This window comes from Lissotriton vulgaris, chromosome 5, assembly GCF_964263255.1.
Source record: "Lissotriton vulgaris chromosome 5, aLisVul1.2, whole genome shotgun sequence".
NCBI lineage: Eukaryota > Metazoa > Chordata > Amphibia > Caudata > Salamandridae > Lissotriton > Lissotriton vulgaris.
The window spans coordinates 1,040,912,670-1,040,984,758 of record NC_141693.1 but is presented as its reverse complement, the minus strand read 5'-3'; positions in this window follow the sequence as shown (position 1 = coordinate 1,040,984,758).

The window sequence follows — 72,089 nt, the reverse complement described above, 5'->3', positions numbered from 1 at the left end:
GAACAAAATCCATGAATACGCAGTGTTCTCATTGATCGATTATGACGAAAACACTCGAACATGCCGCACTCGTCATTTGCGGTCTGCTGATACCAAAATCGTCTATATCCAACGACCTTTATTGAACGGGTTCAGAATCACGGAACCACAGACCCTCGAACCACAGACCCTCGAACCACGGAACCACAGACCCTCCTTTTGCCCTTACATAGGCAACAAACCCAAACCCATGTCAGTCTGAATCCAGGTCTACATTCATCAGATCATCAAGATGTTGCTGTAGCATCATCCTAGTACTTAGTAACTCTCTCTGAACAGTTCTCCTTGAACACGAAGTAGCACAAAGGCCACATATAGCAGGAGCACACTGTACACAAAGACAGAACAGGAAAAGGATAGCTAAAATCATCCCAATGACCATCAGAATCTTCCATCCCCACGTGGATAACAATCCCCAAAACCATCCCATCAACAACCAATCTCCCTTGTCTGTATGTACAGACTCGGAGATCTTATGTAGCTTGGAAATGGCCTGGAAGACTGTTGGAGCATTGTCTGGAATGAAAACACAGCAGCTCGATTGAATCAATTTACATACCCCTCCTCTATCTGCAAGTATGGCATCTAACGCAACTCTGTTCTGAAGAGTCATAAGGCGATCCGACTGGAGCTCAGCAGTCAAGTTACTAAGGGCACCAGCAGTTTCGACTATGGTGGACTCAACCACTCTCGTCAATTGCTGTATGTTCCTGCTGTTAACCATAGGTCCCCAAAACGGCGGAAAACCCTTCAAGAAATCTCCCAATTCTTGTCCTGTGGTATCTTCCTCACTGAAGACACCTCTAACAACTCTCGTCTTGTGGTAATCTGCCGCAGCTGTAAAAGTGGGAGGCAACAGGAACGAGACAAAACACGTGCCCGAAAAATCAGGGGGCAACCATGTGTACGCTCGATTGTAACAGATAAAATAGGTACCCTTAGCTGCCAGGAACGCTGGGGAAGTCTGAGACGCAAATACATAAGTCTCAGTGCAGACGCTCTTCCCTAACTGAGCTCTCGGATTCTTGCCATTACCTTGCAGACAGTAATGACCCTGATGGGGCACTATCCAAATCGGAGAGGATCTTTTCGCTCGCTGGTTCCCACTCAGACTAACTCCATATCCAGTAACGTTCCATCCAGTATACGCTAGCGTCTCATCTTTCGGGATAGTCTCATAGGAATCTATTCCTCTAATCATATTGACTATTCCTTTAACTAGAGCACTATTCATTTGGATTATCTTTCACAGAACGTAGGGGGTAGACTTCACGAGCATAGATGAACATCGTTCTGTATGCCCACACAGAACCATTGTAGCTGAATGGCAAGACCAAGTAAGGAATACCTTTATCAATAGTATGGGGCATAAGACCACACACCCAACAATTAGTCGTGTTCATTACTAGCTGGTGTTGGTGCAAAAGCTAAACAAAGGAGTTGTTAGCGAATTCCAATCTCCTAATGGACTCATGTTCAGACAGAGGGTGAAAAGAATGCGAAGAAACAGTGGAAGAAGGTATGGGTTGTATAGTGGGTGCAAACGTCATTTGAAAAGAGAATGTCACATATCCAATTAAAAACACCATCAAACTAAACAAATAAACAAACACAATATTAAAAAATGTTTTCTGGTCATTACAATACATATTTTGCTCTTAAAGCTCATTCTTTCAACAGGTCTCTCCCTCTCGAAAAACTCCATCCTCTCTAATTGCTGCTTGCGGTGGTAGGGTGTTCTATGCTAAGGAATGCTTCTGTCAGTCCAGGGCAACTCCCTTAGACCAACCAGAACCGTCGAACTAACGTCTTCGGCTTGCACTCCAAAGACTTCAGCAACCGCGACCCTACAGCTGAACCCGGATGGCGGTTCGAAAAACAAAAATCAAAATAGTTCCTCGGAGGAGAGCTAACCTGTAAAAATCAAAAAATCTCAGTGCTTTATTAGTCCTGCGACTCTCGGTCGCAAATTATAATGCTCTTTGCCAGGCAATGTCTGTTCATGGAACAGTAAATAAGGGTCAACAGTGTTCAAACGGTTCAACAGAGGCACAGCTTCTTGAAGAAGATCATCACTTTCTTACTCAGTGTTCGTTCCAATCAAACAGGCATCTCTAAAAGGCAGAAAACGAGGCACGGTCTCAGTCTCGGAATCAGGAAGTCCTTTCTGGACCCACCGGTCGTACGGCAGAGGCAAAGGGGCCCTCTTACAATGTACGCCGTGGATCCAGTTCTTTTTACCATGCACTCGTACTGCAGCACGGGTAGATAGCAACACCAGATATGGTCCCGTCCAGCGGGGCTGCTCGTTCTTGTTCCGCTGAAAGTTTTTAACTAGGACCCAGGATCCAGGTTCAATGGCGTGTCCTGGATCTTCAGAAGCTTGTGGCAATGTATCGTGAACCTGTTGATGCAAAACACGCAATTTAGCTGTCAATTCATACAGGTAGTCAAGCAACACAGGATGTTCTATCTCACTGAATTTTGTCGGCCGCGGCACTCCCCAAATATTTGCCGGGCGACCAAACACTACCTCATACGGACTCAACCCCATTCGTGAATGCACAGTCATTCTAGTGGACAAAAGGGCTAGTGGCTAGGCATCTGGCCATTGTAAACCAGAGCTCACCTGAATTTTGGCCAATTTTAGCTTAAGGGTGCCATTATAGCATTCTACCAGACCAGCTGATTGGGGATGATTTGCAGCGTGGAACTTCTGCCGAATTCCTAATCCATCACATACTCTCTTCATCACTTGACCCACAAACTCACTCCCATTGTCACTCCAGATCATTCTCGGCAAACCGAACCTAGGGAAAAATTCCTTAAAAAGGGCTTTGGCTGTGGACAAGGCAGTGTTGTCCTTCAAAGGGTAAGCTTCCACCCATCTAGAAAAAGAGCAAACAACCACTAACACATATTTCAGGTTGTTGCACCTTTCCATGTGGATGAAATCTAGCTGCAAAGCCTCGAACGGATACGTTGGAGGAGCAAAATGACCAGCTGGAGTTGGAGTTCCCTTACCGGGGTTGTACATCAAACACACCATGCAGTTCTTAACTAGATTCTCTGCACACTTAGGAATACCAGCATTCTGCCATACTGGAGCCAACAACTTACAAATCCCTTTCACACTGATATGAGCCAATCCATGAGCCATCGTAACCACTGGAAGTACATACTCATCGGGTAACAACCATCTCTGATGCTCTGACAAATCAATCCAACAACCATTCGAATCCAATTTACCCTTGCTTTCTCTCCATTCATTCAACTCTTTCTCTGTAGCCTCAGCTGGGATGGATTTCACACTCTTAATCATAACTTCACACATACTTCCGTCTGGAACCCATCTAGCGGGACCCGCAACATACATGATTCGACTCATCACATCTCTCACAGTTTCTTTCGCGACTTCATCTGCAAACGCATTACCACGACCAACATCATCAGTAACTTTCTTAAGCGCACTGCATTTCACAATCGCAACTTGCAAGGGCAAAGTAAGTGATTCAAGAAGTTCATTCACCAACTGACCATGCTGGATCTTCGTCCCATGCGAAGTCAGGAACCCACGCTCTTTCCGCAAACGTCCAAAACTATGAGCCACACCAAACACATACTGGCTATCGGTATACACAGTCACTCGTTTTCCTTTCGCCAACACACACGCTCTCGTTAATGCAATCAACTCCGCTGCTTGTGCTGAATTATGTGGGATACGTGCAGCTTCAACAATCGTATGCAAAGTCGTAACAGTATATGCCGCAGTTGTATCACCATTCGGAAGCTTGAAGCACGAACCATCAACCCATAAGGTACCATCACACTCTGGAAGAGGAGTATCCCTAAGGTCTATCCTCCCTTTCGTTTCTTCCTCTGTCCTAAGGAAGCAATCATGCTGTTCAATGATATCTGTCTCAACTGAAATCGGCAACAACGTGGCTGGATTCAACGTGTTGCATCTCTTTATATGCACATGACTCGCTAAGAGTGGTAATTCGTAACCCGACAACCGAGCACTAGTTAAGTGCTGTGTCTTGGTGCGATTCAACAAGGTATCCACTGCATGTGGAACCATCACAATCAGTGTATTGTCCATGACTAATCCAGCAGACTATCGAATCGAAACAGCCGCTGCTGCTGTAGCTCTCAGACAACTCGGCAATGCTCTAGCTACCGGATCTAAAGTCGACGAAAAATACGCACATGGGCGTTGCTTATCGCCAAACTGTTGAGTCAAGACTGACAGTGCACATCCCTCTCTCTCGTGGACATACAATGTAAAAGGCTTACTGTAGTCGGGAGTACCCAACACAGGAGCTGAACACAACGCATCACGCAATTCTGAAAAACTCTTCTGACATTCGTCAGTCCAAGGAATAGGATTAGGAGTATCCTTAACCGTAAGAGCTATCAAAGGCTTTGCAAGCAAAGAGAAATTAGGGATCCACTGTCTACAGTACGATGTAATACCCAAGAAAGCACGTACTTCTCTCTGTGTCGTAGGCACACTCATTTTCGCAATTGCTTGAATTCTTTCTGGGGTCAGTTTCCTTCCCTCTTTCGATAAGAGGTGACCTAAATAGGTAACTTCTTGTCGACAATATTGCAACTTCGAAAGAGACACCTTATGATGGAAATCAGACAAGTGACGTAACAACGACAAAGTAGCCTCTCTACAAATCTCTTCATTGTCAGCAGCAACTAACAGATTGTCAACGTACTGGATAAGAGCAGCACCATATGGTAAAACAAGCAAATCAAGCTGTGTCTTCAAAGCCTGACTATAGATCGATGGACTCTCACAATAGCCTTGAGGAGCGCGCTTAAACCGGAAACTTCGGCCTCCTAAAGAGAAGCCAAAAATATCTCTACTCTCCACGGCAATCGGGATGCTGAAGAAAGCATTCTTCAAGTCAATCACCGAAAACCATGTGCTGTAGCCGGAATCAGAGTCAGTAAAGCGGTGATATCAGGTACAACCGGAAATTGCGGAACTACAATCTTATTCACCTCGCGAAGATCGATGACAAACCTATATACAGGAGGTTGTGAAGAATCAGTTCATGTCAGAACAGGCAGAACAGGACTATTGCACATGTTACCTCTCGTTTCCTCAATCACACCTTTCTCAATCAGGTCATAGATGATCGCCAAAAGTTCTCTTTCACTGTCACTGGAAATGCGATATTGCGGAATACGAGGTAATCTAGCATTCGCTTTCAATGTCACAACATATGGTGGAATCTCTAAGAGACCCCCATCATTAGGACCGGTAGCCCAAAGAGAATCAGGGAGAGAAGACAATTCAGGTGGGAGTCGATCTTTAGATAAATACATCGGAGAGATCACTCTCTTACCTAATGTAAGCTGTACTCCTGAAGGAGAACAATACAGTGTCGCATACAATCTTTTCAATAAGTCCAATCCCAACAAGTTCTCACCACAACCTGTTGTCAGAATGAGGGGTGCTTCAAAATCACAAGGTCCAACAGAAAGAGACAAAGGACTACAAATCGGATTAGTAACCGGGGTGCCAGAAAAACCTACTGAAACATTCGTTAAGCCAGACAAAGGTGCACCAGGGAGTTTAGAGTGCATAATAGAACTCTTTGCAGCACCAGTATCCAACAGAAAAGGCTCTGACACACCTGATGCAATCACTTCAACATAAGGTCCACTCTGATCTACTGGAACTGAAACAACTCCCTCTCTTTGTTTATGGCTGGCCTAGCAATCATTACCATCCATAATCTCACCTTCGACGTAATAATCGCCCGCATAGTACTGTGCCGTCCTACCAGACGCACCATTCTGCTGATCAAAGCTATTCATAGAGTTCTGTGGAGGCAAAGAACGCGTATTCTGAGGAAACACACCACGTCCTCTACCTCTAGGAGCTTGCTGAACACCTCGACCTCTCACACCAGAAACACCATTTGTGCGCTGTAACAGAACCGGACAACTATTCTTGAAATGGCCTTCTTCTTTGCAATACGCACACTGATTAGGGCCTACGGGAAAACGCTGTTGAGAAGACTCGAACCTTTGTGAGTTTCTCTGATATTGCTGAGGTTGCTGATAATCGCGCTGATTACTACGAGGCGGATAAGCTTGCTGTAGAAGAACTTTAGTCTTCAATTTCTTAGTCTTCCTATCCGCTTTCTCTATCTCATCCTTATTTCTATTCTCATAGTACTGGGCAGTAGCCAAGATCTGCGCTGACGTAGAAACAGCCCAAGCACTTTCAGAATCCTTCAACTTACTGCACAATTCGGGCAGCAAATTATGGACAAACTTGTCAATGAACAACCGTTGACCACCTTCTGTACTCATGTCCTGACCACTATGGTCAATAAACGTCTCTTCAAACCTAGTGAAGAAGTCAGACACATTTTCGTCTTTCTTCTGCTTGCACGCAGACAATTTATCCCAATTAACGCGCACAGCAGGCATCAAAGTCTTCATATAATCAATAATCCTACCAGGGAGTTCAGCAATCACATTTTCAGGTTTAGCACCACCTACTTGTCTATCATCTGCGGCTCTAAGATTATTCCATGTATCACCTAATTCTTTTGCATGATCCATATGACGAATCAATCCCCATATAGGCTGTGGAACAACATTCCCAAACAACATGTCTATATCGGCTAGGTTCATAATACGTGAACCTGCAGTCTGAGATAATTCCTTATAATACCCTGCAGGATTTTTACGTGGATCAGGCAAAGTCTGCTTAAGGGTTAAAACTTCAGCACGCTTCCATGGAACATGTACCCAGACACGCTGAAAGTGTGGCCGAATAACTGGAACAGCATTTGCATCACCTGGCCTCCAAACTGGGGGAACCTCTTGCATCGGATATTGTTGCGCCTTTCTCCTAGCTGAAGAATCAGGCTCAAACAATCGCTGAGAAGGAGATTCACTCCTAAATGACAACAACGTCGCATCTGCTTTCTCAACCTCAGGACCCACAACACTCCCTTTCGCAAACTCAGAACGTATACGGTACAACTCAGACGGAGTTTGCCCTAAATCACCATTTTCCCATTCTTCACGAAGGAAAGAACACATCATATCAAAAACATATCTTTGTTTCGGTGCTTCCCATTGATGGAAAACATCCATAACACACTCAAGATCGTAAAGCGAAGGATACGTAATCCATTTACCCGCTAAGTGATCTAACACAGTCCGTTCATCAGGACCAGGCAATTGGCTACGCAATTGCTTACGCTTGACAACAGGAGACATACCCAATGAACCCAACAAAGGAGAAAAGAGACTAGCAACCGCATGAGTCATTCTCTGACGAGCAGGAGAAGTTGACAGAAGGACAGGAGACGGAGCAGAATGAGAAGAAACATAAGTCGGAACAGTAACAGAAGGAGTGAACAAGACAGGCGTAGGAGTAGCAGACAAAGGAAGTAGCAAAGTTGGCGGCCCTTGAGAAGGCTGCGCCAAAGGAGTAGAAGCCAACTGAAGAGGAGCTGGGTGTTGAGGAATCACTGGTGGCAAAGCAACCGGAGGTTGCGCAGCTATAGCTTGTGGAGGTGCTGTAGCACTCTGCACATAAGGGGGTGGCGAACTCAATAAGTGCGACATTAAAGGATCTTTTTCAAGATCTTTCTTTTCTTCTGGCTGTTGAGCGGGCAGAGCTGGATAGCACTTGTCTACCGCAAGTTTACGCTGCCTAAGCATCTGTTCACTTTCTTGTTCTTCTTCGTTATCCCTAAACTGTATAGCAGCTTGCACCATTGACATACCTCGTTCTCGTTTATGTCGCTTCGCTAACTTAATTTCTTTCTGATTGGCTTCCTTTCGCCATAAGCGGAAAGAGTCAAACATCGCCGGCCGGGCTTTCTACTTGAACAGTTTAACTTCGAGATTATCTAAAACCTAAGTTTCAAAGCTACCATAACGGGGCCACTGTAGGACACCGTCTTTCCTGGTATATTTGATCCATACTTCATTATACGTGATGGGGCCCACTCCATGTTTTACGTAGAGCTCATAGGTCGGAGTTCCAATCGGTGGAACCGGACACGAATCCTCCAATTGGGAATCCCTAATACAACCACAACCAAATATCTTTCCAAGTCTGCTAAGACCAGGCATCTGCGCTCACTAGTCTAGCTTCAATCTTCAAGGGAATATCAAAAACGATAGTCTCGTGAATACACGAGTCCCTCGGCTTTGGGGCCTGCAGGTACCATCTCAAAGTGATCCCGAAGGATACCAAAACAAACTAAGGACTGGGAGACGCTCCACTCATATTTAACTGAAATGTCGATGGCATCACCAGAAGACCCGTCTATTGTCTCGCTCTACAAATCATCTAATGGCTCCAAGACAGGGCGACAGTCAGGGCAGCAGTCCTTCGTAGCCGTCGGAAAGCGGGGAACCTCGCAGCAAAGACTTTCGGACCACGACGACATACAGGGGTCGATGAAGTGGCAGGCCTTCCTCCAGAATTTTCACACGAAGCTCCTCACGATTGTCAGGCTTGGACCGGTACCGCTGAAGTTCCCCCATGTTGGGCGCCAACTGAAGAACTGGGTTTTAGAACCCAGCGGCGCCAGGGATAACGCCCGATGTCTTCGGATTCCCCTGCCTCGGCAAACAGAGACACGGGACACTTCATGGTGAGGTCAAAGACCAAATTTATTGGCTGCAACCAGGAACAGAGGTCTACGAAGCACAACACGGGTGGTTCGCTAGAGACTGCACAAATTCATTGAGTGGAGCATTGTCTTTTATGCTAAAAATCACATTCCTGGCTAGTATCAATTACATACAAACTGACCAATAGAACGGTGACATTTCAAACATATCGCATGACGACAATCCCACTTTCCGTTGTCCAGCCCACCAGAAATGACTAGGCAAAATCCAACATTCCTGCTAGAATAGGCCGGACGGACCCATCATAAAAGACCTCAACCCACATCAATGATTAGGCCATAAAGGAAAGAACAGAAGCAGATGACAAGCAAGATAGAAGGGTGTGTGCATGTGCCATAAACTCAGCAATGTCCTGCTCTTTGATCTCTATCTGGCCAGCTGCCTAACAAGGAGCAGGCTGAACGAGGTCAGCCTCGGGCAAGGGAGTCAATTCGTTCAGGTCACTCAAACGTCAGCTAAAGGTGTACGTGTCCCAAGGACTCGCTCGGCCATAGTCATCGGCCTATGTGAGGGCAACCACACAAAATGGCTGCCGTACACAAAATGGAACCCAAAGGTTCAAACGAAATCCATGAATACGGAGTGTTCTCATTGATCGATTATGACGAAAACACTTGAACATGCCGCACTCGTCATTTGCGGTCTGCTGATACTAAAATCGTCTATATCCGACGACCTTTATTGAACGGGTTCAGAATCACGGAACCACAGACCCTCGAACCACGGAACCACAGCAATGGTAGCCCTATCCCGGCCCTTTCAGCAGGGTGTGGGCAAAGAATAAAATAAACACCAACAAGTTATTGCATTCCTTCCAGTGCAGTAGGCCAACGGTCCTTTGATGCTGGAAGAACCTGCTTTACCACACTCTCCAGTAACTGATGCTCAAAATGGAGTCGCTCGATGCTGAAAATTATTGGAGCCTTGCCTCTCCATTATGCACACTCTTCAGTGTCCTGTCCCCTTCTTTGCTCTGCAAGAGCAGGAACCCTTTATGGATTAATTAGTTGCAGGGGTCGAGGAATATGTATTGCTACAGTGAGAAAATTATTCTATACCCTTGCACTTACAAAATATATCGCTTATATACGTGCATGTGGCTTTGACGTGCACATGGGTATGCCTAGGGCGCTCATAGGTATGTGGAGCTTAAAGTAAGCATATGTTTTTTTCCACATTAATATGGTGCTGCATTGGGCATATGGGGCGAGATCTGATGAGTTGCAGCTAAACTGGTCCTGTGGAGAGAATATGGGCTTATATTTGCACACATGGAGTTCACTGGGCATGTTAAACTATACCTATGAATACAAGGCTTCATCGAGTATATGAGGCTGTACCCTAATGTAAAGGGACTGCACTGTATACCTTAGCGTATACCTATCAAATGTATTGAGCCATTCTAAGCATCGGGACTATAACTCCAAATGTGTGTTATGCCAGTGCATTATGAATACTGATTGTTGTACCTGAGCACATGAAACTATGACTGGGCTTCTCAGGTTCTAGTTGTACATTAGAGATAGCCTGAATGTTGAAGGCACTTGAGACTGTGACTGAACATTTAAGCATGTGCCGGGCATTTAACACTGTGTAAGACTGTGAATGAGCATATAACTGTTCCTCCATATGATGATGGTGGCTAGGAACATAATAGCGGCATGTCAGCACTGATTTGGTTTTGTAGCGGTGCTTGAACAATGGTGTCTTTTTCTTTGCATTTAAAATTGTGACTGGAAATTTTGACATTTGTCAGCCTCTATTGATCTGTGTTTGGGCATTTGGGACTGTTCCTGTGCATTTGAGGCTGCGCCTGCACATTTGGGGCTGTGCGAAGGCATCTGAAGGCTGTGTGTAAGCATATCTTACTTGTGAATATCCATTCTATGGTTGTGTCTGCAAACATAAGTTAATGCCTGGGTATTTGAGGTGGCACAGTGTTTTGGGGTGGTACCTGCCATATTATCTGCCATTTCAGACTGTGTCTGGGGATGTACAACATAACTTAAATCTGTTTTTGAGCATATAAATCGTGTTTCCAGACATCTGGGGTTGAACCAATGCATTTGGAAATATGATGCCTGAGTATGGCAGGCTTTAGTTATACATGTAGCTGTTATGGCTGTCCCATTGTAATATCCTTGCTCCACAACTGACAGTATGGGTCACCAATGTTATATGATTACAGCACTCTAGTGAATAGATAGAGGTTAAGTAAAATAAATGAATCTGTGTTATTTTTTTTCTTTCTTCATTACTTTTCTATATGTTTTTTCCACTTACGTGATGGCACTTTCCTGTGATGTCAACAAGGTCAAAAGGTACATGACATTACTTACTTTAACGTTGTTGTGCTCAAAATTCATGTGATGTCACACACTATTGTCCCATCAGAGATGGCAGTCAAAGGTTGTGTGATGACACTTTTGCAACCCTTGCAACTTTATTAACCTACATTCAAAAATACATTTTGCCAAGAAAGAGTGTTTAGTAGGATTAGGGGGAGTTTACAGAACTCTGCGCAGTGACCAAAAAACTCTGAGTGTGTTAGGCAGAGTGAAGTAGGTCATGCCGTTTGTGTTGATTTTTAGCGCTAGGTATTTGTCCCGCAAACTACACCATACATAGCACAAGAGGGAGCTGCTTTTTTCTGCCGCTCAAGTAGATTTTCTACGCGAGCGGCAGCTTCCTCAACGCTAATGGATGGTTTCTCAACGTGAACAGTCACAACCATCCACCACTGTGTGTGTTGAGAAATCTCACGGGGAGGTGGTCTCGCTTTGGATTTCAGTCTACCACTCTCCAGGCCCAAAAAAAGAGTTCAGCCATAAATTAGTAGAACAACTAGCACCCTATGTACTATCTATACATAGTATTCTCTTGACTGTGGATTTCAACCATCACGTCAACATAGCCACCAACCCTGTCGTACCTTTTCTGTTGTCTAATCTTGAAATGCTAAACATCCACCTGACCAAGATTGGTCCTACTCATTTGACAGGACACCCATAAGCCCTCATTTTTCTGCCTCTAGGTTTCTTCAAGTTCACATCTCACAACCTCTTACCTGGACAGATCATTCTTTGATCAGTTTCCAGATGCCCCTTATGACCATTCCTGCCAAACCTATAGTTCAGAAGTTCTTTAGACTGAGACCATGGCAACAGATTACTCTGGAATTGTTTTCAATTTGCTTTCATTGCTCCTACTGTAACTCACTTGCAGGACATGAACTCAGTTCTAGCTCTGTTCCAGAACACTCTCTCCCACGCACTTGATATTGTGGCTCCTCATAAGCAATGTCCCGTTAAACTATATCGACCTAATACTCCGTGGTATACCGCTGAATTAAAAACGATAAATCAAGTTGTAAAAGATTAGAATGTAGGGGGGGTGGCTACGGCGCCGCGCAGGATGGCGGCTTGAGGGTACTGCTCTGCCGCGCTGGACCTTCTCTGGAAGTCTAGCAACGTCTCTGTAGGCTTTCTCTGACTGCAAGCGGCATTCCTGTGCATCGGAACATGTCCACTACCGGGTGAGCAGCATACTTTCACCCGCCGCACAGCATTTTAATGTTTATCGGAGCCACCGCCTCTACGTCCCTGTGACGCCTGCCATTTTGAATAGGCGCACGTCTCCTCACAGAGCCGATTTCAACCCCAAGATGTCTCATTTTTTAAACGCGCCTCTTCTCCTGCCATGGTCATTTTGTTCTTTTGTTCTCAAACCATTTGCCCCTTGATTGGAGCGTTTCAGACTATGTGCAGTTTTTCTTCTTTCTTTTTTCCCACAAATTGGAGTTCTATTTGGTCTGTGTCCTCTCAGTGTGTCACAGATATATGACTTATTTGTCGACCTCTCTGCTTATTACCCTACGCCAATGGTATTGTCCAGGTGGTGGCCTGTCTGCTCCGGAGCTGGTGTACCTTCTAGTGTGCCTTTTTCATCATTAAATAGCGTTTCACCAATTCTGCAATCGGCGCTCTTGTGGCCCTCCTGAGTCTGCCATTTTGTCCAAGCACATTCCTTCTTATTGAATTGCTGGTTCCTTACAATGCTTCGCCTTGGATTTATATGGTACGTCTGACTGTTGTTTTGCTTGCACCACTTATTGAGGCCTTATTATTACTTATTAATCCCGCCCTTCAAAAGGATCTTTCTGAACTCAAAACTTGCAACTATTTTCTTCTTATGGGCAAATTATGTAAACCAAAATTCGTTTTCGTCTCCTCCAAGTCTCCTCAAGAGGTGATCACCTCAAACTCCTCCAACGTTTCTACAGCTGTGGATCCAATGGCCGGACTTGCTCCACACCATTCTTCCTCGACACATTCAACAACAGTTAAATAATCTTCTCCTAATGCTTCTTCCAAATGTTTGAAGCAAGACCCTCCATCACCAGACAAGCCACCCTCTCCAATTTCTATGGAGTTACTTTTGGAGGAGATACGCGCCTTGCGCCCTTTTGTTGAAGAAACTAATAAAGATATGCAACTTTTAAAGGAAAAATGGGAGTCTATGGATGCTAGGATTACGTCTGTAGAACAAGTTTCGGAGGTACAATCCAACTCTCAGCGCTTCTCTTCTCTGGAGAAGTCGGTCCTCACCCTCCAACAACATACAGAGGATTTAAAAAATAGGAATAGAAGGAATAATCTTCGCATTTATGGTCTACCTGAATCTTTGGAAAGAGATGACCCTGTGACATTTTTTACCTCCTTCATTCAAAAGTTGCTGGACATGCCTCCTACCACTTCTCTTAGCATCCAGCGAGCCCATAGACTTGGTCTACGTTCATCTGATTCGCCGAAACCACGAGGAGTTATTATTCTTTTCTTGAAATTTACAGATCTCCTTTCAGTTCTTTCTGCAGCTAGATCCAAATGTCAAGTCTCCTGGATGGGCCAAAGAGTGTTTCTTTCACAAGATGTTTCTAATGCTACAGCATCCAGGAGAAAGGAGTGTCTGAATCTTCGAGCGCCTCTACGATCTCTTGGAGCTAGATGCGGCTTGTTTCATCCTTGTATTTTCAAGGTTACTCACCAAAATAGAACATGGACTTTTCAAGACCCTAGAAAACTTAAGAACTTTATTCATCTTTAGTCTAGTGGTTCCATGGATACCTCCACTTTCTCTTGTGGCTGATCGTCTTCTCCTTTCTATTTATCTGTGGTTGTTTTTCTTTTCTTAGTCTTTATGATGTTGTTCTGTATTCTGGTTTACCTTTAGGTATTTACCATACATTTTTCCCTCTTCTCTTATTGTGTATTCACTTTGATTAATTGTTTAGCTTGTTTTGTTGAATATATTGCCTTGTGCACTCCTACTGGTATTTCCCTATTGTTATTTACCTTTTTCTATCCTTCACACATTTATGAGGTTTTTCCCTGTGTCCCTGTGGGTCGTCTGCTTTGACCTTTTCTTGTCCTGGTGCGGTTTGGAGTCCCACCCCTTGCTTGGTTCGTCTTGTTGAGCGTCGCCATTTCCCCATTTTCCTTTAGTTTGCCTCCCTCAGGTATGTTATTCTCAGTCGTCCTTTTGGATATGTACTGTCTCCTCTTCTGCTTTCTTCTTTCCGTCCTTTCTTTTCCCCTTTTTTCCCTTCTTCCCCTTCATTGGATCTCAATCTCTATTCCTTGTCCTTTTTTAACATTCTCTGCTATTTTTTCTTTCCTTTTCTCACTTTTCTCTTTTTTCGGCTGTGTGATTATACATAATTTGTTGCATATTTAGTTCTTCACCAAAATTATTTTATTTAAAATTTAGAGTTAATTCCTGGAATGTATAAGGTTTTACTAATCCCATTAAACGGCAGAAAGTACTTTCTCATTTAGCTTCTTATGACCCTGATATAGTCCTTCTACAAGAAACTCATCTTACTGACATTGAATCCCTTAAATTAAAAGGAATTGGGTTGGTACAGTCTTATTTTCCCCTTCCAACAACAAAAAGAATGGGGTTGCCATTTTATGTCACAAAAAATTGAAGTGTAAGGTTTTTTTTAGAAGAAAAAGATGATGAGGGTAGATGGATCTTGACTAAATTATTAATTAACTCGATACCTTTAACTATTTTTAATATCTATGGTCCTACTCAGCCTGACTGCTCTTTTTGGCCCTTAATTACGAACAAATGTATTCAATATTCTTAGGTGGAGATTGTAATCAGATTGTTGATCCATTCCTTGACCGCAAATCCACAGTTCGTTTTATTCCTCACAAACCACACAAACAATTTTTGGACACCATTTTACAAACACGTCTAGCTGACTCTTGGGGACTTTTATATCAAGATACTTTGGACTATTCCTTTTTCTCTCCTCCTCACACATCTTTCTCTCGACTAGACTATATTTTTCTTTCTCAATCTTTATCTCAGAACTTGCTGTCTTCTTCTATAGAACCCATAGTTATTTCAGACCATTCTCCCATTGTAACAGACCTTGACTTATTACCACCTCATCCCAAACCATCTTGTTGGCGTTTTAATTGCACACTTCTCACCGATCCCAGTTTTTCTTCTTCTTTTCGCTCTTTTGCTAATGACTTCTTTCTATTTAATTCTGACCCTAATACTCCTCCTTATATCCTCTGGCACTCCTTCAAAGCTACTGCAAGGGGATTCATTATTGATTTTGTCTCTAAGAAAAAAAAGCAATATATTCAGAAACGTAATATTTCCTTAGCACATATTAAAACGCTGGAACATCAATGTTACACTTCTTCAGATAAATGTATGTCACCAGATCTTCTCCGAGCAAAAATTGAGTTTAATAAACTTACCACTGATAATGCATCTTCAATTCTCTTACAAAGTAGTGCTCGTTATTATGGTGGGCATAACAAATCTGGAAAGCTTTTAGCTAACTATCTTAAATCTCGTAAGGAACGCACTCTTATTGAATCTATTTATTCTTTCGATAATACTCTATTACATAAAGATAGAGAGATACTTGACCAATTTCAACTGTTTTATCAACAAGTATATACTCCAGAATCTCCTCCTATCACCTCTCTTATTCAGACTTATTTTGAAAGATTACCTAAACCCTCTAATTCCCATCTCCATTTTCCAGACCTTGAAATTGACCTTTCCTTACATGAACTCTCTACGGCTTTGTCATCCCTCACTAAAGGTAAACCGCCTGGCCCTGATGGTTTTCCTGTTGAATTTTACTTACATTTCTCTGACCTTTTATTGCCCAAACTCCTAACGCTCTTTCAATCATTCTATTCCTCTGGTAAAGCAAATGGCACCTTTCAGGATGCCACTATTTGTCTTATCCCGAAAGAGGGCCGTGATCCCAAATTTTGTAAAAACTATCGTCCAATTTCTTTAGTTAATGTAGATTACAATTATTTGCTGAATTAATTGCATTACGTTGGATTCATTTATGCCTCATCTTATTGGTAAATGTGGTTTTGTTAAAGGTAGAATCACTTCCGATAATTCTCGGCTCTTTCTTAATGTCTTGAATAAAGCATCTTCTCTCTCAATTCCCCTAGCAGCTATCTCTGTTGATGCGGAAAAAACTTTTGACAGAGTAGGTTGGTCCTTCTTGTTTGCTTCATTACGTTGGCATGGCTTTGGTCCCAAATTCATTTCTCTCATATCCTTATTATATTCTGTGCCTAAGGCCTCAGTTCTCGTAAATGGTCAGCTTTCCTCATCCTTCCCCCTTCAGCGGGGAGTGCGTCAAGGTTGCCCTCTTTCCCCACTTCTCTTTGTCCTAGCCCTTGAACCATTTTTGTCCTCCATTCGTGATAACCCATCCATTCCTGGTTTTCCCTATGGTGACAATCAAGTGAAACTTTATGCATATGCAGATGGTATTCTCTTGTTCATTTCTAAACCAGAACTTTCTGTCCCCCCTTTATTACCTGAGTTTAATGCCTTTTCTCTAGTCTCTCGATATAAGATTAACTCAGATAAGACAGAAATTCTTCCCTTGACCAAATCCTGTCTTTCTCATCTATTTTCCTCTACTGACTTTGCTTGGAATAGCTCAAAGATCAAATATCTAGGTATTTGGGTTTCTAATTCTATTTCTTCTTCCATCAAATTAAACATGTCTGCAGTTTTGTCTCGTATTGATCGAATGTTCTCTTCCTGGGACCCTCTTTGTCTCTCCTGGTGGGCTCGACTAGATTCAATTAAAATGATGATCGCTCCTATTCTAATTTATATATTTTCCATGTTACCTGGTCATGTTCTAGCCCTTTATTTCAAACGTATTGATTCTTCTCTCTCAAAATTCCTTTGGAGAAAAAAAGCTAGAATCTCTCTTGTAGCTCTTCGCAAAAACCCAAGCCGAATGGTGGAGTCAATTTTCCAGATTTTCGTTTATTCCATAAATCCTTCTCTCTACATCAAGCATCGTGATGGCTTTCGTCAGATCCTTTCCCTTTTTCTCCTCTTTGGCTCTTCATAGAGCAAACTTTATTACTACCCTTTTCCTTTGATGAAGTATTACGCTTTTCCACCAAATCTCCTTATACCTCACTCCCTTTATTTAAATATACTTCTTCTCTTTTAAAATCCTTGATTTTTCCGACTGACATTTCACTGGAATCATTTTTTAATTCCCCCATTTGGTATAATTGGCTTATTCTTTTCAATAACAGACCCATTTGTTGGACATCTTCGAGACTAAAAGGTGTCATGTGGGTCAACCATCTCTTCGTTGGTGTAATACCTTCCTCTTTTCCTCAATTTCAACTTCGGTTTCGCTGCCTTCGTTCTTTCTTGCAGAAATGTACTATTCTTATGGAAAAAAGTCTGGATCGTTATTATTCACTCCCTTCCTTAGTTTCACTAATCCCTCAATCTCCTCTTCTTGTAGTGCTCTCTACTCTCCCTAAAGCATCTATCATTTATAAATGATTTTCCTCTCCTAACCCCGATCATACCAAAACTAAACTGTTGCTTTCTTAGGAAGCAGATTTGAATTGTACTTGGTCTGTTGCTCTCTGGGATAAAGTCTGGTCCCGTTCTCTGAAAATTTCTCATTCTGCTTCTCTCACTCAATCTCTATTTTATCTATATCATAGACTTTACCTCTCCACTCTTTCTTTATCTCGCTTCATATCCTCTTCTGATTTTAAATGCTGGACTTGTGGTACTTTAAATGCTGTTCTTCTACATCTGTTCTTTTTCTGTCCTGCTGTATCTGCTTTTGGGGAAAAGAGTTTGGATTTACCTTTCTCGTATTTTTCCACTCTCAATTTCATATTCACCCTCTCTTCTTTTTCTGGGTAGCTTTTCAGATTCTTTCAATCTTCCTGCACATTCCCATGGTCTTTACGATCTCATGCTTGCACTCACATTTCAACACATCTCTTCAAATTGGAAATCCCTTACAAACACTTCCATACAAGGCTGGTGGAACACTGTATGTCATTTTCACAGGCTTGATGTCGCCTTTGCCTCTTCCTGTAAACCAGCACGTAATGTAGATCTTTACTGGCTACCTCTTACCACATACCTAGACCAATTAGTTCAAAGGTTACCTACTCATGTCAACTCAGAACATTTTAAACCCCCTTGAAGAATTTTTACTCTCTCCTTCTAGTTTACTGGTTATGTTTTATGGCTTCATATATTGCACCACTTCTTTATACTGTATATTTTGTATTGCTTTCAGTATCTTTGACTTATTTGCCGTTATTCTCTATTATGTTATGATGTTGTCGCATATTTCTCTTATCCCCTCCCCTTCATTCCCCCTCTCCCTACAGTTCTAAAATACCCATAAAATGCTTTTATTTCACAGTTATTGACATTGGCAATGTTAATTATTCAGAATATGTTTCAGCACTTTTATGTCTTTTGCTGATGTTCTCCTTTTAATTATCAATATTGTTCTTGAATAAAGGTTTCAAACATAAAAAAGATTAGAATGTAAATGGAGGGTTTAACCGCATCGCTGCTGCGGTTATTTTTCCGCTACGCGGCTTTTTTCTAAAAGCTGCGTTAGATGACGAGCTCAGCTCGTCATCCGCACACGACCACGGTGGCTGATGACGAGCTCAGCTCGTCATCAGCATCGAAGGGGTTAAAAAAATTAGCACCGACAAACAAATATACAAATCAGCCCTATGTGCCTACCACTGCAAAATAAGGTCAGCCTTATATTGTTGACAAGATAAAGCAGGCAGGTAATTATTCAAAGGAATTGTTTAGAATCCTAAATTACTTTGTCAAACCGTAAGCCTGCTCCTCTGTCATCCCTGCCTCACAAACACTCTGTAACACCTTAGCTAGCCATTTTCAAACAAAAATTGCCTATAAATACCATAGTTTCACTCAGTGACTAACCCTTCAACTCACCATCATACCATTGAATCGCCTCAACATACTGTCCAAGTACTATTGAAATGCTTGAACCTATCTTTCAATCTCAGACACTCGATTTAGTGGCTAAAGCAAAATCTCGATCCCCTTCTGATCTTTGTCCCCTGCATATCATTGCTACTCTCTTCTCTCTTCTTGCACCAACTATCACATCTTTGTATAACCAGTCTCTAATCATGGCTTCCATCCCTCAGTTATTGAAAGCTGCATGTTATATTAATGTTGAAATAACCTAATGCAGATCCTAATGAACCAGCTAACTATCGCCCCATATCACTACTCCCTCTGGTGGGTAAAGTGCTGGTGATATACATCAACAAACAGCTCTCTTCTTATTTGGAGAACTATACCTTGTTGGACGCTTCCCTATCATGCTTCAGATCTTCCCAAAGTACTGAAACTGCCCTGCGTGCTGTAGTAGATACTATCAGTCTATCCCTTGATGTCAGAACCCCATCCATCCTGGTTTTGCTTGACCAATCGGTGATGTTTGATACCATCTCTCATTCCATCTTAATAGAATGGGTCTACTAGATAGGTCCAGGGTGTGGCCCACGACTGGTTCAAAGATTTTCTCAAGACAGGACCAAACTGTCTCCATCTGCACTTTTCACTCTAAAACCATTCCCTTGGACAAGGGGGTCCCTCAGGGGTCCTTTGTTGGCCCCCATGCTTTTCTACATCCATGTAGCCCCTCTAGCCCAGTTGGTCCAGTCCTTCAGGTTTGAAATACTTTCTTATGCAGACAACACCCAATTAGTTATCTTGTTTAGGCAGGACACCGAGAACATCCACAGCGATTCTTCACCTGCATGAGGAAAATAGCCTTCTAGATGGTCCTCAATTGTCTTCAATTGAATAGGGGCAAAACAGAGATTCTTCTGTTTGGCAAAGTCCAGCATTATTTTTGTCACATGTCTGGTTGCCAGCAGAACTTGGCCCTGTCCCTGTGCCCAGCAGAACAACCAGGAATCTAGGTATACTTTTAGATGACACTCTATCTATGAAAGACAAGATTACGTCCATCTGTGGCACCAGCTTGGTACCTTCCTACGAAAATCTTCCAGCAGCTTTCGTTGTATTCCCGTAAATCTCTCACCCAGGCATTAATGAGCAGTCACCTGGACAATGCCAATGCCCTGTTCCTCACTTCTAAAGAACCTCTTGTATCTAAAATGCAGGTGGCTCAAAACACCGCCCCCCTCATGGTGAACAGCTTGCCTCAATGGACACCATCAGTTCCCACGCATAGAGCCCTCCACTGGCTTCCCATTAGAAAGAGAGCATTGTTCAAACTTCTGTGCCTGACCTACTAGTCTATGTCAGGCTCAGGCTCAAAATATCTACAGGACATACTCATTTCATGCTTACCTGATAGGATCCTCAGATCTAAAAAATCAACATCTTCTACAGCCTCTGCACATCCGTACATCAAAATACAGTGGTTGGGCATTTTCTTATCTCGCTCCTAACCACTGGAATAAGCTCCCTCTGTTTATTTTTCCATTTCGCAGTTTTTCTGTTTTTGAAAATAAATCTGAAAATGTGGCTGTTTCAATCAGATGCCTTTTACACCAACTGCCTGTCAGAGCGCTGAGCTGTCCCTTCTCTGTAGAGTTGTTGATCTCTATCAAGAACCAACCACTGTAACATAACATAACCACTAAAAATGGTGGCTGGTGTGTTTTAAAACAAAAACTGTATAATGTAGTGCATTATTGTGGTTAAATACGATAGTTGTGCAGTTTTGTTTATACTTCCGTTGACATATGTTTTGATGGCAAATCTTTAAAAAAATAAAAAAATAAGTTTAATATGCATTATGTACACATTCAAAAATAAATATTATTAACATGTAAGAAATGTAATTTAACGAAAATGAAAACATAATAATGTTCTGTATAATTAGATAAGAAAAATGTATGTATTTTAAAAACTACTTTAAAATATGTTTGCAAACATTTACATTTTATTGTGTTTAAATGCAGACATATGAGCCCAGGGAGAGTGAGGAGATGACAGCCTCAAGTGTTCACACCTTTTCCAAACCTTGCCACCATGGAAGAACAGGATATTATTTAAAAAATTAGATTGAATAGGGAAACTAAACTTGATTTATGTCATCAGCTGGAGCCAGATCTTCAATCTCAAAGTAGGAATCCCACAGCAATAACACCAATAGTAAAAATCATACAGTACTGCATTTTGTGGCCACAGGATCATTCCAATATACTGTGGCATTATCTGGTAGAATGTCACGACCAACTTTCTGTGATGTGCTACAAGAAGTTTGTTCTTCAATGATGGGACTCATCAACATCTTGAAGAACTGGGGTTTAACCCAGCGGCGACAGGGGCACGCCTAAATCTTCGAGTTCACCTGTCTTGGTATACAGAGACACGGAATACTTCTGGATGGCATCAGAGACCAAGTTTATTAGCTGCAGCTAGTAACAGTGATCCTAGAAATACATCACGGTGTAAATTCTCAGGAGACTGCTCATTTTACTAAGGCGAGACGTCTCCTTTTATACCCAATATTCACATTATAAATGTACACCCACTGCAAAAAAATTCTAGCCAATAAGGTACATTTTCAAACAAGGTATCACATAACAAAAACTCAATTTACAGTATCCCAACCCAAAAGTTAATTATTAGGAATGTCCCAAACTCAATCTCCACAAGCCGGACAAACCTATAATTGAAAGCATAACCCATGTAATGAAGAAACATAAAAAAGAAACAGTAACAGATGCTGAACAAGATAAGGCATGTGCAAGGAAACTAAAAGTTAACGATGTCCTGAACATTGATTGGCAATCTCAGACAAAGATCGATCAGGGAAATTGGCTTTGCGAGGTCAGTTTCAGGTGAAGAGGTCAGTTTCTTACAGTTCATTTTAGAGTCAAAAAGAAACCTAGTTAATGTATACATGAACTAAGAAGGCCAGGCCACTTTGTTCGCCAGGCTACCTTCACAGGCCTACGTGAGGGCAACACAAAATGGTGGCACAGAACAAAATGGAGTCAGACTCGAGAATTACAAAACCTCAATCTTCATCCAATTTCCATGAAACAAGGATTTTGCAAATGTAATGGGAGATTTTTATGGTTTGGGTCTCCTAACACATGTGGTTGGAGCAATTGATGGCACACATATAGCCTTAGTGCTACCACATGCCAGTGAGACAAGTCTACCGCAAACAAAAATACGTCCACTCAATCAATGTGCAAGTTGTCTGCTTACCAGATTTGTACATCACAAGCATCTGTGCGTGTTTTCAAGAATTAACCCATAATTCATTTTTATTACGGAACAGCAGCATACACCTGCAAATGTCACAACTTGGTCCTGGGAGGGCCTGGCTTGTTGGTAAGTGCAATCTCAAGTTGCATGATCTAAAAATACTGTTTTATTTTATCTAATTTTATTTTTTTTCAAATAGGAGACTCAGCTTATCCTAATCGTCCATGGTTGTTAGTACCGCTGAGAAATTCAACAACTCCAGGGAAAATCTGCTTCAGTGAGGCTCATGGAAGAACACGGAGACCAGTGGAGCAGGCTTTTGGGCTCCTAAAGGCCATATTTCGATATGTGGATAAGACTGGTGGAGTCCTCTGCTATTCACTCGATTTGGTGCGCCAAATCACCGTGGCCTGCTACATTTTGCACAACCTAGTCCTGCGATGGAACATTCCATAAATCACAGAGGATGGAGGCCATGAAAGGCCACCAGGTAAGGATGTTGAAATGCCAAATGAAGATGATAGCTGTGAAAAGGAAGGGATTGAATTACATCAAGATGTAATTTACAACTTCTTCCCTTGAGTGTGAGTATATATTTACAGCTTTTTGGAAATAAATGTTAAACCAACTTTTAATTTAATGAGGATGACAGTCTGTCCTGGACATCTTTTAGAAAGTGCAAGTTAAGGAAAATCCAGGGCAAAGATGTTTAGAGATCAAAGTTCTGACATTTTGACTACTGTGTTCATTTACATTGTTTATCTTTGACTGTTATTAGAAAATGGGTTCTCAAAATGGTTAATTTATGTGCAAATATTTGAAAGAAATCAACTAATTTCTTTTGTTTTTATTCAGTTTTTGGGTTTTCACCATGTCATCTTCATTTTGACATTTCAACATTGTGACATTTGCAGTTCTATGCTACTGTTGCAAAGTACAAAGGGAACATGGGTTGATCCTATTTATTTATTTTGTATAGCGCAAACAGGACCCAGAGTTGGATATAAGTATACTTCACAATTCTTTAACATTTTGATTCCAAACAGTTAAATTGAGACCTATAAACAGTTGCCAGGCATCTCAATACATTTTAAATGAGGAAACATTTGTACATTCAAAAATACTTTTAGAAAGGAAAACAGGGTATTAACTTATAATACACTTGTACTTGTGTTAAGTATTCACATAGGCCACATTTATATATAACTGTCCTAAAAGGATATCTCTATGCAAATTTGGACTAGAGGATTGTGCATAGCTATAGAATGTAGAGCTCCATCCAGGAGTCTGAACACGGATAAACGAACAGAGAGTATCGCTCAGCAGGATAGAGTAAGTTGAGTGATTGTCTGTTGGAACTTATAAAACAATGGTGTGAACTGGCTGCTCAGGATTTAAGGGGGAATTTGCTCATTAGAAAGGACTTAGCTTCCTTTTTGAATACTGAAGAAGACTGGATTTTATTAATGCTTGGGGTAGCAATTTCCATATTCTTGGTGCAGCTCCAGAGAATGCTCTCTCATGTTTTTTTTTACTGAAGAATGAAGGTTTCAGAAGAAGATTACCGGAGCTCCGAGAGAGTCCGCTTCCTCCGCATATTGTAATTCTCTGTGCTAGGTACAATGGAGTTTTGTTGTGTATTGCTTTATGTGTGATACAGGCCATCTTTAGTTGGATTCTTGGTTCATATGGCAGCCAGTTGAGCGCTTTCAGTTGTGGGGTGATGTTATGAAATTCTCTAGATCCTGTTATGAGTCTTGCGGTTGCATTAAGACAAGATTTTAGTGGGCTGTTGAGATCTTGGGTAGTCCTGATAAAGTTGTACATCCTGTAAAAGAGACGCACACACTTTGGATGTATATATCTGGTACCAAGAGCTCTTGCACAGTGATTGAATGAAAGTTGTTAAGATTGTATTCGACTTGTTTTCATATGATTGTTGCCGCCAAGGCAATATGTGCTGTTTAAACTGCTCTAACCACATGTTGTAGGCCATCTAAAGCATACACATCTTCCCTCACACAGGTTAAATCTACATTTTGCATTAACTGTATGCAGCTGTTGTTGTATCTCACCATTTTTTATCACATCTTTTTATTAAGTACATGACGACAAGGGGCCAAGATGTTGCAACAAATATCTGTTGACTCTGTAAATGCGAGCAGTTGAGACAGTATATCCAGCTCTGAACAGAAAAGCTCCACACATTACAATAGTTTTTTACTTCTACATACATTTGTGACAGCATTTCCAAGCCCAACAATCTCAGAGGATATTTCTCTTGGAGCAGAGCATAAACCACCTCGATACTCATTCCATTGTCCTGAGGTTCCGTGAATTCTGAACCTGGGTCATAAAGGTTGTGGTTCTGTTACGAATTTTGTAACAGCGAACCGTAAACAGTGAGTTCAGCAAGTATGAGTGTTTTCGTCATGTTACACCGATGGATTCCCTGTGTATTTGAAGATTTCGTTCTGTACCCTCGGGTTCCATTTTGTGCATGGCAGCCATTTTGTGGTTGCCCTCACATAGGCTGATGACTGTGGCCAAACGAGTCTTTTGGACACATACACCTTAGCTTGAGTTTGTGCTGACTTCTGTTTGACCTGAGTGAACTGACCCTGTTGCCTGAAGCTGACCTTGCCAAACCAGTTCTTGCCCTTTAGCTGATCAAGATTAAGGATCAGAGCACAGGAAATCGTAAAGTTTTACCACACACAGACATGCCTTATCCTACTTCTATCTGTTTCTGTTTCCTTCTTTATGGTCTAATCATGATGTGGGTTGTGGTCCTTTTTATTATGGGTTTGTCCGGCTTGTCTAAAGAAGAATGTTTATCTTGGGTTTGTTTAACCTCTTCGCCGCTAATGACAAGGGTAACTCGTCATGGACTTTCCATTGATTTCAATGGAAAGTGAATGAGTGCAGGAAGAATGCCTTAGCAGTAAAGGGGTTAATGAATAATTATGGGCTGGACAAACTGAAAAATGGGTTTGTCATCATGCAATGCTTTTTGTCGTGGAAACATGTGAGTGGTCAAACTGTAAATATGAAATGTTTGCCTGAAGCACAATTTTTTGTATAAAAAGGGATGGCTTGCTTTCTAAAGTTGAGCAGTCTCCTGAGAACATACACCGTGTTGTACTTCTAGGACCTCTGTTACTGGCTGCAGCTAATAAATTTGATCTTTGATGCCACCAAGAAGTATCCCGTGTCTCTGTATTCTAAGACAGGTGAACCCGAAAACTTTGAGCGTGCCCCTGGCGCCGCTGGGTTTAAATCCCGGTTCTTCAGTCCTTAAGTGTTTTCCCATGATGTGTCTCATCTTTTGAGGAACGTCTCGTAGCACATCACTTAAAGTTGTTTGTGACATTCCACCACATAGTGCAACAGTATATTTGAATGGTCCTGTGGCCACACAAGGGAGAACTGCTGTTATTTTCACTAATTATCTTACAGCTGATGAGATCCATCAATCAGAGTCTGCCTATTTGATCTTATTTTTTTATTATCTCCTGTTCTTACATAGTAGCAAGGCCTGAAACTGCCATATACAATTTGGCTTGAATATTTGGGCTTATGGATAGGTTACGAGGAATAAGTAAAAAATTATGAAACATATTTATTACAGTTAAATCATACCTTAGTTTTTGAATTATGGTTTTTGTCATTTTTATCTAGATTTTAAAGAAGTAAACGCATTTATCTACATGTAATTTATTTATGAATAACAAATCTTTTTTATTTTAATTTTAATTTTTGAAAATGTATGATGGAACCAAAAAACAATTAACACATAGAGAAAAAAAATACAACACCAGTCTTTGTTATTTTTGATTTTCTTCTACAAACCCAAATAAACTAAAACAGTATGAAAAGTAAAAAGCAAAAACAAATTTGCATTAGGTATCATGATGCATGAAAATATTGTTGGAAAGGCACAATTGTTTGAAGGCCAATATCCAAAATACAGCTGGCATCTGAAAGGTAGAAATATCCAGAATAAGTTCACAGAGTGAATGGTAGGCACATACTGGCGGAAGTTAGATTCTGCGTCTCTTGCTGGTTGAGGTGGAGGTCTCGCCATCCTCTTCTGTTGGTCCAGATGAATGTGTACGCCTGCGAGGGACTGGTGGATCCACAGATGCAGGGACTGAAGTGGGTGCAGGTGTTTCCTCTTGTGGCAGGGCATTCCCTTTCTGTGGCTGAGGCAGATGTAGTTGGGGCAGATATATATACACACATTCTCAGCCATCAATGTTAACTATAGTGCAATTAATTAGTGATGATCTTCTACTGTTATCACATGTTACTTTGGCAGTGGAATGACCATTGACAAAGCGTAGCTGGTAGTTTATGAGAAATTTGGAGAATTCTTCTCCCATATTGGTTGATTTAAGAGGACTCATAGCTGTCTCAGGGATACCTAGGCAGTGCTCTTCCATTAAAACCTCACTACTGATGACACTATTTGATGGGTGCATGTTACAGTCATCGCAAATCAGTATCAAGTGGTTGCCTCTTTTACCTTCCTCAGTTAGCTTTCGGCCAGCAATTTCCATTCTAATACATTCGATGGAGGTGGCAAAATTCCCAAATAAGACTGGATATCGAGGGACCAACCAGGTTGAATGTAAACATTCAAATTACCAACAACATCAGTTTCAGAGCCAATAATACAAACCCTCACATGCAAAACATTGGAAGAATAGTATTCAGCCCCAAGTTGCTCTGTGTTACATTTCAGTTTGAATGACACCCATATTCCGAGCCCCCTAATGGGCACCCCTTCCTGGAGCAGTCAGTCTGTATGCTTACTTCCAAGAAAAGAGTTACGCTAGTTTCCTCTAGGGCCCAAAAATCCTGGAAACAGCATATAGCATATTGGCCTTTAAATTTTAATGAATCCTTATCCTCAATTTTACTAGCCAGACCCTCTATGTTCCAGGATAAAATGTACACACATTCCTTGTTGGTGTTACATGCTTCATTCATCCTAGAAACCCTATAGAAGTTCATGGCAACAAGCGGGAATGATAGGACCTCAAGTAATCCAGTCAAATCTGGGTTGCAGTGAGTACAATTCAATTCACCCTCCAAAAGCTCTATCAGAAATACACTGCTAATGCTTTCCACCCTCTTCTACTCAGATTTAACTGATTGACTCTTTTACTCGCTTTTGTCAGTATAAACAACTACTTATATCGATGGGCTGGTCTTTGAGGTTCATTGGATATGATCACAAACTGCAATGCATAAATTACAGATCACAAACAGGGTTCTCAATGAGTCGTTTTCATGAACTATTCTGTGCTCTGGGTTTGCCTAAAAAATTACACACCAACAATAATTTTTCAGATTTTCTGCCCGAGATACAAATTCCTTTGCTTCACAAAGTTCACATTTCTTCATCTGTTTACTCAAACCATACTGCTATTTCTCATAGGAAGGTCTGGGAGCCTTCTGCTAACCCCTCCTGATTTTGTGACATTGGTAATCTTATGTGATCTAGAGAGGTGACATCTTATCGAGATAGTGGGTACCTGAGTCTCCCTCAAAGTGTTACCATTGAAGATCTTGGATGGCACTTTATTCCCTCATGCCCATACTGAGTGTGACCAAGCCCACCCAGGAAACCATGTCCTTATGAGGTTTTCTGTGGAACATTGCCTGAGTTTCTACAAGTGCCGTTGACTTTTGTGGATACTTTCACAGGGCAATTTATGGCGCGACGTAACAACAGGGTAGACTGAATTATTTTTCCATGTCTTGAAACCAATTTAAACTTTAAAAGGATTTTTTCCAATTGTGTACCTTTGTTTGGCCCGCCTTTCTGTGTTATATATATAGGCCTTATCACACCCTTATGTCAGAGTTGGAAACCAAAATTGTTTACAGTACATCCCTATTAGAGTAACTTTCTATAGATAGGCTCTTACTTGCAATCAAATTTTGGTTGTCCGTTTTACAAGTCCTTTACACCTACAATTTTGTTCTTAAACAATAAGCTCCATGAAAGCTTCTGGTTGAATATTACACCCAAATATCTTTGCTTAGCTACTCTTTCAAGTCTGTGCTTGTAACAGTATCAGAGTCACTAATATTTCAATGTCCCTTGCATATGGATTTGACTTGTCTCCAAATTTATTGAAAGCTGAATTTGTTCTTTATATTTACTAAGGGTGTTTGTCTTCAGTAGGGTTCCATAGACATATGATCCATTAAAGGAAGGCCATTGGCAGAGGGTTGGTTGGAATTGTGTTCAAATATGAAATTGATGCATTTGCTAAAATGTTGAATAGATATAGGGCCAAAATTCACCCTTCCCCTGATTGACAATGTATCTTCTTTATGTGGTTCCACAGTGTTTATAAGCATACTGCAGCACAGGAGTTAACATGAAATTACGTACTCGTCCAACCCCCCCATCACAGTCCTAACATACGTGAGATTCAGCTCCACTTAATCAAGCAAAAACACTCAAACCGCTCCCATCCCTACCTTCAAGGCCATGCCCACATCCTGTGAAACTTAACCACTGACCTCACATCTGGATATCCTGCTGCTTTTTCTTCAGGTTGTCATCAAGCAGGAGAGCTTGGTGCATGTCTCCAGATGTACAGGTGAGTATTACGGTGTGGAAGAGCTGCTCTAGTGGCCTGTTTTTTAATGCGGTTTGAGACACAGCATTAGAGTCCCTGCTGTAGCGGGACCGGCACCTGCTGTGCATATTGAGCGTAAGAGCCTCGTGAAACAAAACCCGGGGTGTGCTCTCCGGCATAGATTTTGGTTTCTTTGCAAAAGGGCTAGCACACCTTGAGACACAGTGTGTCTCTGTTTACAGTTTCTGCTGAGACAGAGTCCGGGAGGCCACGCTGATGTTTGTGTCTATGAGGAGGCCTTCAGATGGGAGTTTCGCGCATGGTGTGTGTGGGCTGTGTGGGCCTCCTGCATTGGCCTTTGGACATTGGGGGCCACAATGTGATTGGCCAGCGCGCGCCTCAGGTGGTGCTTGATGTGGAATCCCAGTGTGGGGTGATTGTCCGGGTGTGTTCTTATGGGAGACTGTGAGTGCCCATTGGTGGTTTTGCTTCCTAGCAACGGGTGTTGCAGGAAACGTTTGCTGTGGTCATTGGCCCGATTTGGTTGCTGGGCTATAAATGGTCGTCTTTTTTTTCTGGCCCCTTACACATCCTGGAGAGTGGAAAGAGAAAACAGAAGTGTAATAATCTTGAGTAGGTGGTGATGGCTGTGCCTCAGGCTGCCTCTTCCTTTGCTGATTTACAAAGGATGATTGAGGCTGCTGTTTCAGCTGCTTTTCACACCAGAGAGGCAGTTGTGCTGAAGAAGCTGAAGCTGGATTCCCCTAAGCCTCCTGACCCTGACTTGTTTTTGAGGAGGAGGTGAAGGGGCAATTAATTCCGGGGTCTGAACTTAGGAGTGTTTTGCAACAAATGCAGGACAATGTCACTTTTCCAGGGCCAGATGGCAGAGGAATCAGAGGATTTCTTTGCCAATTACCAAAGAAAGGAGCCTGAGTCTCTTCCAATTCATAAGACTGTCCGTAATGAGTTTGAAGGTGAATGGCGGGATGTAGACAAGCATGCCTTTCCCCGATTCCTGGCTAAGAGGTATCCGCTGCATGGTTTATGGAGGAGTTCCCTTCAGTGGTGAAGATTGACACTCTGTTGGCTGGCCTTACTTCTCAGGGTGTGGTTGTTTCTGAGGATGAAGTTCCTTCAGACCCAGGTGACAAGCGGGTTAAAGAGCTCTCAACAGGTCATTTGCTGCTTCCAATTTTACAGTTTGGTCTGCTGCATATACCAGTTATTTGGTTCAGTCTCAGCTGAGGGACCTCCAAAGTATTTCAGAGCAATTGCTTCAGCATGATGATACCACTGAGTCTTTGGCTATGCTGGAACAGCAGTTGCACTTTTAGTCTGACCTGTCTTTCGATTCTCTTAGAGCCTCGGCGGCGGCTGCTGGGACATCCATTGCTACTAGGAGACAGTTGTGGCTTAAGCCATGGAAGGCAGAAGCAGCCAAAAAGAGTTGTCTTATGAAAATACTCTTCATAGGTTCCAAGCTGTTTGGGGATCCCTTGGAGGCCATGATCAAGAAGACAGCTGAGGACCAAAGAATGTTGGCCCCTGTCCATCAGCCCCAAAAGGGGATGTTTGCTGGCTATAAATGGGCTTTTGGACAAGCTTTTCAAAATAAAATGGCCAATCAGCCCTTTTGTGGTAGGGGACATGGCCAGGGAGTCCCTTACTTTAATAAATCCCAGGGCCAGCAGGGAGGTTCAGATTATGCTGGTCAAGCAAAATCATGACTATCCTATATCTCTGGAGGGGGGCCTGGTTGGGGGTCACCTCAGGAATTCTTTGACTGTCTAGGAGAAGTTTGTCAGGGATAAGTGGGTCCTGCAAATTATCACAATGTGGTATTGGATAGAGTTTTTTGACTCCTCCCTTCAAAGTCTTCCATTCTACTCCTGTTCCGGGATCACCAGTAAAAAGATGGACCCTGTTGGTGGGGGTTCAGGACCTGTTAACAAGAGAGCCATTGTAAGGGTCCCGGTTGAGCAACAGGGCAAGGGGACTTATTCAATCATTTTCTTGGTCAAGAAACTGAATGGGGATTACAGACCGATGTTGGATTTAAAGCCAGTGAATTTGTGCATTCCACACAAGTCATTCAAGATGGTGACACTGCAATTGATTCTTCCCTTTCTGTCCGTGGGGGATTTTCTAACCTCTCTGGATCTGAAGGACGCATATTTATATGTGCTGGTGCACCTGGCCTCACAGAGGTTTCTGAGGTTCTGTGTGTGTGGAGATCATTTCCTGTTTCAGGTATTTCCATTTGGTCTTTCTGCTTTTCCTAAACTGTTCGCCATGGTGTTGGCTCCTTTGGTGGGGTTCCAGGTGTTGCCATGCTTGGATGACTGGCTTATCTCTTCCTCTTCACTCTCTAAGGCTCAGTCCCAGATTCAGGAAGTCTGCAGCCTTCTACAGAGGTTCGAGCGGTTGCTGAACCTGGAGAAGTCTCATTTGATTCTGACACAGGAGTTGTTGTTTATTGGAGTGGTCTTCAACATGAGGGTAGGGATGGTGTTCCTTTCTGAACCAAGGAGACTGACTCTTTTGAACGAACTGAGGGCAGGGTGGCCTCTTCAGCTTCCACAGCAAGACATTGGTTGACGGTACCTGGATTGATGGCTGGTACTGTCATGATTATTCCTTGGGACAGGTTGCATTTGTACCCCTTGGTAAATCACATCCTTCACCTTTTGTCTCCAAGGTTGCAGGATTATAAACAGTTGATTCTCCCAAGAGTTAGCTTGGTGGTTGAGTGTGGAGAATCTCATGAGGAGTTCTCTATGCACCAGCAATGTGTGGTTTTGATGACTGATGCCATTAAACTGGGTTGGGGGGCTATCATAGCTCAAGACTCGGGTCAGGGGATCTGGTCGGTCCAGGAAGCTCAGATGTCTTCCAACTGGAGAAAATAGAAGGTGGTCCAGTTGGCCCTAGTTCATTTTTTAAGTTTAGTGGTCATCAGAAAGTTCTTTTACGGACCAACAACATAGTGATGGTGTGCTATGGGAATCATCAAGGGAGAGCGAAGGTGGCTGTTTTGAATGGGTTAGCTTAGCAGATTTGCCAGTGGGCAGAACAGAATGTTTTGTCGCTCAGGGCAAATCATCTTCTTGGGGTAATGGACACAGATGTTGATCGCTTGAGCAGGATATTATCTTTCCTTTTAGAGATGAGTTTGGACAGAGGAGTATTTGGGGTCATCATGCAGAAGTTTGGGGTTCCGGAGGTGGACCTGCTTGCGACAACAGAGAATTCTTTGAGGAACAAGTTTTGCTCTTTGAGTCAGTACAGCAGGGTTTAGAAGGTAGATGCAATGTTGTTTGCATTGCGGGACAGGTTGATGTATGCCTTTCCTCTGATTTGTTTGATTCAGAGGATTCTGCTGAAGGTCAAGCACGGCAAAGCGTCAGTGATCCTGGTGGTGCCGGCTGGGGCAGGAGGCCGTGGTTCCCTCTATTGTTGCAGTTGGCAGTGTTGCTGTGTTGGAGGCTTCCCCTGGACCCGTGTCTGCTGAGCTTTCCCATTCTGTCTTGGGAGTGTCTGGTCATTTGCAGTTGGTGGGCTGGCTTTTGAGAGGTTGAACCTTGTGGCTTTTGGTTGTTCTCCTGAGGTTGCTCTCTTTATTCATCATTCTAGGAGGCTGTCTATGCTGAAATCTTATGACAACAACAGGGGATAGGTCCGTAGCAGTGAGGGCTAGACCTTCTTGGAAATCGCAAAAACATAGAGTGCCCAAACCGTAATTACTTAAACAATACTTTGATAGGGAAAAGAAACCAATTTATTGTAACTTCCCTATGACAATCTTTACTTTGTGTCCATTATTTTATATTTTTATCTTTTTCGAAAACTTGTAACAGAAAAGGGGCAATACATATACAATATTTACAAGACTAAATGCACTTTGTACAAATTCCAGACATAAACATTATGTATAAGCATGGGCGAATTTTGCGAATCTCGCGTTCGCGAATTTTGGGTTGTCAAGCCTGGGTCTGAAACCTTCTGTATCTACTCTCAGTCGGTGGCTGAAGTGGGTTATTGTTGCTGCTTACGAGTCCATGGGGGAGTCGGTGCCTGGGTTGGTTTAGGGTTGTTTTACCAGTGGGAGGGCTGCTTCCTGGGCAAGTTTGAATGAGGCCTCGATGTCTGATATTTGCACGGCCCCCATTTGAAGTTCCCTGCACACATTTATGTCACATTACCAATTGGTGGTTGGTGGGAATGTGTCTACAGGATTTGGGAACATGGTGTTGCATTCTGCGCATGATTTCTTATATGCTGCTTGTTGTTTTGCAATAAATTCTGTTCCTGCACTAGTAGTGTATGAAACCGAATATTGCTTGGGTGTCTGCTCAAGTATGTAAGGACTGTTGGGGGAGGTCAGATGAGGAGGTAATGGCTGGTTACTTACCAGTAAAGTTCATTACTCTGAGTCTACGACCTCCCCGTCACAGTCCTACTTCCCATCCCTCCCTCCGGGTGTTCGGCGTCATTTGTATTTGGATGCCGGAATTTCCAGATGTGAGGTCAGTGGTTATGTTCCACAGAATGTGGGCATGGCCTAAAGGGTAGGGATTGTAGCTATTTGAGTATTTTTGTTTGCTTAAATCTGCGGAGGGAGCTGACACTCACGTATGTAAGGACTGTGATGGGTAGGTCATAGACTCAGAGTAATGAACTTTACCAATAAATAACCAGCCATTATCAATTTGTGTATACTAAACCATGTGGGGCTCCCATGTTGAAGAATTTGGATCATCATTTCACTCTAGTAATAGAGTAAAAAGCTTTTGAGAAGTCTGTAAATGCACAATGCAAGGGCAGTGCCTCACAAGTGCAATTCTGATTGGCAATAATAGACCAAACCATTGAATTATTCATGTTCAGTAACCCTCTATGAAATCTGAGAGGAGTTGGGAGAGTACCTCATTTAAATTCAACCAATGAAGTATCACCTTTGGAAGACTTTACCTGGTGGATGTATTATTGTCAGCATACTATAATTGCTGATGTAGTCTTTGCCCCTCTTTATAAATGGATACCTTTCATGCTGATTATAAGTCATCATGTATTTGCCCTGATGACGTATTTTAGCTTGTGATCACATTCTGCATTCTACATCAGTTATTAATCGTCAGAAAGCAATAACCATGTAATCCAGATCCAGTGGGAGCAATGACTGTTTCTTCAATAGTTGACATCCACCGTCAATGGTGCATAGTAGCAGTATGTTGGTTAAGTGTAGACTTAGGAAAGGGGAATGTGATATGAGACAAAACAAAGACACAGGATGTCACCACTCTAACTCTTCATTGTGCTGGGCACTGACATCCATGTTTTGTGCTGGGTATCTAAAACCAAAATCACTATCTTTAGAACCTGATCACTATATCGAGTCATCTAACATTTGCTATGGAAATTTGATACCTTCCAATTATCTCTATGTTTCAGAATTACTATGTTAAGGGGGAATATTGTATTCATGCAACTGGAGCATTCTGGGTAAATAAAATTAATTTTATTTTTGCACGACAGAATCCCGCTCCTATGTGCCTTTAACCTGGGACAAGGGTTACCTCCATGAGCTTGGGAGGTTCTTTTTTTTGTGCCCTTGTTTTTGGATGTAAAGTGTTTGTGTAGCGCTCTTAAAGTGCCTGCTAAATGACTCCATTCTCTATCCAGATGCCACTAAGATTCTTCGATACCGGTTTTAAAATTGTTGTTCCCTGGCAAGCTAACGGGATGGAGGTGCCAGTTTCAAGAATATCGGCTTCAATTGTTCTTCCGTTGGGCAATGACCATGCATAAACAAAAGATATGTCATACTGACTCTTGTTTGTATCTGGATAGGCAGAAACCTAGATTAGGCGACAGGCCCTTCCAGGTTGGAATGAAATCTTTAATGTCTATGTGACTGAAACGGTATAGCATGAACTGATGTTTTAGGGCCGGTGAAAAGTTGGTTAACATTTGCTCCTGGGGTCTCAAGCTTCTGTAAGAGTTGATCACTGTCCAAGCATGCCGTCTCTTTGCGAACTGATTCTCATCATTTAAATTAGGCAGGTATTTGGTTGAAGAGTTAGTTACTCAAGAAAAGGCTGTTCTTTCCACGTTACTGGCCAAAATGTCTCAGATGCATAGTTCATCTATTGCCTAACCTAAGTATTCTCCCCAATAGTGTTTTTGTTTGTTCTTCAACTATTCCTCAATTTCCATCCAACATAGTTTGTTTAGGGAACCCCACTCAGAGGCACGTAATTTCCAGCATAATTTGACAAAAGTATTCATTTTTTGTAGTTTTAGATTTTTTAGGCCAATTTCAATGAAATCCTGGGCTGGAGAAGATGATTTTGATATGGAGAATACTGCTTTGTAGGCTTTTGTTTGGAGTTTGTTAACCATTTCTGTTTCCTCACCATGGATGATTTCCATACTATATGCCACAGTTGAGTTGAATTGGGCTGCCATTACAGTTACTAGGTGACCAAGCGGGGGGGCGGGGGGGGGGGGGGCAGCAGAGTTTCTTTTTTAGCAGCTTGAAAGCAAATATCAGCGAATGTGCTTTTGCCTGCAGGGCAGCTAGGTCGTGTTTGAAGGACATCTGGTGCTCCATATTGACATCCAAATACATGAATGTGGCTTTTTGTCCACTTTTTGTTCTTGATGGTCCAGGTGAATGACTTATACTAGGTGTCGACCAGACAGACCAATGTGGTTTTATGTAAGTTTAGCTGTAAGCCTTGCTGGTCCATATAGATTTTCAGGGCGTTCATAGTACATTGCTCGCCAATTGGCATTTGGCCCGAGAGGCTAATATCATTGACATACTGTAAATATACTATTTTCTCTGTTGCCAAACTGGGGGGTGGCTCTCCTCGTGTGGAAGACCATTTTCTAAATTGGTGAGGTATACATTAAATAAACTTGAAGCAAGGACTCATCTCTGTTTCAGGCCATTCGTTGCGTCGAGCCCGTGTTTCATTGTACAGTGCTATAAATGTTTTTAGCAGGTTTCTTGGGATACCCCATTCTACCAATTTTGTTCAAAGGCGGCCACAGGGGACCCGGTCAAAGGCCAATTTAAGGTCGACGAAACATGCAAACAGCCAGGTTTTGTGCTGTTTTGCTTTTTCAGCTAAGATGGTAAATGATGTTAAATTTGTAAGCATCCCCATGCCTGGTCCGAACCCAGTTTGTGTTTTTGGTATCAGGTTTTTTGTGTTGACCCATGCTTGCATGTCTTGAAGTAAACATGACGTGTGTAGTTTGCTTCAATGTCAATGAGCGCAATTAACCTATAGTTGCTCAGTGAGGATTGGCTTCCATTCTTATAGATGGGGTAAAAGATGTTTCCTTTCCATGAATATGACACGATGTTAGTATGGAAATGTTAGTCTGGAAATTTTGATTAATAAGGGGTACTAGGTAGCTGGTCCAGAAGGCAATGTCCTACTTGAAAAGTGCATTTGGGAGGCATTTCAGTTTCTTTAGGATGTTCTCTAGTTGCTTGATGTCAGTCATGGGTCCTGCATTTCGTGAGTAGTTGCTCATTATACTCTGTACTCCTGTGAGGCTGGTTTGGTTGCTGTGGGTTGCAGTTTCTTTGTTTGCCTCTTTGGTCTCCCTGCTGTCTCCTGACCATGACAGCATCAGATTTTGTTTAGTTTGACTGCCATCAACCATCCGGCAGTTGGTTGGCGGACTATACATTTAGCTAATATGGGTTCCCCAGACCAGATCCGCAATCCCTGCATTTTGATGTTGAGCCTGTTCCATTACCAGCCCTTTAATCATGTGCCAGAACTCTTTATAATTTGGTACATACTGTAATATAACAAACTTTCATCAGAAATACAGAACTCTTGCAGATGCTAGTCTCTTCTCTTGATTCTGGTTACTACCTTAATACAAAATGTGCTCTGTGAATATTTCGAAAGAGTCTTTAAATGAAGAGATTGTGTTTCATTAATAGCCTAAGTTCTGACCTGATAAATATGCGACGAATATAGAGTTCTGTACTTTTCCAAGGTAATTTGAGTCAGTGCTTTAAGTTAGTTTTCAAACATGAATGAATTCCTACAGTGTTGTTATTGTCTGGGTTTCCTTTTACCATTATACTTCCATGGAAAACAAACAGTCTCCAAAGTTCCCAAAAAACCTCGAATCAAAATCTGGCTGCTGCATCAAAGTATCTTAGATGCCTGGCAAACACGATGAATAACGAGGAAACTTAACCTCATGGCAGAGAATCTAATTTTACTTACACATTGAATCTCTCTATCTGGCTGTTTTGAAACTCAGATGTTTGGGCCCTTAAGGTACTGATGGTAAAGTCTTTATCTTGTGGTATTATTTTTTATAGTAACAAAAGAGAAGGACAGCAGGCGCATCATTAGTAACACCACTTCTAAAAAAAACATTTCTACCCTGACTTTTCATTTAAAAACATATTTCTCTTTCTAGACTACTACTACTGGGGATGCAATTTGTATTCTAAATAGGAATGTACATAATAAAAATTTCACACACAAACCTTTCCAAAATTGACAAACAGCTGTTTGTGAAGGATGTTGGCTCCTCAACTTTGCAAAACTTCCACTGCAAATGAAAATTCTCTCAAACATTCTACAAGAGAATTATTTTCGTAAACAGTGATTTTTGTTGGACTTTTAAAAACAGTTTTGAGGTGCTTAGGTCACATAAAAAAAAAAAATAATAAGCAACCTTCACAAAGTGTCTGAAAAATGTGAGACGTCGTCACAATTTTGCACAATCCAAATATTCAGTCAAAAGCACTTGATTTAAAATATAGCACACCTCGATCATCAAAAAAATGTCTACAATGCTTTACCTGTTCAAAAACTGTTGATTTCTGAACTAGTACAATTCGACTTGAATTGAACACGGTCTATGCTGGGTCAATTAAGGGTTAAAAGGGGAGTGTGTGTAATCAGCAATAATGCATGTCTGATGATGGCATAATTGACCTATAACATTTAGAACCCATCTGTAACAGACAGGTCTCAGATAAGCCAGAGGCATGGCCTTAGCAAACTGCGGTTCTTGAAAAATGTGTTCAGTTAATCTGGGATATCCGAGAGAGTGTAGCCTAGAACTAGACAGCTCTCTTCTTTCACTTATCAGCCGAACGTCCAATACATTAAATGAGCTTGCCGTAGGCACTGGCCTGGACAACATCCCAATACAGGCTTCGCGAACCAAAAAGAATAAAGGGTTTGAGTTCATTCTTAAAGGTTCGTTTTAAAGATTAGTCGGACAACGACGTGGAAAAAAACAGGATCTCAAATGAATGAATAACGTCACGAGGACATTTGTGTTAAAAAGTAAGGGCCTTATTTATGAAGGCCTTGCGCCGCCGGTGCGTCACTTTTTCCCATTTCAAAAGTGACGCACCGGTGGCGCAAGGCCTTCATAAATAAGGCCCCAAGTTCTTTGCGTCCTTTCTCTCTTTTTCTCACAAGACGTTACAGCAACATTCACCCGAGAGTGCCGATTCACAGAGGCATTTATGAATAAGGCAAGCAGTACTTCAGGAGTACTCTTTTAGGGTGCCTTTACATGCTCTTGTCTATCGGTCGCGAAATGTCCAACTCCCTTTTAGTAAAAGCGTAAAGAGAGCACATTCATTCATTTTTTACTAATGATATGTACATAATCTTTGTAGATCGCTATTTTATTCCCATTTTGGATGTCTGGGGTCAATTCACAAAGGCATGTAAGAGTACGTCAAAGAGTGATTACGAAGTTCTCCTTTTTGTACACAAAATGACTACCTTGCGATATTGACATTGGATCAAGTCTACGCAGAGCAAAACTGATGCCCCATTTTTGCACTTATCGACTAGTACAAACTGGGCTAGTGCCAAACATCGCAGATTGTTCAATTCAAATTGCGTTTTTGCACAAATCTGTCCGAGCAAAAGCCATTTTTGCACTGGTTGGTTCATGAAACATTGTTACACTAGACAAAGTCTATCGTGTATTACAATGAAGTGTATGGGAGAAAATCTTTATTCTATGTAGCAGCTAACAATATTATGAGCAACCTCTCAATCTATTCACCCACCTACACATCAATTTAATTGGGGCTCCCACTTTGATTCATTGCTTTTAATCAAGGGAATTAACCCCAAATTAGGATATGATGAAAGCATTTCATTTATATACTTGCTGAGCAAATATTCACGAAACACTGGTGTACAGGTAGATTTTGACAATCATTGTGTTTAACTGTGACCTGAGTTAACTAATATACGATGCAGTTATCATTTCAACGTAAAACTCAGAAAGGTATTCCTCACCATTTGGTTAGTATTGACATGTTTCAGTGCAAAGTGTCTACTGTATATTGCTGAAGAATTGAGAGAGATTTTTACATAGGTGCTTTAAAAGGGTGATTTAGGAAGGTCTAACACTGGAGAGGTGAAATATTTTCCAAAGGCAAAGATGTATGTGCTTTTCCTGGTGCTAGCATTGATACAGGTCGCTAGGGTAGTGCATTTGGTGGACTGGATTAGTTGGTGGAAGCTTCACACAGTGGATATGAAAGTGCTCCTGTATGCATTGTCTTGGTTAGATTTCCATCTATACTCCAGTTGTTTAAAGTGGTGTTTTATTATCCTACATTCCACTGTGTACCATCAGGCTAGGGTCTGGATCTGGTTGAGTTGCTGTTCTTAAGGAGGACCAGGGAGTTGGCACAAGAGGTGATCCAGTTGTTGAAATTCTTGATATCCTTGGACAGGCTGTTGCCAGGTTCGGGTCGGAGGGTGTTGAGGGTTCAGTAGGGCAGGGTGCCACTCAGGGAGTAGTTGGCAGTGACATGAAGATTGGAAAATAGGTCCTTCATGTTGGTGGAGGGTGTGCCCCAAGTAGGTATTGCATCAGATGTTCTCGATGATGATGGCGATTCCACCTCCGTGCTTGTAAGGTCGGTCTTGCCTGATGATCCGTGTGGGTGGGGGGGAGTGACTGTGGTGATGTCTATTGCAAAGGAGGGGTTAAGCCATTTTTCTCTGTGGTGTCTTCATGCAATCCAGATCTCTGCGGCATGTTTGGTGAGGGAGTCTGAGTTGAGAAGCATGATTGTGAGTGTGGAGTGTTGTGTAGTTGTGTCAGTGGTGGCTGGAATTTTTGAAATTGCGGAAGTGGAGTGTTCTGCGCTGTCGTTCTTGGAACTGAGAATGTTGGGGTTGTGTGAGTGCATGAGAGCTGGCAGGAGAATGCTTCCTCAGTATTGTGTATTGCAGAGCTGTGGCAACACAGTAATCAGCTGCAGGGGTTAAGAGAAAGGAGGGTCACTCCAGGGTAGCAGTGGGAGGAGGAGGACCGGTGTGCCAGGCACTGGGCAGAAAAGGCTCCTGAATGTGCGTAGATGGGCTTTCTTTTGGCATGCATTGGGCAGACTAGTGGTGCATTTGCTGTGTGTCCGCTCTGCTGCTACCATTAAGTAGGTCCTGGAATGGGGAAGAGAGCCAGAGCCCCTCCCAGCTAGGTGGGGCTGGAAGGGGCACTGGAGACAGGAAGTGGAAGAGCAGGAAACGGGAGAGCCAGAAGAGTTTGAGATGTAGGTGAGAAGCTCATTTAGAGGCAGGGAAGATGAAAACGTGGTAGAAAATCGACCCAGATGGACGAGAGTACAGAATGAGCAATGCAAAGGTGAACACAGTCCTATGAATTCGTGGGATGTGACAAATTGTGGTGTCCTACATTTTATTACTGAATCTTAGACTATTTTTCCGTGGTTACCATGAGCATGAGGGGCTGTAGGAGGTTTGAGTGAGTTCTTCGATTCATTAGAAATTTGGAGTCAATGGGCAGTGTGTCCCATGGAGCCCCGTTCTCTGAAATAATCTTGTTGAACGCTGGTACTCTGCTGAGCTAATAGGAAGATCATACAACATGGTTAACAACTCCTTCTATATATTCTGGCACAATTTATTTCCTGTGCCTAAGTTGTTTTCTTATCTGGCAAGGAATGTTCTGAGTAAACCTCCAAATACCACTATGGCACTTGTCTTGAAAACATTTCTGGCTGTCGCAAGAAGATCTTCCAAGATCTTCCAAGATGCTTCCTAAATGGGTCTGCAATTGCCCCAATACTCATGCCATCTGGTTCTATCACTCTTTGTTGCCTTATCTTTTATCTCTTCTATGCTCTGCATAGATTATAGCCGTTGAACTGTACATCTATGTTTGGGGGTTGCATGTCCGAATATAGTTAGCAAAAATATCCTCTGGCAGTAATACTAACTTAAAAATGTGGTGAAGATTGTAAGATAGTGAGAAGTTGGAGGGAAGAGAGGCAACAGCTATTTAGATTTTTTGCAAAACCTGACATTGTTGAAAAATACAGATGTAAATGATCATAGATTTAAAGTAGACAACACAATGAGTAGGTTTAATGGTGGACATTAGAAGCATTTCTCGCAATTAAATAGATGCCACAACTATTTAGCGATTGTAGTGGAATACTGGGAAGCTAAACTGTTTAGACACGCTCTACCAACAGTCAGCAATGTATCAGTTGTAACTGGCATACATTGTCCAGTGTATGGAAAGCACACATGGCACGCCACGCATCAGAGGACATAAAAAGTCCTCCAGTTGGATACATTGAATAGTAAGCGAGGGATTGGTGTTTTCTCACAGTTTCCTGTAATCAACTGCCAGTCATAAAATGTCAGTGGATTTAGTGAGATATTAGGTGAACAAACATTACCAAAAATGTTTTTACTAAGTCGATGATGTCAGTATACTTGCTCATAATTGTAGCAAGCAAAACTGCATAAGTGAACTCCACAGATGCCCATATAGGAATAGTTGCTGGTCATGCATGTCAAAGAATGCAAGCAGAACCCAAGACTCACAGGCCAGCATATGTCAGCCACTGTTTGCATAGACAAAGGAGTCTGCCACACTGGGCAACATGCATAACATTGCAAAGTATGCGGCATGACAATGTAGAAACTCTAATGTGCCCTACCTCAGAGGCATTCTGAGCTCTGCCTTACATTGGAATGGGCGAGTCTTTGCATTGAACACAGCTACAGATTATCAGCAGCAATATTTGAAATGGGGAGGCAGTGAACATCCTCTCTGTAACATGTTGCAGTATGATTAGAGACGGGCTGCTTGTTGAGTACACATCAATATATATAAAAAAGAAAGTATGTCTGTTTGTCCTGTATGCATTACTACATCATTCACCATTCATCCGATCGGCATGAAACTTTAGGTAGTTGTTGAGTACACTTCCGCAAAGGTTTCTGGCAAAAAAAAAAAAGAAATTTGTTAAAAGTTGTTGAGTACACTCCCGCGAAGGTTTCTGGCAAAAAAAACACCAAAAAAATGAAAAATGTGTTAAATATCGCCCCCTCGGCCCCCCAGGTCCCTCATAATCTTTCCAATGCTGAACGTTTATAGTTTCCGGTGCGACTCGCTTTTGCAATGACCATCAACAAAGCACAAGGACAATTGCTGCGAGTGTGTGGACTAGATTTGGAGAATCCGTGCTTCTCACATGGACAACTGTATGTGGCCAGCTCATACGTCGGAAAACCTTCTGATTTATTTGTGTACGCACCAGATGGAAAAACAAAAAATACCTTGTATCCACAAGCACTCAAATAAATAAACAGAATTAAAACAACACTTTAAAATGTTTTCCATATTAACATGAATAAGTGTCAATAAAAATGACACAATATAAATTGAATGTTATCATAACAAGTTTCCTTAAATTTCCTTTCTTCTAAGATCGCAACGCGCGAAGGGTAAGCTAGTTGCCATATAAAACACTGGGAAGCATGAATCTAAAATGCCTGGAATTATACACAATGTACAATATCTAAAACTACCGGCATCTATTATGTACATGAAACATGGGATACAGCCTTAAATCAGCCTGCAACGTGTGTATTGTATAGTATTGTTATGAAGAAAAACACATTTCATAAAAGCAAAGTACATTTCCTTATCTATGTATAGATATTGTATTGGGGATACAATACCCTCATGGTACATTGTAGGGCTATTGCGAGCCACTGAAGAGTTCCCTAGCCTTTCAGAGGCACGAGGTCAAAGGCTGAATGACTTTATAAGATCCTAGTACTCCAAGGTTACTTGCACTCTCTTATCGTAAAATTAGGCTGTACTTTAGTCTTATAATGTCCAGAGTGTTATTTCTTTCAACTTTTTTTGAACAAAACTGATTAATTTGTAAATATATTTTATTCATATACTTTCTACAGGTCAAACTGCAGAGTACAGATTTCGGCTTTTGAATTTGTCAATCCTGTTTCACAGGTCCTGCACTCTCCCTCAACACCCCCCTCCACCCCCACCCCCATATTGTTTTCTTATTCATTAACACTATTCTGTTTTCCCCAGTATCAGTGGTCTAGCAAAAAAAATGTCCTGCATGTAGGTGTTTCAATTCCTGTTTTCTCCTCCTGTTTATCTTCCCACCTCCTCTCCACAACTCACTATATATCTTTATTATGTATATTTATAAGACACTGGTCCTGGTTTGTTTTTTCAGCACCTGTGTTCCATGCAAACATTCAGGCTATGTACGACTCTTTTTTTCCTACAGAAAGATATAGAGCATATTACCTAGAATTGCGTTAGAAAACGCACAACGCACATTCCCATATTGCTGGATTTTTTCGCTGTGATAGCGTGCAATTATCAATGCGCCTCACGTAGGCGAAATGAAATCCGGCGATAGTCGGCGATATGGCACATTAGCGCATGAAAACAAATGTTGTTTTCATGCGCTAATGTGTGCATTGATAATATTGGGGGTGGAATCAATGTTATGATCCACACCCCCATGTTATCAATGCCCTAACACCTGGTCAGAGCAGGCGTTGGGAGACCTGCGATAAATGAGTTTATCGCAGGTCTACCTCTCCCAACGCCTGCCTTGGTAATAGGGTATTCCCACCTCCAACCACATTTTACATGTGGTTGGATGTGGGAACGCCCACTTTGCATGTCATTAGCGAGGTTTGTCGCCGACATGCAAAGTGGGCTTGAGCCAGGCATTAAAATGCCCTTGTGGATAGGGCTCTAGAAGTATCGCCGCTTTCTCTGCACAATTCGCCGAAAAAGCGGCGATACTTCCCCTTGCTAATATGCCCCATTGTCTTTCTCTAAGATAGATAGGAGTGTCTGCACCCTAGTGGTCTTTCTTTCAGTAGAGTAGAAGTAGAAACTGTGGGGCTTATTTACAACTTTTTCTATGGAAAAATGTGACGCATCGGAGGGTCAAGGGGATTGTAAATAAGCCTCTGTGTAATTTGCAACCTGCAGTGACAAGAGAGACAGTTTTTGGGCCGTAACATTCCAGCTTCCCTTATATTCTCAGAGTGAAAAGTACCGCCACTTGCGTCTGTAATAAGAAATTAAAAAGCAGGACTTTAGAGGAAGGCTTCTGTCTCAGCGTATTACATATTATGTGCTGGATATCACAGTAATTTTCTACAAAAATACACATGAGCCTTTGAGAGGATTCTTTACATGTGAAAGTCTTATAATTTGGAGGATATTAATCTATCAGATATAATTCCAAGGAAATGTATGTTTGAATATTATATTACGAATATATTGTAGCATATGTAAAATGTTCAAGGTGCCTATGTCTGGAGTTAAGAATAGTACATCTATATTTAGCTGCACACACCTGCCTTCGTGTTATTTTGGTTGTTGATATTCTGGCTAGAATATGTTTGTGATTGTACCAGGGGAAACCCAATAAACCCTTGTAGGCTTGGGCAATGATTCTTTCAGGTCAAAGGAGTGCTACAAGGGATTTGTTTATGTAATATTCAGGCTCAGTTGGGAGTCGTATCAGTAGTATCAAACTCCAGTGTACCAAGTATCACTTATTTACAAAAATAGAAACTAATCTATGGAAGGCAAAGGAAACACGGAGAAATTATAAAATCTGTTCTTCAAAAAGTTTTTATATAGATTATCCCTTGTAGCACTCCTTTGACCTGATAGAATATGTTTGAGCATGTGTTTTTTGTATTGATACATTGACACAATATCCTGTACAAAGTAGAAAGGACATTTCACGAACTTCAAGACTGGCTTTGAGTGAGCAATGTAACACTGCACACTCTACAGCTTTGCTGCATGGCCAAATAAAAAGGATTGAAGAAGTGGGACAGAGATCATGTGAAGCAAGTAGGGGATTTACAGGTCAAGGACTTCATTCTATGGCTCTCGTACCCTGCTAGGAATCAGGTCTTCAATTACTGTACCCAAACCAGTGAAGGACATGATCTGGTAAATTTATATAAGCAGTGTTTTAAATGGTCCGGTACTCACCGGTACTGAGTACTGGCACTTTTATATTTTCTCAACTTGAGTCCCGGGACCTTTCCTCCAACAAAGAGAGTACCGGTACTCATAACGGCCCAGTTTTGATGCGGTTCCTACTGAGCTGGTACATCTGTACGACTCACAACTAAGATTTACTATCTTCTTAAATAAGTCCCTTGTAGCATACCTTGACCTTAATTATCTAGTGCCCAAGCCTACAAGGGTTTATTGGGTTTCCCCTGCTTGTAACACGAGCTGGTACAAAAGCGCCAGGATCAAAGCTCATCTTCAGTAGAACATAGAGAGCTGCGTGTGCATCTCTGGAAGTTAAGAGAGGAGGAGTATCGCCGCAGGGTGTCTTTCAGAGGGAGTCGGTAGGTGACAAAAAAACCTGATGGGCGCGAGTATGGGACACATTGTTTAGGTCAATACAGCTTGTTAGCTTGCCTATTGTTTTAAACGCCCGCAAATCTTCACCCATCAACGATTTAAACTAAAGTGATTTGCATGAAAAAAATCCCTGCCCTCTAGACTTAAATCAATGCATTCATGTTTTTTCCAAAAACTGCAACGCTAGTGTTGATTCGTCAGTGCGCCATTTATAAACATTTGGAGGCAGATTTATGTTAACTGGCGCATCCCCAGGGATGCGCCAGTTAACGTGCGCCACAGCTCCGCCACTCATGATGCGCCGCATTTATAATGTGGCGCACCATGGTGCAAAAACGGCACAGATGCGTGACGCATCTGTGCCGGAAATGTGGCGCATTGCTAGAGTTGCGTCGCAAGCGCGACGCAGCTCCAGCAAGGCTCGGGGGTGCCCCATCTACACAATGCTGCATCAAGACCTACGCCTGCTTCAAGCAGGCGCAGGGTTTTGACGCAGCATTGGCCTGAAAGTGACTGAGTGAAATCTCATAGATTTCACTCAGCCACTTTCAGGAGGCGTTCCTGCGCAGGAACGCCCCCCCCCCCCCCCCCCCCCCTGCGCAGGAACGCCTCCTTATGGCGCAGGGCTTTACAACGTGACGCATCTCCTAGATGTGTCACGTTGTAAATAGAGCGCATTGTTTGCGCCGCAGTTGCGTCAAATAAAGTGACGCAATTGCGGCGCAAGGGCATCATAAATCTGCCCCTTGTTATATAACTATAAACTTAAGTGATTTACGGGCACCAAAATCACCTCCTAAGTATCTGTGCTCCAATGAGACATACCTGTGGCAGTCTCTGAAAAGGTTTCAATATGCGAATACGTACATTGCACAAAATGAGAACCCCGACTTTGTGCTGCACCTGTTAAAGATTTGAAGGCCTCCACCTCTCCGGCACTAAGTGTGAATGAGAATGTGTGAGGGCCAGGAAGTAAAAGCAATAAGTGTGTGAGTTTGCAAGCGTGGGTATGACTGTGAGAATGAAAAGTAGTACTGTGTGTTTGTGTGAAACTAAATGTGATTCAGAGAGCATGAAATGGGCTTTTAAGTGTGTGTGTGTGTGTGTGTGAAAGGGGGCAAATGTATCTAGACAGCATGTAGGGAATGTGTGTTTTTCAAGTCTGGTTCGACCTGCAAGTGGCTCACACACCTCTAGGCAAATGTACTTTAAAATAGCTACTCATGAGGCCAACTCTAGCTTTATTAATCAGGCAAAGTCCAGGGGTTTGCAGCAGAAAGTGGACGCAGACACAAACAGCAAAGTCTGATCGTAATTATTTTTTACAACTCAAAGAATTTGTCAACAAGACAAATGTGATAATAAATGTATTTTGCCTTGCCTAACTCATCGCAACATGCTGTATTTCGAAATATTACCTGGTACAAAGATATTTGCGAATCCAGTAAATTCCCAGGTACAATAACACTTTAATAACTCTGGTGGTTAATGCACTTGCTGGAAATATCTGTGTGCATTTTTCCAATCAAAGGTTTGACTAAACATAAAATTGCATAGTGGATCAATGTATCTGCTGTAACGCACATCATGAAACATGCAGATCACAGAGTTGTTTTTTTAGAGAGCTCTGATGGTAACTGTTTTTGCTGCAGAGATCATTGTGTTACCTGCAGGTCACAAGTTCAAATCTTTGTCATATAGTTTAGTGATTCATGATCCTGCATCAAGAATATGCATGCAAACTACAAGGCAAACGTTAGGAAACTTTGTGTTTTTTTCCTCAATATTCTATTATTATAAGGTTGCTTAAAAAAAGGTTAGTTTGGTTAATATAAAGGACTTATTGGTAAGTACTATATAAATGGCTAGACATTCTTACAATGCATGCATTTTTTTGCATACAAAGTTTAGAAAGGTAAAAAAAACATAGCCCCGCCGCTAGTATTCAATATTTAAATAGAGTAGTAGCAAGCTGGTAAATCACTTTAACTAGGACTATGCAGAACCTGAACACCACGCGCTGAGTTGCAAAGTGATAAGGTGTTTATAACTTCCCATCTTTTAAAATGTAAATTTTTATGAGCTTCGCACAACTTCAACTCGGGCCACTTGACACAAAAAAATTTAAGTATGCAAATGTTTCCACTTTGGTGGGAAAATGTTCTGCTTTGCAGTTTTAACACCGCAAAATTACCTTTTAAGAGTTTGTTTTTTTGCTGACAATTTCAAAATAAACGTTCCAAATTCGAAGGACTTTAACCTGTTTCGTAGTTCAAAGAAAACTAAATCATGGCCCCAAGGATTTTCACCCTCTCTGGTAAAACGAATATATCGAAGACATATAAGACAAGCGGATTTCACTTTTAATATGCTTGCTGCCACGTTCCAGCAGTTTTAGAAACCTTTAAATAACCTGTATTGTTTGCACCGAATCGTAAAAGGACAGAATAGCTAACAATCCAAATAGATGTCCATCCTAAAATCACAAAATAACCACATCTCATATGAACATTTTTCCAAACATCTAGAATTTTTGCCTTCGTGCATTATACAGGTTGTAATATTTCAGACATTAACTCATTAACAAATGCTGTTTTATTTAATTTTTAGATTAAATGCGTTATTTGCATGTTTACATTTCTAGAAAGGATGATTACAGCGATAGGTTTGAGAACCAATAGGAAAGCTCTTTCATAGATATATAGGTGGACAGGTAATGATTTTAACAGAGTAATCTAATAATATCAACCATCCATTTTGCTACAGTACAAGAGTACATGAAATGTGCCTCAGGGCCTGGGGATCTTATCTCCCGTTTATCTTCATAACGTCGAGTTTAGAGAGGGGAAGGAGCGAATATATAAACTCGGTGACATGTGATTAGCATATTAGAATGATTTCAATGGTTAATTGATTGATGTGTTTGTGGTGATTAATATGCTGACAAATATCAAAAGCCTTCCATTTTATAATGCAATAAAATGGCACTGATGTTTGTTTTTATCAGAAACGGTTGCCTACTGTTCACTGGCGTGGAGTCGGAGACACTTGTCACCTTATCACATCACGAGGCATCACATGCAGGCGTTAGGGAGAAATCCCGCCAGTGTAATGCAGACTGTGCTGTGCGACTCATTACTCACAGCAGAAAGATATAATGTAAAATATTTATCCATTCTGAAGATTTTTGCCTGCTGCTGTAAACCACTTTCTTCTGCACAGTCTTCAGATACTCAGTGAGTAGCAAGGTCAGGTGGTACCCGCTGCGGAAAATGTCTTGTCACCATCGGCTTGATAAATTGTCAAAAATATTTGTTTAAAACATACTTTTGCCATTTTGTCACCCCCCTCAGTGATGACACTTGTCACCCCCGGCTTCACAAAATGGCAAAAATTAGTGTTGAAAAAAATGGCAAACATATGTGTTTAAAACACATAGTGGCAGATTTATGTTAACTGGCGCATCCCGAGGGATGCGCCAGTTAACATGCGCCACAGTGCGCCACAGCTACGCCACCCATGGTGCGCCGCATTTATGATGCGGCGCACCATGGGGCAAAAACGGCACAGATGCGTGACGCATCTGTGCCGGAAATGTGGCGCATTGCTGGAGTTGCGTCGCAAGCGCGACGCAGCTCCAGCAATGCTCTGGGGGGGCCCATTCTTTCAATGATGCCTCAAGCCTTACGCCTGCTTCAAGCAGGCGCAGGGTTTTGACGCAGCATTGCCCTGAAAGTGACTGAGTGAAATCTCATAGATTTCACTCAGCCACTTTCAGGAGGCGTTCCTGCGCAGGAACGCCCCCCCTGCGCAGGAACGCCTCCTCATGGCGCAGTGCTGTACAACGTGACGCATCTCCTAGATGCGTCACATTGTAAATAGGGCGCAGGGATGCGCCACGTTTCCGTGCCGTTGCGTCACGCAACGGCGGCGTAAACGTGGCGCAAGCCCTTCATAAATCTGCCCCATAGTTTTGCAATTTTGTCACCCCCCTCAATGATGACACCCTGGACGTTGCACCCCCCGCCCCCCCCCCCCCCCCCCCCTCCTATGCCACTGCAGATAATTTGGTTGACCTACTGTGAACATGGATTTGAAAAACCTCTACGGAAATAGTCTGGAAAAACAAGTAGGCCTGGGTGAAAGTTTAATTTTGCCGTTGTAATTGGCGTAATTTTGTATAAGGAAATTTACATGCAATTGTTCAGATAATGATTAAACCAGCTCGCGTAACAAAGCTCCCATTTGGGGGGAAATCGTAACGCAAAATGCAAGGAAACAATGTGATTGGGGCGAATGCATCAGCACCTTCCCAGTGAAATGTATGTTGACCTTCCCTGAAGTGTATGTTGTCCTCCAGCATTAGCAGTTCCTTTAATGCTGGCAGTCAACATACATTTCAGGTCGATCTTTTCCTAGGTGGATGGGGTAATTTTTGACCGCAGAAATACAGAATCGAGCACGAGTGGCAGGTCTTTTAATGGAAACGACTGTCAAATCAATTCAAAGTTGCCATTTAAAGTAGAACATTTACCTATTTTTTTCAACAGGTGGATAGGCTCATTGTGAGGCCATTCAATATAGAGTAGCACTTTCCTCTTTTTGATCTGAAAATTGCTACCTCTGCTTTGTGCAGCCCTTCATCATTTAGAATTTGGATTTTGGAGGCAAATCATCATTCTTTTATTGTCCGCAATCGCTGCTGTGCCCACACTCTTGTGATTTTAACTTTTTGGGAAAATCAAGTAAGTTCAATTCATCACTTTCCAAAACGTTTGTTGTTAGAGAGAGGGCAGGCACCACTATTTTTTTCTTTTGTTTTTCTTCTTATTTGTTGTTAAATATCCTGAAGTAAGAAGTAGGGATCCTGGCGGCATTACATTATTTTAAGGGAAAATGTTCGCAATTGTTGAAGCAAATTCTATTCACTAGCAAAATTCTTAAATTAATGATGTGAAAAGCTTCTGTTTAGGGAAAATAAATGAAGTGCAAACGTGGGGGTGGACAAATGGTGGCTAGTGGACCGTCTGATCCAAATGCTACTACCTTTTGAGATTATGATGTACGAAGTCAGCAAGAAGAACAGTACAATGAGCAAAGCAATCCCGATGTTGCACCTGCTGCAGGAACATTTGCAAAAGGTGCAAGAAGCATGCAGAAATGTCAGTGAAGAGTGCCTTGGTTAGCAGCATTATCCTTCACTTGAACACTTTTCAAAGGTTGCAAAAAGAGATTGTGTCCTCTCAAGAGTACATCTGTGCCACTACACTGGATACACAGTACAGAATAGTGCTGTCCTCTTTCATTCCATTCTCAGATTTGGATATCTTAATTTACAATACTTTCATCATCAGGAAAGTGGGTGATCCAGAAGAGCATGGACTGTAAGTGAGAGGCCAGGGAGAACTAAAATGCATCCTTCAACCTCCAAAGAGGGAGGTGCAGTTGGCTGTCACTACAGCAACAACAAACACCATCACCAGCTACTGAACCTAAAGCAACAAAAGTTTGTTGTGTTATTGTGTATTTATAAATGGCACTATCAGTCACAAGGGTATCCTGTCGCTGAGCAGGTGCCAAGCTGTCTTTGGTAACTTGCTTAATTGAAAAGCTAGGTCTTCAATTTCTTGCAGAATTCAAGAAAAAGAGGAGCCAGTGATGTGGAGTGGGATATCGTTCCATGCTTTAGGAGTGATGTAAGTGAACACCCATCCTCATGATATAGTCCTGTATATACATGAGATGTGTGTGAGTAGGACTCCTGTGGAGCAGAGGTGTCTGGGTGGTTGGTGAAAGGAGACACAACTGTTCAGGTAGGTTTGCCCTCAGCTGTGTAGTCCTTGAATGTGTGTGAGGAGTTGGAATTAAGCACATTTGAGTATTGGGAGCCTGTGTAGTTCCCTATGGTGTGGTGTGATATGTGTTCTGTGTGGGAGGTGGAGGATGGGTCTGGCTGCAGAGTTCTTTAAAATAGCTCTCTAGAACACGGTCAAGACCCTGCTGACCATTAGAAGTCTGCTCAACTCTTTTACTCAAAGTACAACTAAGCTGAGTTCAACATTCTCAACTTGATAGACCACTCTTTCAGTCCTTGAAGTGTATCTCAAAAAATATGTTTATTTGTTTTTTTGAAAAAGTATTTCTTTTAAATTTTTATTTTTTAATTTTTAAACATCCGACATTGACAGTTCACTAGCAAAAGTGAATGCTTCCTATTTATATTAATTGCAAATTAGGAAGGAGGGGAGAACTCGAAATGTTAAGACAAATTTGTGAATATATACATGGGGGTGTTGGAAAGGTGTGTGAAACAATACAATGATGTACAATCTAGACACTTAAATTCAAGCACATTCATCAGACTCATACGACGTCATTTTTACAACATATATACAAATGTGGTAGACAAACAGTGGGGGTGGTCTGAGGGAAAAGGAACACAACAAAGTCGAACACAACAAGGTCATACAACAAGGTCGACGTGTTTCGAATCCCTTAGATTCGAGGGATTCTTTTCAGGACTGTAACAGAATTAATCTGTTTAGGCTTTCTCGAATTTTCATCTGAAGTGACATTTTCTGGGGCAAGTATGTTTCTCTTATCGTTCAAATAACTGTTGAAGGTTGGCGTTGGAAGACATCATCTCTTATCTTCTATTTAGCTTTTTTGTATCTGTTTTTTCGGCAGATCCAGTTTCTCAGAGTTCTCGTTTGGCGAGTCTCTCAGTCGCCAAAGAGATGATGTCAACTTTGTTGTGTTTTGACCTTATCATAATTTTTCTGATTTCCTAGGCCAATCGCTGTTGTAAATAATTTGAATTTCTTGAAAGTATCAAGTATAAGATGGCCTAATCACCGAATGTGATCTAAAGAAAAAGATCCAATGTTGCTTTTAGAACCTTGGATTTAGAAAGGTTCTAGATCTCGGGATTTTATCCTCACAAAAACTCTTTCCTTTTCCCACAGACCACCCCCACTGTTTGTCTAACACATTTGTATATATGTTGTAAAAATGACGTCGTATGAGTCTGATGAATGTGCTTGAATTTAAGCGTTTAGATTGTACATCCTTGTATTGTTCCACACACCTTTCCAACACCCCATGTATATATTCACAAATTTGTCTTAACATTTCGAGTTCTCACCTCCTTCCTAATTTGCAATTAATATGAATAGGAAGCATTCACTTTTGCTAGTGAACTATAAATGTCGGATGTTTAAAAATTAAAAATATTTTTTTTTAAAAGAAATACTTTTTCAAAAAAACAAATAAACATATTTTTTGAGATACACTTCAAGGACTGAAAGAGTGGTCTATCAAGTTGAGAATATTGAACTCAGCTTAGTTGTACTTTGAGTAAAAGAATCGAGCAGTATTGGCAATTGTTCTGTTGTTTATGAATGTGGCGTAGCCTTACTGCGCTTAAGCCAAACCCTCCCTTGTTCTAGACCATTAGAAGTCATCGTGAACCCCATGATGAAGTAGGCCAGTATTAGAGTGGGTGAGGGTTATATAGGAGTAGTGTAAAGGTGTGGCACATAACTTCCTTTCCCCGTTTTCAAGTGCCTTTGCTCCAGAGGGATACTCTAGTGTTAGTAGTATGTTTGTGGAAGGTGGACGTATCCCGTAATCCTTGTTTAAAGTATCGCCCACTCGTCAGGTTTTGGTAGGTTTCTTATAAATCTCTGGGCCATTGGTTTGAGTATATTATCATGTAACCTTACCAGTGATGTAATGTCTCTTAAAAATGGATAGAGGAAGAAATTAAACATTTTTAAAACGTAAGCAACATCACTTGCCTAGCTCTGTCACATCCATGCTGAGCGGGTCCGGATCCCTGTTGATAATACCAGCCCAGCGGTGCATCACCTACCCTGGGAGTGGGAGACCACAGTGTGGTGAAGTATGCAGTGCCATACTGTCTGCCACCATAGGTTACGCTCTGCCACACTGTACTGTTGCCCTGGCCTGCTGCCTGCTGTCTGAATGAGGAGGAGGTGGCGCTGCACATAACAAATTAGCATTGTCACATTTGCCTCAATGAAAATGTGGTGTGGCATTATCCCCTCATGCAGCCATCTACTACAGGAGGTGTGGGACTCCAAGACAGTAGTGCTATATGAATCTGCCATAGGTGGGAACAGTGGAATGGAGATAACTACAAAGAAAGAGAGCAAAAAAATGGAAAAAAAACACACTGGCCATTATATATATATATATATATATATATATATATATATATATATATATATATATATATATATATATATATATATATATATATATATATATATATATATATATATATATATGTATAATATATATATATATATAAATATATATATATATATATATATCGTCCCACAATTCTAGTCTTCTACCAGAAAAAACGGCCAGCACTCGGGTGAGGTGTTATTCTTTTTTATTTTGTTTCCGAACCCCCTACACCCCCGACAATATATATATATTCTTAAATAGTTGAAAAAAACAGCGATGTGGACAAGAGAGGGAGATTAATGAGGCCTAGTGATCCAATAACTATAAGGGATAAAGCAGGAGGAAACTGGAGTAAAACAAAATGGCTGCACACTTGCATACCGTGGACTGATGTTTATCCTATTTTTGGGATGAGAAATGCCTGGCAATGTCATTTTTTGATGCAAGGCACCAGAGGTAAATTTAGGTAATTTCATGTCATTTTACATTAATTAGGTGAAAGGAAATTATGCATATTTATTTTGCACGCTCCTACAATTAACTTGATCACTCCAAAAAGTGCAAGAAATATAAGTGAAATAAAAGAGTCCATATGAAGTTTTGACAAATAAAAACTGTCACCTGCCCTCTTTGAAAGTGTAAATGACCTAAGAAAATATATATTTTATATAAATTATAGTCAAAAGGAGCTGCCTGACTCTTTCATCTCAAAAATTAAACCAAAAAAAAAACACTATATCTGTGGTAAGTATGTATGTGAACATATGAAAATAAATCCCAAACAAAATATCTCATAAGATTGATTGAAAAATCAACTCCATTTGTCCCCATTTGTCCCAACCCAATCGAAACAGTGTGTGTTGTGCTGATAGAGTACCCATTACTTTTACAGTCAGCTTGTGGTGAAGAAATTATCACTTTCAGCAGCAAACCTGGGAGAAGTGCATTCACGCTAAGTAGAGGCAGTTGGTATATATTATAGAGTGGTGGTAGCCACTCCTTAGTTATGATTAGGATTCCAAGGTATTGGAATTCCTTGGAAATCTGAACGCTAAAAACTTTGCACTCATTTGATGAATCTCCACAAAACTTTCCAGAGCTATGGGTTTTTGTACATTGACAGCGGATGGAAGGTTTTGCTGTGATTGGTCACTGAGGTTGACAGGTAAAAGGGGCATCCCAAAACTAATTTTTCCACCAATGCATTTTCCATAAACGTTTGTATCTCGACTAGCACGAAAATGTCAGAAATAATTTACATGAAATTTGACAAGATTCCACATTATGGTATGCAAATGATCCTTTTGGGTAGTACAGGTAAGTAGGATAAGTCTTTTTTTTACATTTTAAGGCATTTCAAATTAGTGATGTTTGTTGTTACTGTATTTTCATGAAATTTCATGTTACTGCGCAGAAGTACTGCGGTACATAGCAATGACAAGTCATTATGTGATTGGCTAATGACTGCTTTTACAAAAGTTAAAAGCAGCTATGTCGTTTTTAGGTACACTTTGCCTGTATTCTGAGTTTCACACTTAGATATAAGTAAATAATAGGTTGATATCTTTCCCTACCTCTTACCAATGTATTAAAGCTTTAAAAGGTAGGGAAACATGTTTATACGTTTCTATATTTTTTTAAATGTATGGAGTATAGCATTACTACCTAAAGAGCACTGTGGTACCTAAAATAAATGTAAAAAAAATTTAAGGGGACAACAAAAAAACATAGTACTTACCTATATCTAAGACCCTAACCCAGAATGCAGGAAACGTAGTACTCAGCAAAACTGTGCAAAAAACGACTTGACTGTGTTTTATGTTTGGTAAACTCAGTCATTCATCAATCACATACAGGCACATGCATAAATGTTGGCTTTTGTGATTCCTTAATTGCGATTTTTAAGGATTCGCAATTAAGGAATCGCAAAAGGCTATGCATGTAGAAATCGCTTAAAAAATAGCGATTTCTAAGCATTCCTTAATTGCGACTCGCAAATTGCGAATCGCAATTAAGGAATACCTCCCCATTCATTCCTATGGGCCTAGAGGCCCATAGGAATGAATGGGAAGACATTCTCAATTTCCGATTCTCAAGTAGAGAATCGCAAATTGAAAATCAAATTTCAAGGGTGCCAGGGTGTCAAAAGGACACCCTGTTGCACCCCTGAAATTGATCTGTGCACATATGTTGCGCACACATGCCCTAAGGGCATGTGTGTGCGGAACATGAAACTTTGAAAAATGCACAAAAGTGAATTTTTTTAAGTTTTTGCAAATTACCATGAAGTTGAACTTCATGGTAATTTACTTTGATGCATTGCATTTAAGGAATCTCAATTTGGGATTCCTTAAATGCAATCGCAATGTAAGGAATCTCAATGTAGAGATTCCTTAAATTGCGATTTTTGCATTTGGGATGATGCATCCCAAATGCAAAAATACCGGTCGCAAAGGGGCAGATTCTGAGAATCTGCCCGTTTGCGACCAGTTTTTAGCTTGATGCATGTGGCTGAAAATGCCTTATTATCATGCACATGTACCGCAGTATACTGCAAACTAAGCACAGTATACTGCAGCACAATATATAATGAAGTATTTTAAACATATTATTTTAACACTACTATACTATCAAAAGTTATGATTTACACATAATTATGTATTTTCCTGCCAAATTACATCTACATCATTCACATACTTTCATCATACTATGTCTACTTCAAAAACCACACTCCACTGAACATTACCCCACTCTACTCTGCTATTACAGTCTACGGCATTCCACTCTAAGTCACTCCTCTATACTCCACTCTATGCAATCCACTGTATGCCACTCCACTCTACCCCACTCCACTCTATGCCATTGTCCTCTGCACCACTACACTGTATGCTATAACTGTCTACTCCACTCCATTTTACGACACTCCAGTAAATGCCACTCCACTGTACGCACCTCCACTCTACACTACTTGCCCTATGCTATTCCACTGTACGCAACTCCATTCTACTATACTAGTCTTCGTTATTCCATTCAATGCTACTGCACTGTATGCCACCTCAATGTACAACACTGGATTGTACGCAATTCTAATGTACACCACTACACTCAATGCCACTCCACGTACTCCACTCCACTCCACTCCACTCCACTCCACTATATGCCACTACACTGTATGACAATCCACTGTACCCTGTATACTGTACATCACTTCATTATATACTACTCCACTCAACTCCTCTCTATCCTACTACACTCTATGATATTCCACTGTTAGACAGCCCACTCTATGCTACTCAACGTTATACCACCATATGCCACTTCACTCTATGTCACTACAATGTACGCTAGTAACACTCAGCGTTATTTCACTGCACAACACTCTGCTGTACGCTACTCCACTGTATGCTGCTCCACTCTACACCACTCCACTCTATGCTCCTACACTCTACCCTTTTCCACTGTATGCCACTCTACTCTACAACACTCCTCTGTACACCACATCCCAGTCTGCTATTACACTGTGCACCACTAGTTGTAACATCCAGTTTACATTTGTAGTTTTGCACACAAATTCAGCTATGCAATTGAGGATGATTAATGCTAATCATTAATCTGAATTCAAAAACATCTTGAAGAAAAATGATATTGTATGCCTCCAGGAAACTTGGCTGTGCGACGAAACCCCTGTTACGGAAGGCTTCACTCACCACGTAAAACCAGCAAAAAAGAACCAATCAGGTAGACCCTCCGGTGGCCAGATGACGCTGATCTCAACAAGGATAGCCAAAGATTTGGAACCCCTCAAACTCAAGTTCAAATGGGCGTTGGGTAGTAGAGTGTGTACTGTAAACAATATGCTGGGGGGTGAAAACTTATGCATTATAAATGTGTAGATTCAGAAAGGAAAATCAAACGAATATAAGACTGATCTAGAATGTTTAAAATCAGACCTGGAGTACCTATTTGATTGCTATCCAAGAGATGTGCTAATGATATTGGGGGACTTCAATCATAGATTAAATCCTACTAAAACGGACCCCTGGTTGAGGGATATGCTGGGAGTATATAAAATAGAGCTCGCACTTTTTCCCCGTTGTGAGATTTCAAATCAAGACGATGAGCTTGGGCAATTGCTGGGGGCCATAGGGATGGTCTGCGTAAATGGAAGGAAGGATGCAGACCGGCCCGCGAATCGTACCTTTAAGATAGGACAACATATGTGCCCAATAGATTATGCATTCATTCAGGCATGGAACTTCTATCTAATTAAACAATTTGAAATCCTTAGGCTTGAGGGTAGTGATCACTACCCTCTATAGGTAGAACTCCAGGTATGCAGTTCCCCTCATAGACAAAAAGACAACAAGTGCTTCCAGTAGAGGTGGAATACCCTAAACGACTAACCACGAGAATTACCGATGAATATATAAAAAAACTGAGTGCACACCAGTTGTCCGTGAATTTAGATAGCCTAGCACCAGTGGAGGGCATAATATGGTATGAGGACACAATAAGGGATATGGTGGAATGCCTCAGGATAAAAATAAAACACGGTAACCGTAATGTAGTAAACAATGTGAAACCATACCCCAGTAGCAGCTCTCATTGGTTCGATGATGAATGTCGGAAGGTCAAGGCCAGCATCAGAAAACAGGAGAGACACCTAAGAGCATATTATAGTGATGAAGCGGTAATAGAACTTAAGAAACTAAAAATAAAATATAAGGTCACTATTAGAGATAAAAAAAGGACATTTAAGGACAAATGTTGGGGAAATTTACTTGAGACAATTGAAGAAAAGAATGTGAGAGGCTTTTGGAAGTTAATTCAGGAATGTACGGGGAAAGCCTCAGGAACCCTACACTGCTCGGTGCCAGAGGCCAAGTGGGTGACATATCTGAAAGAAATCTATGGTACAAGGCCAGATAGGGAGGGGACAACGACCAAGGATTGGCCTAGAATAAGGGAAGAAATTAAAGCACACTTCTCCCCAGATGCCATTAGAGGTATAATAAAAAGACTAAATCTAACACGGGCTGCTGGACCTGATAATCTACCTGCAATTATAATAAAAACGAATATAGATTGGTGGGCGGAGTTTTTTTCTAATATGTTTCAAGAGATCCTAAATTCAGGCAAGTTCCCAGATAATTGGAAAGGGGCAATTGTCAGGCCAATACATAAGAAAGGTGATGTAAACTCCCCCAAAAATTATCGCCTAATAAACCTATTGGATATAGGCGAAAAGGTCTTTTCAAAAGTAATTTTGGGTATACTAAAGGACTGGGTGGACAACAAACAAATAGTACCGCCAGAACAAGGAGGGTTCAAAGAAGGCCACTCAACTGTTGACCACTGTTTTGCCCTTTGGTCCATTGCACGGAAGTCGATCGATCAGGGGGGGAAATTATTCGCCTGTTTCGAGGATTTCCGTGCAGCTTTCGACCTGGTGGACCGGGATCAGCTGTGGTCATCATTGGTTGGTTATGAAATACAGGGTGACCTGCTAGCAATAATCCAAGAACTGCATACAGAAAACTGGGCACAGATAATCCTGGATAAGGAGGGAGGATTGACGAAGAGAATCCCAATTGGGAACGGATTAAGGCAGGGCTGTGAACTTGCCCCCCTATTATTCTCCCTGTTCTTAGCAGACCTGCCTCAAAAGTTGAGAGAGGTTAGAGGGGCTAACCCAAAACTGGGAGGAAACCAGATATCATGCCTTCTCTATGCTGATGATCTGGTAATCATGGATCAGACGGAGATTGGGCTCCAAAAAAAATTAAATCGATTCAAAGAATACTGTACTACCAAAAAACTAGTAGTAAATATGGAGAAAACAAAAATTGTCTGTTTTGGCAGGAAGAAAACAAAGTTCTCTTGGTACCTGGGCACAGTATTGCTCGAGAGGGTAGCGGACTATAGATATCTGGGAATGTGGTTCTCTGGTACCCTGAAATGGCATACTCATGTACAAGCACTAAAAATGAGGGCATTGGCTTCTGTGAAAGGTTTAAAAAGATTTAACAATACATACGGAGAAATGTCAGACAGACCGGTCCTGAAAGCCTATCAAGCAATGGTGCCCCCTCAATTCTTGTATGGAGCCGAAGTTATTTACTTAAGCTGTAAGACCTCCTGGGATAGAGAGGAGGGAAATACATTAAAAAGCCTATTTGGACTTCCCAAATCTTCTATGGTACAGGCGGCCAGACTTGAGTTGGGAATTACCTCGTGGGCGATAACCGCCTGTATGGCCCTTGTACGATTCTGGCAGCGATTGGAAACTGATGAGCTCCTCAAAATCTCTCAGTGGGCCAAAGAGGAAATTACAAAGAGCGACCTACCCTGGGCAAAAGAGGCTAGAGCATCAATAAGGAATGCATACAGGGTGCTCGATCTGAAGGTCTGCCCGCTACAAGATCATATAATAATAGGTAAGAGAGAACTAAGGCTCCAAGGCACCGAGATGTCCCGCACTTATGACCAGGAGTACCTCTCACAAAAAAGCTCGGTAGCCCACATGACATCTGCCTGGGAGCTTGACCAGCACTTTCCATATGTGGACCGGCTACCAAGTCATAACTTAAGGCGGGAAGTCCTAAAAATGAGAATCGGAATAAACCCATGTTACGCGAATAATGGAGCCCGAAATCAAATGATAAGTTGTAACGGGTTCTGCACTTGCACTTTAGGCACTACCTGTAATATTATACACATTTTATTTAATTGTATGTGGTTTTTAGATTTGCGGAAGAAGATTTTATGTCCGATTTTTAAAAATTATAATATTACAAATAGGATGCAAGCCGCAAAATTGTTGATGGAAATGGAGAACTTAGACATAGCCTGTGCCTTGGGGAAATATATGAAAAAAGTTAAGGTATTCCTCAGTTGCACACAGTAAGATCTAATAATATAGGTCCCTGACATCAAATAATGTGAAACAATTAGTGTTTAAAATAGCGCTGCATGATTAAGAAGATGATGTATAGATGTGAATTAAGTGTTTTTTAAATTAATTGTGATAACATCTCAATTTTGAAAATGATAGTTATGTATATGTATATTAAGATGTAATATGTTTATCGATACCGCCGTGCTATGTATTTTCTGTTGCTTTTGCTTTCCCTGTTTAGTAAGATAAGATGCAAATTGTACTTTTATGGTTGTAACAAACCAAATAAAGTTTGTTTTGACTGACTGACTGACAATCTGAATACTGATTTACTTTCGATTTCAAACAAAAGAGTTTGGATATAACTGATGATTTTTAATGCATAATTGTAATGGTTTTAATTATCCAGACACAATACAAATTCTTCCCTGTCTTTTAAATAGGAAAGTTACAACAAAATTGATGACTTCTAATACAATATTGTAATGGTTTTAATTAACTATACACAATTAAAGCTTACTTACTTACTTACACTATAGTCTACCACACTACACTCCTCCCTGCTCTGACTGTACAGCACTCCACTCTATGGTGTTCCACTTTATTACACTTCACTCTACTCTGCTACACTTTATACCACTCCAATTTACGCCACTCCAATCTATACTGTGTGCCGCTACACTGTACCTCACTTCACTCTACTTCACTCTACTGTACGCTACTCCATTGTAAGCCACTCTACTGTATGTTATTCCACTCCAGCACACACTAGTGTACACCATTCCACTCTATGCCACACCTGTGTGCGCCACTTCACTGTACACCATTACACAGTCCCTCAGTCCACTCTATGCCAGTACACTCTACAACACTCCATTGTATGCCACTCCAATCTATGCTATTCCCCTGTACGCCACTCCACTCTAGCACACTTCACTGTACACCACTACACTGTACACCACTCTGCTGTTCGCTATTCCACTGCATACTGCTCAACTATACAACACTTAATCTAGGCAACTTCACTCTATGCCACTACACTGTACAGCAACTCCACTTTACAACACTCAACTCTATATTTTTACCCTCAATACAACTCCACTCAATGCCACTACACTGTACGTTGCTCTAAAATCTGCTATTCCCCTGTACACCATTCCAGTCTACGCCACTGCATTCTAAGCTACTCTTCGAGCACAAAGGAGGACGCCTGTTTTAAGAGGGACTGCAAGTCCCAGGGAGCCTGCTGGTTTTCTGCCCGCACCTGAACCTGCTTGCCTGCCGCTATTTAACTCCTCTCCGCTCCTGCTTTGCGGTAGCCGCTCCGAGCACAAAGGACGACGCCTATATCAAGAGTGACTGCAAGTCCCAGGGAGCCTGCTGGTTTTCTGCCCGCAACTGAACCTGCTTGCCTGCCGCTATTTAACTACTCGACGCTCCCGCTTCGCGGAACGCGCGCGGGCGTGCGCCAGGTGAAGCCCAGGCCAAGGGCGGGCCAGTTTGACCCGGTTAGAGTCTGGACGAGGCCGGGCCCGTCCGGGCCCCCACTCTAAATCCTGCAGCTCTCTAAGGTTAGTCCATACTTGCTTATTGTTGCCCCCCTGAGGGTATTGACTCTTTGGGACTTTTGTAAGTTTTGTGTCAAGTGTATGATGAATATTCGCGAGGTAAAGGGGAGAGTCGCCCAAATTGGCAGAAGTGTGGCAGGGACCCTGGACCAATTTATAATCAGAGCCAATTCAGTTTTAGCCCACGAAATTGCTCTGACCGAGCAACGCTTATCTCTAGATCCCTTGCAATTAAAAGGATCGTCACTGGGCGGTTTGATGACTGTACGCTCACCCGAACGTTGTCTGGCCATAGGAACAGATCCTCTTGACTTGGCAGGAGGTGTTAGCCAGTCACCATCTGTACCGCTGGATATTTCTACAATAATGGAGTCTCCAGTTAGCCTTACGCCTGTTGAGTTGGTGCAAGAGGGTACAGCACGCAGCACTTTTCCACGCATCACTACAAGATCTGTGCCCAAATCCAAAACTCAAGTTATGGAACCACAACTGGAGCCGCCTACAAAGAGGAAGCGGGGAGAGGGCCCCCAAAGGCAGAAAAATGCAAAGATGCCAAAAACGAACAGGAATGGTGGGACTGCAAATTTAACACCCCTAACGATAATCGAGCCTCAGTCTACCACTCCTATATTAGGCGCTTCAAATCTGGATTCAGCTGGTGTTCCCTCGCTCGAAGCTGACGAGGGTTTATGGGTCAGAATGGGGGCCTTAATTTCGGCGTCTTTATCCCCAATCCTCGATAGACTGACATTGACTGAGGAAAAATTAACTAATTTTGAACTATCTGTTGTGTCCAATCTTGGTTCTATCGAGGCCTCTCTGGAAAAAAATAATCGGCCCGCTGAAACATTACCAAATGTGTTGTGTAACCCTGTAAATCCTAAACCCCCATCCACCATTCTTTCAACAACTAATTTAATGCTTTTATCTTCTAGTAGGAATGGCGGGGTGGGTATTGCTTCTGATGTTGGTGCAGTGGCTCTGGGAGGTTTTGCAGGTGAGACAGGGAATATGTCTAGCGAATTTGCTCAGCTTATTCTGAGAACCCCTAGGGTGGAGGGAAGACCCTGTGTTAGGACAGCAAGTAACATCTTACCAAACAGCTCTACTCGTGGTTTAGACAACCAATCTATTACTGTCCCTGGGCATTCTGGTCGCAAACCCTTAGCAGTGCACTATGGATTGGCCAATAGTTTGTCCGAAAACGAATCTAAGGTATTACATCTCCCACCGGCTGCCGCTCCTTTGGTGGTAGTCCTGAGGAATGTACCGACCTTACAAGCTGGGCAGATTGAATCTACTGACCAGTAAATGGCCAAAACAATGCACTGGCTCACTGTAGATCTGAAGGAAGCCGGGGTATGGGGCTATGAAATTTGTAATCAATTGATAATGGCCAGACGCTCTTCTTGGGTTGGACATTCCACTAAGGAGGGGGGGGTGACTGTGTGGTTGCCAATTTCAACAATGAGCACGTAGTTAGACTCCTATTGAAGTGCTTAGGGAGTAGAAGCGAAGGGTACCGTCCCAGGAAAATTTCTCTCTTGCCCCTAGGGTTTTTCTACACACCTCGTTATTATTCCCCGCTAGGAGTGAGGGTTTGCTGTGCACCTTATAGGGCTACAGGCCAACCCTTTGACCTTAACCTAGTCAATAGATTTGCTCCTTTGTCTGGCCTAAATGCTTGTGATTGACTGTTACCTGTAGTTCCACCAGTGATATAGAATCCTATTATCCAACTCGTTGCACCCCATGTGATAGACTCAAGCCCTCAGTTAGTAATAACTAGTGGGTTACAGTATACTGAGGATTTAGTACCGATAGAACAAGGTAAAGGATTAAATCCCAGCACACTAAGCATTTTATCTTGGAATATTGCTGATGTACTATCGAAGACTAGCTCCTCTGGTTGGTCTACTTTCATAGAGTCCTATGATGTCATCCCCTTCCAGGAGACTTGGTCTCTGAGCACGATTTTTAGTCCAGGATACTTGGCATTTGGTAAACCAGCAATTGCAAGTTCTAAAGGGGAGCCTCAGGAGGATTAACTATCTGGGCCAGACAACAGGCGCGTTATCAGGTAGGAGAACTAGGGATTGATAATCCGGATATCCAGGTCATCAAAATAAACCCTGAGTATGAGCCCGAGTTCATATTGATAAATGTCTACGCAAGCGGGCTGGTGGGTGGGAAGGCCTCACCGACCATCTCCAGCCTGGACACATATATTAAATCATTAAAAGTGTCATGTAATCGGGTTATTGCAGGGGATTTTAATTGCACGTTCAAGCCACTCGGCTTAGAAGACGGGAGCGTTACTAGTGATGAGGATGCTATTCAGGGTGTTCCATCTTTAATGCTCCCCCAATTAAGAAATGGACAGAAGCAGTCCTACAGCTAAAAAGATTAACATTGGAGAACAGGCTTGGGCTGTCAGCGGAAGATCTAAATCAGAATGCAAAGGCAATGCCACGTTTAATAATGGGCTAAGAAGTATTAGGATTGGTTACTTCCTTATTAATTTAAAATTATGGCTAAGGTTGAGGGACATGGAGGTTTTGAAAAGATCAGATAGCGATCATGACCCCCTGATACTGATATTAGAGGTAAAGCGCTGCTCATTCTCGAGGGGTAGTACGGATATTGTAACAGCAGACATAATTATGTCTCACGACTGCCGTAGATTAAAATGGGCACAGGTCTCTAAGGATTAGGGACTATGATCCAGATTAAGTCAACACTTGCAGACTCTCTTATAGCCCTCTCCCAACTTGACTTTAATGAGGCCACTCTCCCAGCCCTTACAAAAGCTCATGAGGCCCTGTTTGCTAAGTTGAAATCTTTTTTTACAAAATGTAAAAAAGGAACTAATATGCACCCTGATCCAGCGGGCCTAAAGAAATTCTGTCTCATATGCACAATCGACACCATAATACTCACCATATTCATAAATTCATCACAAGGCCCATAAATGACTGAGACAAGAATTGACCAACTGAATCATGTGACCTAATTATTCGTAACTAATCGTAAAACTATTTATATTTATATACATCTGCAGTTTATCTTTGTCATATTAATAGTAATGTACATTAAATTAAGCCACCTAGGCAATGGATTAACTAATGGTAACTAGACTCGAAATAATCAAGACCTGCTTGTCATTTCAAAATCTATTTTATTAGCTTTATTTTCAAGTAAAGAGCATTTTCAAAACATTAATTCTTTATTAGCATTTAATAATCTTCATTTTAAGTAAAGGCACATTAGACTATCAGTTCAAATCAAATCAGCATGAAAAGTATTTAAGCAAAAGATTCTCATTCCCTAAACGCTATTTCCCTAACTAAACTAAATGGAACCTAAAGGGAAAAACATAAGTTCAGATTTCTCTTACGTGAGTCAAAAGTCCGACAGCATCTCACGATCACAGGAACGAGCCAGCAGGCTCCTCCCAAGGGGCCAAGTTTTTATACCTTTTCTCTATCTAAAACTAGCTAAAAGAATACATTCAGAAGACCATCCTGCAAATTGATTGGATGACAGCCGTCAGTCCACATAGAGTCATTGCCTCATCATTCAAAATCATATTTTTCCTTAGCGCCATTGTTCATTGTCTACAAGTGACATAAACCTCCGAGGATCTTCGCAACGTTTTATTGAATAACAGTTCATTGCTTCCTCAGCTTTGGCCTTTCTGCCGTGTCCTGTCCTTGGCAAAGTTATACAATGCGAGGCACATCCTGCACAGTTCAGTTCCACATATTTGTTTACTGAAGATTAGGAACTACCAACTTTTATTCATTCTTTGCTGTGCACGGCTCATCATGACAGGACTTCCAAAAACCTCAATTTTAAGTTAGGCCTCAGGCCTCTTTTTCGAAACTCTAGTATGCAAGGAAACACAAGACATCAATTAATTTGAGTAATGAAAGTCATTCTGTTACCCACCCCTTCACTAATGATAACCCATTAGTTGATGTTCCCTAGCTTTAAGAACAAGAATGCAACAAACCATTGCCACATAAAAGACACGACATGGACAAAAGCACATTTAAAAATAAGAACATTCTATTATTTAAACAGCTGCAATTAATGTTGACAAAACGAATAGTCAAAGTTAATCGATTATTTAAAACATACTGGCAAATGCAACAAGAGCACATAATGTTAATACCGTGTGTTCATGAAGGTGTACATTACTCTAGGTTGAATTAATACAAATCATGCAAAACGTATTAGAAATATTATTTAATTATGGAACTTCAATTCAGCGAATAAAAACGCAATTCATTTTAAAAGTTTGCTTCATCAACTCCCTCATCTGGTGATTTTTAAATCACCAAACAATACCAAAAAGTAACAAAAATTTAACTTTTAGAAGACGTCACATCGTGAACACTTTCTGTGTTAGTAATTCTAAACTCCTATCTCAGCAGTTTGTCTGGAACTCTCATATCGAGCCCTATGAAACTCTTCCATTTCTATCTCCTTCTCCTGAGCCTTTCTGAGTTTATAGATCCTTCTCTTTTCCCTCACCTGCTTCTTTCTCTTGTGAATCATGCAACTGATTTTTAACAAATGTGTCACTATAACAATGATTATTACAGGATAAAGTACTTTGCCAATGATTGAACTGCCAATTTCACCAAACCATTTCCCAATTGCCTCAATCCTTTTGCTCAAACGTTCAGAAAAATTGTCGCTTTCCATGGGTTCTATTTCTGAGTGAAATTCAGTGATATTTTTGATTAGCATCTCTATGTTCTGGCTTTTATCTGGGATATATGTACAGCAGTGCTGGACATGTAAAATCCCACAGACTCCTCCTTCTTTTGCTAGCAGAATGTCTAATGCAAGACGGTTCTGCATAACCATACTTCTGGTGGCGACAAGTTCAGTACTAACTAATTGGAAACCACTTGCAGTATCAGCGGACAATCTGTCAACAATTGTGGAGACCTTTCTAATTTTAATTACGTTCAGGGTTATTCCTACCATAGGAATAATTGCACCAAATATGTCTCCCATAATCTCAGAGAAATGTTCTCTCTTGTATCTGTTCAGGTGTTTGTCAATTTCAAATGAACCTTCTCCATTTCTGTCCACATGGAAAAGTTTTCGGAAAGACTAGACCAAGGTAACACGTCCCATACCAATGGTCCGGGAGGCTAAAGTAAGCTTTGTTCCCACAAACAAAATAAATTCCAGGAAAAATTGGATCATTGCCACCTTTGAATCCCCATCCCCCTACAATACGATAAGTATCCTCACATTGGCTAGCACCGACAAAATAATTGTCATACAGCGTGTTGTCTCTTCTATACAGAATTTCCCACTAACTGGATCATCTATGTGAATAGCAGCATATCTATTTCCACCATTGAGCTTCTCATCCTCGAGCTGCCAGAATTTGGATTTAGTCTGTTTCAGCATCTCATTTCTTTTATAAATCGCCCTTCTCTCCTCAACCAACTTGAGAAAAGATCTTTCTTCATCTCTCATTTTGCAAGTTAAATTGTTCTTGTAAGCATATTCATAGGTTAGTTCATTAGTTACCAAAAAGAATTCCCTCATCTGTTTAGCAGGTCTGACTTTGTTTAAACTATTTACAACTTTCAGGTTAGCAAAGATTTCATCAAAATCTGAGTAATAGTACTCCAGACGACCTGTTTGATAGAACAAGCTAGCTATAACACTACATGCAATGCCATATGTAAGGGGTAACATGTTATATTTGACCCCTTCTGAAACTGAAGCAGGAAGCTTCACACAAACATAACAATCCTTAACATCCATAACTTTCACATATTCTGTCAGAAGCCTTGAAAAGGAATTAATAGAATAATCACCAACAGATCTATCTTGGTGGATCTCTGGTTTGTGCTCAATAACTGTATTAGTTTTGCCTGCAACATCATGAACAGCTTGTTTAGATTCAGCTTTACTTGTCATATTAATTTTTTTATCCTCCTTGTCTATGCCAAAAGGAAAGATAACCGCCAAAATTAACCAAACTAAAATAATTAGAATCACACAAATAGAAGACATTTTACAACATCTCCTAAAAAAAGCACACCTAGAATTGTCAGTATTAGGCATCTTCTCTCTTTTTTTTTTTTTACTTTAAACAAAAATTTAAAAATAGTAGTAGTACTATATACATCTCCCCTTTTTAATTTTTTTTTAGTAACCCTCTAACAGCTTTTCTTCGACCTTGCGTCTTACATCACAGTGTTTTTCCAGCTAACACAATTTCTTCGACCTTGTGTCACCTAACACAATTTCTTCAGCCTTATGCCAAAAATAAACCTCAACCTAAAGAAAATAATTTTCAATCAATGTCACTGTTTTCTTCCAAATCCTCCTTACTACTACTACAGATCTCCACTACTGGTGGGATGATGATGTAGGTCCACTCAGGAGACTTGTACTTTTGATTTGGCTTCAATGGTCTTTTGCTCCTACTGCTAATTACTTCAATTTTCTTTCCTGCCTGACCCTTTTTATCTGAGTCACCCTTTTGACTTGATATCTCGTTTATCTGCTCCTTTGATTTGTTCACCAATTTGAATTTTAGATTTTCTTTTGGCCAATTATCTCCTTTTCGTATGAGCTTTTTCTTAGGCTCAGTTTCGTTACACTCAGCTTTCCAAGCCCTTTTTCTGAATTTTCTTATTTCAGACTCTTCATCACTCTCGTCCGATTCCGTTTCAGAGATTTCAATTCTAAATCTAGGAACTTCTTAACTCGGTAGCCTCAGTCCGTTAGGAACATCATCCTTGTAGCTGGTACTCGGCAATTCATCCTCCTCCTCTGGAATTACTTCTAACTTCCTAGTTCCTGAATTCTTGTTCCTGCTTTCAGAGCTTTCAATCTGCTTTTCAATACTCTCCTGATCTTGAATCTCTTTTGACTCAGATTCTTTTTCTGTTTCTTTTTCTAGAACATTTTCATTATTTTCTGAATCTAGAATCATAATCTCTAGATCTTTTTCATTCAGTGCCTGATCTACATCAGAATCTTCCAGATGTCGACTTTCTTGTCGATCTTCAGAATCTGGATTTTCAGGTTCTTCTTCAGAGTCTGAATCAGTTGTTGTGTCGTCACTATCCTCATCAGAATTATCAGGAGGTGGTACACGAATGGTATGACTTGCATGCACCCACCTTTTCAAACCTCTACATTTAACTGCATTTGTTGTGACTAGTATCACCTGTCTTGCTTTTTGCCACCTGGGTACTAAACAGTTTCTTCTCCGGTGAACTTTTGTTCTGACCCAGTCTCCTGGTAACAGATCATGAGCTTGCTCCTTTTCTTTTGAAATCACATCTGTTCCCACCTGATGGAATACAGAAGTCACCACATCAGACAATTGTTTGCAATACTCCATAATTGCACTTTCATTGATACTCAAAACCTTTCCAACTGGAATAAAAGCTTGTCTCATTACTCTTCCCATAAGAATATCATGGGGGCTTAGACCTGTATTTTTATCAGGTGTGCTTCTCAAGGACATTAAGACAAGTGGAAGTGCATCTGTCCACTTCATTCCTGTAGCTAGGCACATTTTTCCAATTCTATTTTTAATTGTGCCTTTAATTTACTCAACAACGCCTGATGCTTCTGGTCTGTATGTACAGTGTAGCTTTTGCTTTATGCTGAAAGCCTCACAAATTAATTTCAGCAATCTGTTTTCAAAATGTGTGCCGCGATCACTTTCAATAGTAACTGGAAATCCATACCTTGGTATGATATCCCTTAAGAGCAATTTTACCACAGTAACTGAGTCATTGTGACGAGTTGGGAACGCTTCCACCCATCTTGAAAACAGACAGACAATCACAAGGACATATCTTAGCTTATTATGGGGTGGCATGTCAATGAAATCCATTTGCAACCTGGTAAAAGGACCACCCTCCCGTCCTATGGTTCCCATGCTCACAACTGTTTTGTCTGTTTGGATTAATTTGCTGGCAGATCAAACATCTTTGGCAAAGTGACTCCACAATAATCCTAAATTTTGGATTATACCAAGTCTCCCTGAACATTCTAATCATAGAATCTCTTCCTAAATGACCTGGACCATGGTACATCCTTGCCATGCCAGCAATCATGCAATTTGGCATAACAGGTCTACCATCTTTGTAAACCCAAATCTCATCTTCCTCCCTCTGTCTGCAACCTTCTTTCAGCCATGTGTTTTTCTCTTCATCATCTGCCTCATCTTGTAGGTCTTTTACTCCCGGCCGTGTTTCAACTACAGATATTAGCATGAGAGAGTTTATAAAGTGATCATTGTCTTTTTCTCGATTAATTGAAAAATTGTTTTTCACACAGTATCGTGCAGTTTCATCTGCAAATGAATTACCCTGAGTAATATAATCTTCACCCTTTTTGTAAGCCCCACATTTGACTATAGCAATTTTCTCAGGTAATTGAATGCCATCGATCAATCTTTTGATCAATTTTGCATTTCTGATTGGTGTTCCCGCAGAAGTTAAATAACCTCTTTGAGACCAGAGCTGGCCATAGTCATGGACTACGCCATATCCATACTGACTATCAGTCACTATGGTAACCTTTTTCCCTTTGCTCTTTCACATGCTTGAATTAAAACAATTAATTCTGCCACTTGAGCTGAACGAATTCCTTCAAGAGTTGAACCTTCAACTACTTCTGCAACTGTGCAAACTGAATATGCTGCTCTCAGAATGCCCTCATCTGTTCTTAGACAGGAGCCATCAACACAGTAAACAATGTCTGACTCTAGTAAGGGCACATCTTTTATGTCCTTCCTAGGTTTGGTGCAGTATTCCAAAACATCTAAACACTCATGATCAACATCAGTTTCCCTTTTGATTTCAGTAATAATTCCATCTGCAATAGTGTAGACGGATTAAGGTTAACACACCTTGCAATAGATACATTATCTGATCCCAGAATAACTTTTTCATATTTGGTCAGCCTGTTACTCGACAGGTGCTGTGTTTTACTCCTAGTAAGGAGAGTTTCAACTGAATGAGGTACATACACTTTTACAGCAAACCCCATAATGATTCCTTCACTTTGCTCGAAGCTTACACTTGTTGCAGCCACTGCTTTTAAGCAACCTGGCAATGCCTTTGCAACAGGGTCAAGTACAGCTGAAAAATAAGCTATTGGCTTTCTCATTTTTCCATGTCTCTGAATCAGAACCGATAATGCACAACCTTCCCTTTCACTGCAGTACAGCTCAAATTCCTTGTCGTAGTCTGGCATTCCCAATGCTGCAGCTTCACACAGACTTTTCTTTAGCTTTTCAAAAGCTTCTAACTCAGTTTTTGTCAGAGTAATCGGGTCTTTTATGTCTGCTTTTGTCAATCTTTGTAGTGGTTTCGCAATTACTGAAAATCCACTAATCCATTGGCGACAATAACCTATCATTCCTAGAAACATTCTGACCTGTCTCTGTGTTGTTGGAGGTTGTATTGCTCGAATCATTTTAATTCTCTCAACTGTCACTTGTCTGATTCCCATAGCAATTTTGTGACCAAGGTATTTTACTTCTTGTTTGCAAAATTGTAATTTTGCAGGTGACACTTTATGACCCTCATCTGCCAAACGATTCAAAAGTGTAATGGTGTCTGTCACACAATTTTCTCGTGTTTTTGCAGCCACTAGAAGATCATCAATATACTAGACCAATGTTGATTTTCGAGGCAAATCTAGATCTTCCAAAGA